The sequence below is a fragment of the Pelecanus crispus genome, chromosome 22, assembly GCF_030463565.1.
Source record: "Pelecanus crispus isolate bPelCri1 chromosome 22, bPelCri1.pri, whole genome shotgun sequence".
Lineage (NCBI taxonomy): Eukaryota > Metazoa > Chordata > Aves > Pelecaniformes > Pelecanidae > Pelecanus > Pelecanus crispus.
Genome location: NC_134664.1, coordinates 3107351 through 3175214, shown reverse-complemented (window position 1 = coordinate 3175214; position 67864 = coordinate 3107351). Strand labels below are relative to the sequence as shown.

General features: G+C 54.9%; 5 protein-coding genes and 1 long non-coding RNA gene across 13 annotated transcripts; all 6 read right to left on the bottom strand.

Annotated features, from left to right (window-relative positions):
- Positions 1 to 13919: 13919 nt before the first annotated feature.
- On the bottom strand, positions 13920 to 16082 carry LOC104038427 (translocon-associated protein subunit beta-like). The gene is given in 5 exon segments (XM_009492787.2): positions 13920 to 14318; positions 14628 to 14705; positions 14877 to 14985; positions 15287 to 15385; positions 15934 to 16082. Coding segments are annotated over 5 exon segments (834 nt in total).
- A 3954-nt stretch (positions 16083 to 20036) lies between these two features.
- On the bottom strand, positions 20037 to 24101 carry LOC104025589 (cathepsin S). 2 transcript variants are annotated; one of them, XM_075724554.1, is made up of 7 exons: positions 23903 to 24101; positions 23545 to 23667; positions 22862 to 23011; positions 22564 to 22788; positions 21293 to 21458; positions 20948 to 21050; positions 20037 to 20460 (listed from the first exon to the last, which is right to left on the bottom strand). In XM_075724554.1, the coding sequence occupies exons 1-7, from the start codon at positions 24026 to 24028 to the stop codon at positions 20361 to 20363; spliced, it is 993 nt and encodes a 330-aa protein (XP_075580669.1). In that variant the 5' UTR covers positions 24029 to 24101; the 3' UTR covers positions 20037 to 20360. The 2 variants fall into 2 exon arrangements, with proteins under 2 accessions (XP_075580669.1, XP_075580670.1); XM_075724555.1 differs by lacking the exon at positions 22862 to 23011.
- A 1644-nt stretch (positions 24102 to 25745) lies between these two features.
- LOC104037773 (cathepsin S-like) lies at positions 25746 to 29033 on the bottom strand. The gene is made up of 7 exons (XM_075724556.1): positions 28908 to 29033; positions 28550 to 28672; positions 28173 to 28322; positions 27872 to 28096; positions 27500 to 27665; positions 27184 to 27286; positions 25746 to 26089 (listed from the first exon to the last, which is right to left on the bottom strand). Exons 1-7 carry the CDS (start codon positions 29031 to 29033, stop codon positions 25990 to 25992), a joined length of 993 nt encoding a protein of 330 aa, XP_075580671.1. The 3' UTR covers positions 25746 to 25989.
- Positions 29034 to 30280: 1247 nt separating this feature from the next.
- Positions 30281 to 33477, bottom strand: CTSK (cathepsin K). The gene is made up of 8 exons (XM_075724225.1): positions 33144 to 33477; positions 32339 to 32465; positions 32061 to 32183; positions 31749 to 31904; positions 31448 to 31666; positions 31187 to 31352; positions 30975 to 31080; positions 30281 to 30891 (listed from the first exon to the last, which is right to left on the bottom strand). Exons 1-8 carry the CDS (start codon positions 33149 to 33151, stop codon positions 30792 to 30794), a joined length of 1005 nt encoding a protein of 334 aa, XP_075580340.1. The 5' UTR covers positions 33152 to 33477; the 3' UTR covers positions 30281 to 30791.
- Positions 33478 to 33738: 261 nt separating this feature from the next.
- Positions 33739 to 64387, bottom strand: ARNT (aryl hydrocarbon receptor nuclear translocator). 7 transcript variants are annotated; one of them, XM_075724496.1, is made up of 24 exons: positions 64351 to 64387; positions 55843 to 55954; positions 54477 to 54521; positions 53209 to 53253; positions 50460 to 50504; positions 47712 to 47925; positions 47346 to 47559; positions 47197 to 47262; positions 46986 to 47085; positions 46495 to 46560; positions 45921 to 46006; positions 45400 to 45476; positions 45092 to 45226; positions 44555 to 44629; positions 43606 to 43757; positions 41728 to 41838; positions 41447 to 41522; positions 40928 to 41051; positions 40224 to 40323; positions 39413 to 39563; positions 39033 to 39192; positions 38396 to 38547; positions 34903 to 37606; positions 33739 to 33965 (listed from the first exon to the last, which is right to left on the bottom strand). In XM_075724496.1, exons 1-23 carry the CDS (start codon positions 64373 to 64375, stop codon positions 37517 to 37519), a joined length of 2421 nt encoding a protein of 806 aa, XP_075580611.1. In that variant the 5' UTR covers positions 64376 to 64387; the 3' UTR covers positions 33739 to 33965; positions 34903 to 37516. The 7 variants fall into 7 exon arrangements, with proteins under 7 accessions (XP_075580611.1, XP_075580615.1, XP_075580613.1 ...); XM_075724500.1 differs by lacking the exon at positions 41728 to 41838; XM_075724498.1 differs by lacking the exon at positions 47197 to 47262.
- LOC142595706 (uncharacterized) lies at positions 59090 to 59904 on the bottom strand. Its single transcript, XR_012831801.1, has 2 exons — positions 59700 to 59904; positions 59090 to 59369 (listed from the first exon to the last, which is right to left on the bottom strand). It is a non-coding gene; the product is annotated as an uncharacterized LOC142595706 (long non-coding RNA).
- Positions 64388 to 67864: the final 3477 nt, after the last annotated feature.

The following is a 67864-nucleotide window of genomic DNA, read 5'->3' as shown; positions in this document are numbered from 1 at the left end:
CTTGTGCCTCAGTTTCCCCTTCCCACACGCACCCAGCGCCCTGCCCAGCCTCGGGTGGGTGACACCAGGGCTGGAATCCCAAAAAGAAGAAGAAAATCCCATAGGATTTCAATCCCCAATCGCCCAGCCACCACGGGACTCCCCAAAACTCCCCCAGAGCCCGGAATACCCCCAAAGCGCCGCGTCGGGGTGACGCACGATCCCGTCCCTGCATTGCGGACCCAACGGGACCTTTTTCCTCCATTTGGGGGTTTTTATCTCCCAAACGGAGCAAATTGCTGCCGGACCCTGCCCCCGGAGAGCTGCTCTGGGGACGCGGATGCTTCCCGCCAGCTTTTGGGAGAAAAAGCCGCTTTCCCATCCAGATCCCCAGCGACGGAAAGTCAGGCCGAAGGTGTTATTTCAGAAAAAAAATTTGGGGTTTTTTTTCCCCTTAAAACGCCGGCTTTGGAGGGGACCCCAGCACCTTGGAGCTGCGCTAACCTCAACCCGGTTGAACGTTAACTCGCTGGCTGGGAGAAGCCGGGATTTATCGGATTTATCCTGCTCGCTGCCAGAGATAACGCTCCCGAAGGTTGCCAGGAGAACCGAGGCACCAGGACGGCTCCAGGTCCCGGCAGAGCCCGGGGCTGCGGGCAAAGGGGAGGCTTTTTGGGGACCTCGTCCCCAAGTGTCACCCGGCGAGCCCCGGGGCAAAGCCCCCCGCCCCGCTGCGGGGTCAAGCGCGTGCAAACGGCTCCTTAAGCATCAACGTCCCTTTTCTCCGCGTTTCCGAGCCCGGCGGCACTTGACGCTCCGGCGGCACTTGACGCTCGCCAGGGGGACGGTGACGAAGCCGCGTGGGCAACCGGGAGAGACGCCGGTGGCTCTCGGCTTTCACGGGTGACCGCGAAAAGCCACCGACGCTGCCGGGAGGTGCCGCCGCTGTCTCCGAGCTGCCTCGATTTCCCTGCAGAAACCGTGGCCAGCGGCAAAGGAAACGGCGCGGCGGTGCCGAATCCGGCCCCGCAAAACCCGGCGGGAAATGGGTGGGATGCAGGCGCGCGGGGTGGGATGCAGGCGCGCGGGGTGGGATGCAGGGATGAGAAGTCAGGAGCTGGAGCGGAGCCCTCAGGAAAACGCATCCAGTGGCCCAAAACCGGGCGGCAGCTCCAGCCGGAGCCGTTTACTGCCGGCAGCCGCGGCCGTTAACCCAGCGCGGGCTCGGTTTAGGGCAGGGGCCCCGCTGCCAAGGCCGGGTTTTAATTAAACTGCGGTCCCGAAAGCAGAACCAAGTCGTCACGAGGCCGCCCCGAGCGTTTCGGGGGGTGTGTGTGGGGGGACAAGGTCACGCTCCTCCTTTCCCCCAGAGCCTAATTCCGAATTTCTCATTTCCTCCCCGGGTACAAACCCCTCCGGCCAGGGTTTGCTTCTGCTTCCCCCTCCCCAGCCGTAACCCTAAAACAGCCCCAAAAATGACAGAAGGAAACCCCGAACAGGCACCCGGCCACCCCGGGGCAGGATGCGGCCGGCGGCGAGGCTCCGGTGATGCCCGCGGCGGGGTCCGGTGCCTCTCCCCGCGTGGCAGGGCCGGATCCCGGCACTGGAAAGCCCCACGGTGCAAACATCACGTGGGAGCAGAGGGCCAAGAGGGAAGCGGCGGCGGCTGGGCCATAAAAAGTCAGGAAGGGAGGAGATGGGGGTGCTCCGGTTGCACCCCCACAGCCCCGGGGGGACGCGGCGTGGTCCCCCCCACCCCCAACCCCAAGGCCGGACTCACTCCGGCACCGGCCCCTCGCCAAAACTGCCGCCGGGCATCGCCGTGGGGATGCAGCCGCCCCACGGCGTCACAGACGCCGGATCCTGGAGGGGTCCCCCCTTGCCGTGCCCCGCAGCCCCCCAGCACCACGCAGGCCATCCCCGGCATGGCCGGGAGCCGACCTGGCGTCGGCGGGTGCTCGGGCGAGACCCGCAGCAGCAGCGACGCCCCGGGACCCCCGCGGGACCCCCGGGGCTGAGCCGTTCCCATGACTCACCCTGGGCGCAGGACGGCCGTACATGGCTGGGGGTCCTCGGGGACGCGACCGCGCCGAGTCCCCGAGGCGGCAGCGAGCTCGGCCCCGGCGGCTGGGATTATTATTTCTTCCTGAAATAGCATGGTCCCTCCCCTCCACGGCCTCCCCGCTCCCCACAGCCGCTTCCCGGCCAGCGCCCAGCGCTCCCAAACCTTGCTTGTCCCCCCCCGAAGGGGCTCTGGGTGCTCTCCACTGCCTGCGGACCCCTTGAGATCCCCTACGTTGGGGTCACCCCCACCAACGTCCCCCACAGAGCCCCTGCGCCTCCCTCCTCCGGTGCCCCAGGACCCCAGGGACCCATCCCCACCCCCGCCACAGTCTCTGCTGCGGACCCCCGCCGCAACCTTTGTGTGGGACCCCCGCCGCAACCTCTGCTGGGGACCCCCGCCGCAACCTCTGCTGGGGACCCCCCCCCCCGCAACCTCTGCTGGGGACCCCCGCCGCAACCTCTGCTTGGGACCCCCGCCGCAACCTCTGCTTGGGACCCCCCCCCCCGCTACGAGCACCCATCTGCAGAGCGTGACCCAAAATCTGCCGCATCCCCCCGCCGCGGGGCCGGTGGCGCAGCCGTGGGTCGCCCGGCACCGTCCCCGTGCCACCGGCACCGCGGGGGATCGCGTCGGGGGGGCTTTGCCGCGCACCCCCCCGGCAGCCGCGTGCGCCCCACTCCCCCCGCACCCCAATCCCCGCCGCGCCTGATGCAATCGCCACGTGCGCGGTTCGGCGTCCCGCCGCCTCGGCCGGCATCGACCCCCTTTTCCCCAATCCGTCTGCCCGTGGGGGGCCGAATCCGGACCCCCACCAGCGCTCCCAGCCTTTGAGGACCCTTCTCCCGCCCCGGAGATTTTACAGGATGAACTTTGCTAAACCGAGACTTGGCGAGAGCCTGGCCTGAGCAGCCCTCACCTCCTCCTGACCAAAAATAATAATAATAAAATAATAAATCCTGGATTTAAACCCATTTGCAGCCCCGGTTCAGCACGCGGCAGGGTGGGATGAGGACGGACCCGTCCCAACCGGGGGGTCCGGACGGTGCCGGGTGGGTTTTGGCCCGACGGCCGCGGCGCTGGCGGGGGGAGCGCGGCCCCCGTGATGATGTTAACAGCTGGCGGCTAATCCGGGGGCAGGGAGGAGGCAGGATGAGAGCAGGGGCCGGGGCGGGGAGGGGATTAATGGCTTGGTACGGTGGCAAATCCCAACCCCGGGGGGGGCTGCAGTGGGCTTCGCCCCCCAAAAGCGGGTGGCAGGGGGCGGATAGCAGCGCCGTGGGGACGTTAAAGCCGGCGGTGGCCCCTACGTCCCCCGAGACGCCGCGGGCATTGCCGTGCCTCAGTTTCCCCCGCAGCTCCCGGCCCCACGGGAGAGGGCAGCGCTGGCGGGGACGGACCCCCCGTGCCCCCTCGCCGCCCCGCAGCCACCCGGAGCCAACCCGAGCACCCCAGCACCCTACGAGCAGCCCCCGCTTCGCGCTGAGAAACGGGGAAACCGAGGCGCGGGGTGGCGGGGGGGTGGTCTCGGCAAGGCGCTGCCGCCCTCCGAGCTGGGAAAGAGCCGGAGGAAAATATCCCAAATGAAGGAATCGCTCCAGGAAACGGCTGGGATGGAGCGGAGGGGCCCGGGGGAGGGCGCGCGGGCGGTGAGCTCAGCGCACAAACAAGCACGCCCGCCACCAGGAAAAGCTTCATTTCCTCGGCCGCAGCGAGGGCCCAGCCCGGCGAGCTCCGGCGGGAACCATCCCGCATCCCACGGCGGGCCAGGGTCCCCCATACGCCCCCCACCCACCTCGCAGCTGGCTTTGCCACCCGCGCCCACCGCCGCGGCGGGCACGCCGTCGGCACGCGCCGGCCGCTGCTTCCGTCCCGCGGCGGCACCGCGACGGTGCCAACATGGGGACTGGGGACAGAGCGGGGCGACGGCGGCGGCAGCGCCGAAACCGTAGCGCCAGTGCGCGGGCAGGATGCCGAATCCGCTGGGCAAACGCCTCCTTCCCCGAGCGCCGTCGGAGTTTTTCTCCCCCCCTCTAGATCCCAAAATATGCAAGCCAGCGGCGGGCGGTGCCGGGCAGGAGAGGGGAAACTGAGGCACAGCTTCCCCGAAGGATAAAGCATCAAATCCAGATATTTCCTCCCCCCCCCGCCCCGATTCCAACCCCATCGCCGCGTTTCGGGGAGCGAATCCCCCCGCCAACCCCCTCCTTACCTTCCTCTTCCCCGTCATCCTCTTGATGAAGCTGAGGGTCCGGCCCAGGGGGGTCTCTTCCCAGCTCTGGCTCCCCGCCTCTCCCGCCAGCTGCCCGCAGCTCCCGGTGCCGAAGCTGCAGGAGATGGAGGATCCAGCCTGGACAATCCCCCTCTGTCCCTGGCCTCTGCGAGGCCGGGAAATAGGGAGGAGCGAGCCCAGCCGCCCCGGCCCCCCGGCTTCTCCGGGGTGGCTGCTCCGCTCCCAGCTGGGTCGAGCACAGAGCCCCTTCTGTTCGCCCTCAGCCCCGCGGCGTGCGGAGACCCCCCCCAAAAGGCTGGTGGCTACGTCCCCTCCTCGGCCACCCCCACCGTGCCCCCTCCTCGGCCACCCCCACCGTGCCCCCTCCTCAGCCACCCCCACTGTGTCCCCCTCCTCGGCCACCCCCACCGCATCCCCTCCTCGGCCACCCCCACCGCATCCCCTCCTCGGCCACCCCCACCGCGCCCCCTCCTCGGTCACCCCCACCGCGCCCCCTCCTCGGTCACCCCCACCGTGCCCCCTCCTCGGCCACCCCCACCGTGTCCCCCTCCTCGGTCACCCCCACCACGTCCCCTCCTCGGTCACCCCCACTGTGCCCCCCTCCTCAGTCACCCCCATCACGTCCCCTCCTCAGTCATCCCCATCACGTCCCCTCCTTGATCACCCCCACCGCGTCCCCTCCTCCGTCACCCCCATCACGTCCCCTCCTCCGTCACCCCCACTGCACCCCCTCCCCTGTCACCCCCATCACATCCCCTCCCCGGTCACCCCCACCGCGTCCCCTCCTCGGCCACCCCCACCGCGTCCCCTCCTCGGCCACCCCCACCACGTCCGCTCCTCGGCCACCCCCACCGCGTCCCCTCCCCAGTCACCCCCATCACGTCCCCTCCTCGGCCACCCCCACTGCACCCCCTTCCCTGGTCACCCCCACTGCGTCCCCTCCCCGGTCACCCCCACCGCGTCCCCTCCTCGGCCACCCCCACTGTGTCCCCTCCCCAGTCACCCCCACCGCGTCCCCTCCTCGGCCACCCCCACCGCGTCCCCTCCCCGGTCACCCCCACCGCGTCCCCCCTCCCCGGTCACCCCCATCACATCCCCTCCCCGGTCACCCCCACCATGTCCCCCCTCTCGGTCACCCCCACCGCGCCCCCTCCTCGGTCACCCCCACCACGTTCCCCTCCTCGGTCACCCCCACCGCACCCCCTCCTCTATAATTTGGGGAGTGGGGGGCGGTGGTGCCGGTTTGTACGGGTGCAGCCGCGAGGTTGTGGGGTGCTATGGGCATGGATCCCCCCCTTTTCCCGGGTGGTCCCGCTCAGGACTGGCGCTGGTCCCCTGGGGTCACCCGGGGTGGGGGACAACCCCTGCTCCCAACCCCTGGGGACACGGAGGCACCGTCCCTTTTGGCCAGGGGGTCGGGGGGCCAGCCTGGCCCCCTCTGTGTCCCCGTCCCTGTCCTCGCCTGTCCCCCGCGGGGCTCCCCGCCAGCCACGGGTGCGGAGATGCCCGGGAGCAGCCACCCTAATGAAGACGGGAATGGGCTGTGACAGGCACCGGGGACGGACGGGGCCCCACGCCGCCGGCACAATGCCCTGCCGGGACGGGGGGCCGGCATCCCGGGGACAGGGCATGGGGGGGACACCAGGTCCCCTCCAGCCTGCCTCGATCCCTGGGGATTTGCTCCCGCTGACCCCGATGCTGGGAGCGAAGCGTGTCGGGTCTCAGCCTCCCCGTCCCCTCTCTGCGGCCACGAGCAAAATAAAAAAAAGTTAAAAAAAAAAAAAATTCCCGATTTGGGCCAATATTTTCATCTCTAAATCTCCCCTCGGGGCTCTCTGCTCCCTCAGCTGCCTTGTTCGCACCCCGGCACGGGGGTACAACCGGGACCCCCAGCCCCATGGGGTCCCCCCCCAACTCACCCATTGACCAGGCTCTGCTGGGAGGCGAAGGGGGAAATTTCTGCAACGGCAAAAGAAAGAGGAATTAAAAGCGGGGCTGAAGCGCGGCGAGAGAAGCCGGCTCTTTTGGTTAGCAAAGCGTTTGCCACGGTGCGGGGCTGCCGCGGGTGGAGCGGGGATGAGAAATAATTAACTTCGGTGGCAGCGCCATCGATTTTGGGTCGTTATTAGCGGGGTTTGAGCAGGGACGGGGATGCAGCGCTGGGGGGGTGCGACATGGGGGCCATCACCGGCCCGGGGGGACGTGGGTGCCGCCACTCACCGTCGGCGTCGGGGAAGCTGTCGATGACGCCGAGCGACGCCGATTTGGAGAGGGTGCAGCCGCCGGCGCTCTGCCTGGCCCGGTACGCCGGCAGCCTCCGCGCATCCTCCTGCCAGCGGTGATGGCGTTGGCACCGGGGCCACAGGCTCCTGTCCCTGCCACCCTCTGCCTGCCCTTCGGCAGGGCCCGGCGGGTGGCACAGGGCAGCTCCGCTCCCCAGGACGGTGCACCCGGTGCCCGATGGTCCCCAGCCTCACAGCCCATCTATTTTCCCCTCCTCGCCGCCGATCCCCAAAACCGAAGCTGTTCCCAGAGGATAACGCAGCTTGGGCAGGAGCATCCTGGTGCCGGGATGACGGCAAAGCCACCCGGGACGATGGCAAAGCCACCCGGGGTGGGGCTTTCCTGGGGACCCATCGTGATCCCCTCTCCCGGGGTCCCCTACGCTCACCCAAGCTCAGCGCCCAAATCCATCCCCCGGCTGCGGGTGGGTGCTGGGCGACACGACACCCTGGGGTGGCAGGAAGAGGAGGAGGAGGAGGAGGAGGGAGCTCCTACCTGCGCCCGCTGCACATCGGCCTCGTCCTCCTCCTCCTCCTGCGAGAGCAGGGACTCCAGGTCGTCGTTGCTGTGGACGAGGGGGGCTCGCCGGGGGTCCCGCCGGTGCTGCCCCAGCCCGTCCAGCTGCTCCGCGCTGGAGTCGATGTCGTCGGGGCTCAGCCCTTTGAGGCTCACGCTGCGAGGGGGAGAGGGGGGGACCCCGGGCTGGGGGGAGCCACCAAAGCAGCCCCCCCCAGCCCCATGGGGTGAGCACCCAGCTTTCGGGGCATCCCCGTCGGGTCAGGGCAAGGGATGCTCGTCCCTGGGGGGCACCCCGGGGTGCTGCGTGGAGGACCCCGACCCCTGGATGTCGGGGGGCTCGGGAGCAGCGGTGCGAGGGCACAGGGGAGGGGCTGGGCGGCTGCAGGGCCGGGGACGCCGGGCAGGTCACCGCTACCTGAGCTGGTCGTAGCCGGGGACCCCACGCAGCTCCTTGCCCGGCTCCCAGCTGTGCCGGCGGAAGGGATCCCGGGAACGGATGGAGGTCCGGAGGGCACAGGATCGCCGCAACGGCACCCCCTGAAAGCGGTCTTCATCCTCATCTTCCTCCTCCCAGCCCGCCTCGGCGCCGGGTGCGGTGACAGGCTCCAGGGCCGACATGCAGCGACGTTTCTGAGCCGGGACCCCGCGGAGGGCACCTTCGCAGGGACCCAGGAAGATGTCGGGACCCTCCATGCCGCGCTCAGGCCCGGACGCTGCGGGAGGGAGGAGCGGAGGCGTCGGGGGTGGCCGAGCCCAGCCTTGGTGCAGGGCATGGAACGAGTTGGGGGGGTCTCGGCCGCGCTCCGCAGACCCCAGCTCCCCCAGATTTTTTTTACGGCCGCTCTCGGAGCTTTAAAGAGCCTCCAAAGCTTATGGTGGCCATAAAGAGGAGCTGCCCTTGCCGGCCTCGGCCCCCCGCCGCCGGCGCTGACCTTGCCGAGCCCCATGCGCTGCGTGGGGCCCCCCGACCCTTGCAGCGCCGGCGCCGCGACGGAGAGGGTTCCTGGCCCCCAGCCCTACGCAAACACGGCCCGGGGGGCTGCGGCTGGCAAGAACACACAGAAACACCCACTCGAGGCCGAGCGCGGCCCCGCACCTCGCTGCCGGTTACTCATTAAGTGCCCAGGAATTTGGCTGGGATGAGAGCGGCTCCTCGGCAGCTTGGCCGGGGGGGAAGCGGAGCAGCGACGGGGTCCCACCGCCACAGGGTGACCCCGCAAGGATGCAGCCCGGTCACCCGGATGCAAAACCCCCCAATTTCCACCTCCAAGGGGTGATACGTCCCCCCGGAGCAGCTGGTCCTCGGGAGAGGATGCTCAGGTTGCTTCGCAGTTGCTTGGGGACCTGGATTTCGTCTGCTTTAGCCCCTGCGTGTGCTGGTCCCGGCACGGCAGCAGGATGGGACCCGGCTGGGTTTAGCCTGGCCGTACTCCGCCATGAAAGGCCACAGCGGCCCGGGGAAGCCCCCGAGCACCCCGGCACCCTGAGACGCCTGGGCTTGCCCGCACCAAGCGGCTACAAACGCCCTTAAAGAAAGGCCACTGCGGGGTGCAGCTTTTAGCCCCCCAAACCCAGCTCCCCATCACGCCCACCCCATCTTGCAGCAGCGTCCGCGCAGCGCTGCCGGCCCCGTCCGCGCCACGTTACCCACCCCATTAAACACAAACTTCTCCTGCTGCCGTTAGCGAGACGGAGCCAGGGCTGCAGACCCCAGCGCAGCACCCCGATCCCCGCGATCCAGCCCACGGCTCCACTCCGTGCCGCCCGCACCTGCCCCTAATCCCCAAATCCCAACAGCAGCGGCCACGCCAGTGCCCGAGGTGGCCCCCAGGGCTGGCACATCCTTCCCTGGCGCTGCCCAGCCCCGACTCACCCCTCTGCGCCCGAGCCCCGCGGGCAGCTCTCCCCCCTCCGGCCCAGCCCCGTTTGGGACAGGGAGGGAAATGGGATGAGCTCAGCTGCTTTCCTGTTTTTACATTCCCTGCCCAGTCAGCTGATTAAAAAAACCCCACTTTCCTTCATGTCTGCCCATCATCTGCCCTTCGATCTGCCCAGGACCAGCCCAGAACAAGTGAGAGGCTTTGCCCCAGTACAGAAGAATAAATAAATGGCAAAGATAGCGTCCGTCGCTCGGCGGCACTTCCGCCACCGATAAGCCCGGCTCTCCCTGGAAGCGCACGAGGCGACCGGGTGATTTATGGGCTCCCAGACTGGTACAAGTGTCGGTGCCCAGAAAAGCAACTTGGATGCCCAGGAGCTTCCCGGTTTAGTGTCAGAAAAGAGCTGGGGATCTCGGGGCATAAACCCAACCTCCCGAGCTGGCAGGACCCGACCTCCCGAGCTGGCAGGACCCACGATCCTGGAGCAGCAAACCCCAAATCAAACCCCAACCCCGCGGGCAACCCTCCAGCCTCAGCAGCCCCTGCCATTGCTTGCCCCGCTCCCGTCCCCCGCGGCGCCCCTGGGGTGCACCCCTCCGCCCCAACACCTCAAACCACCCCCATTTACCGCCTGTCAGCACCGGGACACCGGCAGCAGCTTCCCGGCGGCACGGCTCTCCCGGCGGAGACCCGTTACCCGCTTGTGCCCGGGCGCATCGGCGAGCGACGGGCTCACTAACTCCCCGCAGCGCTAAAAGCCCGGCATCGAGCTGTCCCTAAGGGCCACGTTTGTATTCCAGCCCTGCCAAAATGTCGGTGAGCACCAGCTGGAGAGCAGCGAGGAGGCTGGGGATCGTGTTTCCCGCCGGCTGCGCTCGCCGATGGGCTTCGGCTCCTGGATGGAGAGCAGGGACCGCGGCGCAACGGCTCAGCCCAGCCAGGGGACAGGGATTTGGGGGAGATGCCCCCACCCAGCCCCTCTGCTCAGCGCTGAGAACGGCCAACGCTCATCACTGGAGTGCGTGGAGAGGGGTGGGGACCGCAGCGGGCTCCTCCAGCCCCACCGCCCGCTCCAGCCCGGCGCCAGGTCCTGGATTCGCGTCCCCAGACACCCCGGGTGCCGGGCGGGCAATGGGTGCCGCAGCGCACCCAGCCTGCGCTTCCAGGTGGCTCCGCCAGCACTTTGGACCCAGCCGGAGCAGCGAGTGCCAGGTCGGAGTCACGGCGCCCAGGGGAGGAAGCAAGAAGCGAGACCTTCCTCCTAAAAGCCATTCCAACCCGATGCCGTGGCGGGCTCCGTCCGTCCTCTGCCAAGGACCCAGCGGAGCAGGTGAAGCTGTCCCTGCACCAGGCACGTCGCTCCCGATTTCTTTCCAGGCGGAGCCAGATTCCCTGGCACCGACGAGGATTAACCGCTGGCTTTCAAGGCGACCGGAGGATGCTCGTGCCGGCCACCACCGCCAGACGGGGAAACTGAGGCCCAGAGGGATGAGCGGCCGGCTCAGGGGTGACGACGGTCCCACGGGAGCAGCCGCAGCAGAGCGCAAAGGGCAGGGAAGGTGCCGGCGAGCGGCTCGGTGGGCGAGATGGGTGCCGCAGCACCCGCGAGTGGGGCCGGTGGCTCCCAGGCTCCAGGGACGTACCTGTGGCTGGTGCGGCCGGGGGGCCCCGGGGAGCCCAGTCCCCGCAGCGATGCCCAGCGCTCTCCGCCCTCCCCTCTGTCCCTGCCTCTTTCACACACAACACAACCAGGAACTGCTTGGCAAATTGGATCCTTTTCCCCGTTAACCCTTTGCCCGGCATCGCTGCGGATCCTCCGCTCCCATCCCTGCCAGCGGATGGACGGATACGTACCCCCGTTCTCATGGAGCACCCCAAATTCAGCCTCGCTCCCCATTTCTCCCTCACCCACCAGCCGCAGCTCCGCGCTGGGCTCAGCGCAGCCCTCCTATTTCCCACTCTGTCTGTTTTTTGGGTCCAAGAACAGCCTTAGGGTCCCGCTCGGGGTCTGAACTCCCCCTTCCCAGCTCCCGGGAGTCCTTCCCGGGGCAGCCGGTGGGAGCTACAGAAGCTCCATCGCAGGTCGTTAGCAACAAGCAGGAGCCGGGCAAGCCCAAGGCACCACAGGGCAAGGAGCATTACTCCGTGCCTCAGTTTCCCCATCTCCCAAAGGTGGGGATTTCCGTCCCTGCCGGTAGCTTTGGCATGGCGCAGGTTGCACTTTTCCAACCCCGCATAACTTGCTGTCAGCTCGGGGCTGAGTTTTAAGCAGCCGACGCGGGCGCAGAGGGCTGGTCGGGGCGCGGAGCAGGGCACCCGCAAGCTGCGATAAGGGCAAGGCAAGCGGAGGTGACTCAGGCTCACAGCAGCGTCACGCTGCCCACGCAGCGACGTCTGCCGCGGCGCCGAACCCGTCCCGCTCCCCACTGCCGCGGCGCCGAACCCCGTCCACGCCAGCTCCGCATTAACCCAACGAGCAGGAGCCCGGCTGCGGCGAGTCGCCGGGCAATGCCGGAAAAGTTACGCACCTTGGACAAACCCAGCACGTCTGGATCCCGGAGGAATTTCATTTCCTTGGAAAAGCCACCGTGAAACGAAGCAGCCGCAGACGGAGCAAACCGCTGCCGCGCGAGAGGCACCTGCGAGCGATAAACACCCCGGCACGTTTAATCCCCATCTGCCAGAAGTGGCCTGGAGGTTTTGAAAAGCTCCCGCAGCCTTTGTTCGAGGTGTCCCGGCGCCGCTGTCACATGAAGCACCCGTTCAGCAGAAAAAAAAGCAAACCGAGGAAAAAAAAAAAAAAGGAAATAAATAAATGCCCTCTCTCCGCGCATGGGCCGGGCTGCGCCTCCGCAGGCACGTCCTCGGTCCCCCACCCCGGAGCCAGCTTGCCCCGTGGCACCGTCTCTCCGCTGGATATTCCTCAGGCTAAAGATTTAGCTCGTGAGGAACGTGTTTGTTTTAAATAAACGGGCGGCACCGGGGACCTTTGCGCAGCTTTCGGGCGAGCGGTGCCAGGAGGTGACGCCGACCTGCGGCACCCAGGTCCGGAGCTGGCACAGCTCGCTCGTGCCCTGCCCTGCCGGGAGAGAAACCGCAGCCGCCAGGCTGCAGAACAAGCTCCAAAGTTGTTTTTTTTTTTCCTGAAGCCATCAGGATTTTAATTGGACTGCTATCCCGGGCTCGGGATCAGGGAACAAGCCCTTCCCCAGCTCAAGCACTGGTTTTGGGGCTGCACGGGAGCTCAGCAGCCATTTTGGCTCCTGGTTTTTGAGCACCTCAGGCTCTCTGCAGGCAAGAAGGACCCGAGACACCAAAATGCAAAATGCTATAAATATTTCCAAGGGTTTTCTGGAACCGGCCCCTCTTCACCAGGGTGCCAGGGCACAGGAGGAGCAGGCACGGGCATCCTCAGGGCTCTCGTCCTGGCTAATGCCACGGGGCTGTTTCACAGCTCCAGCTCAGCTCTACCACAACGCACCAGTATCGGACACGTCCGCAACCCGCGTTTCTAGCACGCTTCGAGGCTCAAAGAAGAGCGCTACAATTAAAGATACACCACAGACAACTCCTTTTTACACCGGTCTCCCATCAAAACCTCCCCAGCCGGCCCTCAAAAGCCCAAACCAGAGTGCTGCCAGCAAAAGACGTTCGTTACCTTCACGCTTTTCTGTCGGCAGATCCCGAGGGCGCAGCCGGCGCGGCTGCCAAAACAGGCAGGAACCGTTTTGCAGCCGGAGCAGCCTTACTTCTCAGCCCGGCGAGGAAATCTCTGCTGCCGGGCACATCTGAGCGGACCGCGCCAGTCAGACCTGTTAGCACAAAGCCTCTGCACCCTTCAGAGAGTTCCTCGAGCATCAAACAGCGACCGTCTCCCTAATCCTGCCGGTTGCGACATTCGCCAGGCGAAACAAAGGGTGCAACCGGTGGCAGCGAAGGTTGGAGCGAGGGGGTGAGGAATCCCGGCTTGGAAACATTGTTCTGGTAACAAAGACGCAGTGTTCGCTCCGGCACGGCCCGAGATTTCTATCCACCAACACGAAATTCTCGGCTGCCACCGCCGTGCTGGTGAGCGGGGTCCAATGCGTGCCCAGACGGGGCTGTACCGTGCCACGGGAGCCCGGCTGGAGCCAGCGGCCACCACGGAGCCCTCGCTCAAATCTCGGGGCAGAAATCAACCACTTCTCACCACGCGTGGGTCCCCTGAGCCAAGTTATCGCTGCGCCGCTACCTCCCGCAGAGAAAAACCACAAATCCATGCCCGGCAGGCAGCCACAGCATGATTTATTTATGGCGGCGAAGAGACACCTTATACGAGTGCTTGGGGCCGTCAGGAAAGCCGGTGCGAGGTACCAGCCCCTCGGAAAACAGAGGAGTGAACCTGGCAAAGCGATTTCTGCTCCCCACGTGTTCCCTCTGCTCTCATTCTTCCACTTATTTTCCTGATGGAGTAACGTACTGATTTCTTTTCCTGACTGTATGCCCTTTAGCTACTTTTGGAAGCAGCCAGGTGCCTCCAGGACCTCCTGGTAAAAGAAAAGCAGACTTCTTTTCGTGGTGTTTATTCCAAAGCCTTCAGTTCCTCAACACACCTCAACAGAGCAACCACAAAAAAAAAAAAAAAAAAACCAAAAAACACTAAACAAACAACCCCAAACAATCAGAGACACAGCAATTAACTGCTCACTGAAATAAAATGGGGCTTCCCGTGCCCCACCGAGCAAAGAAGGAGCTCTAACGAGCCTCTGTCGAAAGGTTTGTTACCAGCACGAGGTAGAGCTCCTTCCCCCAGCTGTTTTGGCAAGGTGGGCAGCACCTGGAGGAGAGGGGCCCCCCCAGGATTTCCAAGGTTCGAGAAGACGGCAGCAGGCAGAGGTCCACTGGGCCGGACGGAGTCGGGGAGGCAGCGCAGACGCCAGAAACGCCGCAGAGCTGCACCCCCACAAATAAGCTCGGCTGGGCGTTAACGCGGTCGCGTGTGAGCTGCGCCGGTGCTTATCTGCGACAGAGCAAGTTGTTCTGATGCTCTGCACTGAGTATGCAGACGAGGGGGTCCGGCTGTGGGCTTTTCAGTGTTTTTCTTCTTTTTTTTAAGGGAGAAGGCAAGACACCGCCACCAGCGAGGTGACGGGCCGAAGCGTAGCCCAGGCAGTGCTGTCGTAGGCTGTTGCTGATCCAAACGCACCCGCAGGTCTGGGCGGGTTGATGTTTGCTCTCTCCCGAGCTCTGGGGTGCTGGTGGCATTTGGCTTTGCTCGCTTCTTTTTGCTCTCGGGGGTGTCGTATTTTCTCTTGCTCAAGTCCCACAGCAGCAGCATCTCGATGGAGGGCAGGGTCATCATGCCAAAAGCTGCCCGGTCCAGCTGGAAGGAGAAATTGTTAGAAAGAATTCAGAATGAATCACACACAGCTGAGTTATAACCCTCAGATCTTCTACCCGCAAAGCGTCCGGCCCAAATCACACAGCGCCAGCTCCTTCACAGAGGTAGCTGGGATGGAAACTGCTCTTTCTGTGATATTTTCTCCTGGATAACCAACACAGGTTAACTACAACCCACGTTTGGAGTTTTTCAGGCGACTGTAGCGCAAGCCCAATGCACCACAAACGGGCACCGTGCCGAGTTGCGCGATCGCTGCAGCATCATTTCAATTATTAATTGAAAGATACTCACAAAGCGAGGCGAGAACCTCCTGTCAAACTCGTGCTGAGCCAGGATTCATCCCCGCCCAGGAGCACTCACGAAACCAACCTAAAAAAGAGGAGGAGGAAGAGGGTATTTGCCACTTTTCCTTCCTGCAACAGAGCACGTAGAGTGTGAGAGCACAGGGGCACGCATCATCTCCTAACAAGCTTAAAGTCAGGCAGATCTGATGTCCCACAGGGGCTACAATTGCATGAACAGTCGAATCAAATCACTCACCATCGCCTGTCCGCCCTCCCGTGCCAGGTACGTGATGGCAGCAGAGGTGAAGTTGAAGTAACCGGCTTCAAGAGGCCGCGGAATCACAGTGTGGGGGACGTTACTCGCTCCGAGATCTGAAACTTACGGAAAATAGTTGCGTTTCAAAGGAAGGGAAGTAAGGAGATGGGTAAAGAGAATCAAACCAGGCGGCACAGTCAGCCCCGCCAAGAGATCCCGGTCCTCGGCAGTTACAGGCACCCAAACCCACCCGAGGCAGATCCAGCCGCCCCTCCTTCCCCACAGCACCCTGCCCAGGGGCCGGCAGGCTGCAATCGCAGTGCCGACAACGGAGGACAGCAGAGCTGCAGGAGGTTTAGGGGTAAGAACGAGCGCTGGGAGGAGAGAAATTTCAAAACACGAGAAGATACTGAGCAATCTGGAGCCATTTGACATTGAACATCCCGCAGACAACGCCAAAATCCTCCGAGGGTAAAGAATGATCCGACAGCTCCGTATTTAAGGCAGCAATAAAGTCAACACAGAAAAGGATAGGAGGAGAGTCTCAGATTTGGTGTTTTACTCACTGAGGGACTGAGCCAGAGAGGGACAGCAGTTCCGTACTGACAATTAACAGCTGGAAGAACTGACGTTTGAAACATAAAAAGGCACCGAGACAGGGAGGAAATTCAAGGTGTATTATGAGGAATCTGCAGAAAGAGGAAGGCAAAGCCGACAGAAGCTGAAAAAGTCAGGAAACTGGATGTCAGAAAAGCTCACAAAGCCAAGAAAGAGCATCTGTGTGCACAGGGAGGGGAACATCACAAGATGAAACATGAGGAACTGCACCATGCAGCTAGAGCAGCCCTGGGGCGAAAGCAGGAAATGGTGAAAGCAGGGACAAAGGAATGGGAAGGAAAAGGCAAATCGCAGGGTCGGACCTTCAAGCACCAGTGGTGAGCTCAGACTCAGGGGGAGCAAAGACAACAGCGCAGCACGGAGCCTGGGAACAGTCTCAAACCCTGCAGACAAACACACACGCGAAGATTTGCTCCTGGTGAGTACGAGACAAGGTTACCTGGAGCCAGCGGTGCAGATGATGTCCCACAGAGTCCAGTCCCCCACAGCGTATCCGTTTAATAGCGATTTGAAGGCCAGGAGCCTGGCCCCTTCCTCACAGTGGGCCACGTAGAACAGGGCAAACACAGCGAGAATCAGGAGCTTCATCTAGAAGCAAAAAGAAAATGGAGCAGCACTGATGATTTTACTGCAAAGAGAACGCAAATGGGACAACTACATGAGACAATTCAGGCCTTCACGTGCAGCAGGACACGAAGAGCCGCGTAAGTTGCAGCGATATCGATAAGGGATATCGCAGAGAGGGGAGAAACGGCCCTGGCACCACACAGGTCTGCAGCTGCCCCTCAGATACTCACGTTCGTGCCGGAAAGTGCACAGGTAATGGCACAGCCACGGCTTGGGTTGGCAGACATGGCAGAAGAGAAGATGGCGGCCTCCCTTGTCAAAGCCCCAACGGGTATCTCTCCGATCACCGAAGCGGCACGGTGAAGGACGGCAGCTTCCCACCACTGCCTGTGCCACCTCTGACAAAACAGAGCTGGTTCTTCTCCCCACCAAATTCCCCGTTCTTCTCTTCCCCGTTCTTCTTGGAAAGCGCTAGCTCTTATCCCAGCCAGGCAGGTACTACCAACTCTGCTGGTGGCTTTTTCTCTCCCCAGAACTCCCTCCTTCAGGCCATTGTTTCCCTGAGCCCAGCATCTCCGGAGCTGCCTCACAGAGAGGATGAGGAGACCCCGCTGTCATTATATACACGACTTCTGTGTCATTAGATAGGTGACTTATACACCCGGAGGTGGCAGAGCGCCCGCTCTCTGTGCCAGGGGACCCTTCCCTCCCCTCAGCGTTCCCCGGCCACATGCCAGCGTTTCCGCCCCAGGCCTCTCCTGCCCACCCACGCAGCCCGGAGGGCTCCCCACGAACCCCCCACCTTCACCCGCTGCTGCCTGCAGGAGACCCAGGGCCTGGACACCAGCGCTGCGCCCGGTGCGCCGGCACGCCAGCCCCCCAGGCTCCAGCAGTAGACACTGCCCGGTCCCCACGTTCCCACTAAGCCACCCCCCAGGGACCTCTCTGACCCCTGCAGACCCCCTCCACAAACCTCCTCTAATCCTGACCCCCCCCGGCCCCACACCCCTCACAGCCCTCCCCTGCCCCCCAGACCCCTGACAGCCCTCCCTTCACAGGCGCTGCCCTGCCCACACCCTTCTCTGCCCTCCAGACCACCCCCAGCCCTCCCCTGCCCCACACACCCCCCAGCTCTCCCCTCACAGGCCCTCCCCTGCCCCCCGGCTCTCCACTGACCCACAGGCCACCCACCTCTCCCCTCCACGGGCCCTCCCCTGCCCCACAGACTCTCCAGCTCTCCCCCTCCAGCTCTCCCCTGCCCCACAGACCCCCCCAGGTCTCCCCCTCCAGCTCTCCCCTGCCCCACAGACCCCCCCAGGTCTCCCCTCACAGGCCCTCCCCTGCCCCACAGCTCTCCCCTGCCCCACAGACTCTCCAGCTCTCCCCTGCCCCACAGACGCCCCCCCAGATCTCCCCTCACAGGCCCTTCCCTGCCCCACAGAACCCCCCTCCCCGCCCTATGGACCCCCACAACCCCCCTCACCTCCGTCGCCCGGCGACCACCGAGTGAAGGCAGCGCCACCGGAAGTCCCCGGTGACCGGAAGCGATCCCCGCAGCTGCCCCGCGCGAGGCACGCTGGGAAATGTAGTTCCCGGCGCCCGGCTGGGGCCTCCGCGCATGCGCAGAGCGCGGCACCGCCTTCCCGCCCTGGGCCTTCCCTGAGGGCCAGGAGGGCTTGGCCTGCAGGAGGCCCATCTGCAACCAGTTACATTAAAACAAACATACTGCTTTACCGTGGCCTGCGAGGGGCCCTGCTGCCCTCCGGAGAGCCGTGGCACCTTCGCCAGGCTTTGCTGTGGCCTTCTGAAGGGTTGGGTTTGGGGTGAGGGCTAGGGGGTTTTTTTGAGGGACAAAGGGCAGAGCCTGCAGTGTTTGTGGGGCTGTGAAGGGGCTGATGAGGAAGGGCGAGGGCTGCCAGAAGCTTGTAGTTTTGGCTGCTTTTGCGTGGGAGCCATGGATGGGGGGTCTGTGTCCTTCCTGGGCTCTCTCTTGGGGTGAAGGTTAGGTTTTGGAGAGAGAAAGCAAAGACCTCCAATGTTTGGGGGCTGAGAAAGGGCTGCCAAGGAAAGGTGACAGCTGCAAAAAGCTTTCAGTCGTACCCCTTTTGTGTGGGAGCCATAGCTGGGGGACCGTGTTGGTCCTAGGCTCTGTTTTGGGCTTGGGTTAAATGTTCTAGAGGGGCTGAAGGACCAAAACAGGGGTCCCAGAGAGAATAAAAGGCACAGAGTCCTCTGGGGCACAAGGAAAGCCAGAGAATGACTTGTGAGGGAACTCAAAGGGTCCTAAGGCCGGTACAAAAGAAAGCTTGGGGAGGAAAGGAGGAACTTGAGATGGGGTCTGGGCAGAGAACATCAGTTCTCATAGGGCGAGGGACTGAACAGAGGCGTCCTAATCAGCGCAGAGGACAAAAAGAGTGCTCTGGGATGCAAAGACAGCCCGAGGAGGGACCCACCCAGCACCATCAGTACCCACCCAAACCCCAGGACCTTTCTAGTGCCCCCAATACCTTCCCAGATCCCCACAACCCTAAAAAGTCCCTCAATACCCTCCCAGAGCCCCTAGTAAATCACAGAGCCACCCAGGACACTCCAACTTTCTCCAGCACCCTCAGCAGAGCCCTCCCAGGGCCCCTCAGTATCCTCCAAGACCCTCCCAGAGCCTCCCAGTACCCACCGGAGCCCCCAGGACCCTCCCAATATCCTCCATACACTCCCAGAGCCCTCCCATATCCTCCAAAGCCCCCAAGGACCCTCCAAGTGTCCTCTGTATGCCCTCAGAGCACCCCCAAGCCTCCAGAACACCCCAGAGCTCCCAAAGCCATCCCAGAACCTCCCAGTAACCCCACTGAGCACCCAAGCACACTCTAAAAACTCTTCAGGACCCCCAAGAGCCACTCAAGACCCTCCCAGTGCCACCTATACCCACCCAGAACCCACAAGAACTCTCCCGATGCCCCTGATACCCTCCCAGAGCCCCCCCAGTTTCTATGTTTGTGTTAAGTCAAAATATATTTTTTTTTCCTTTGTTGGATGAGGGTCTTGGCCCATCCGCTCTTTGCTGGTTGATGTTTTTGCTGAAGATACGACGGTATTTGATCCCCTTCCAAGGACAGAGCTGGAGCTGCACGTGCTCAGCGGTCTACAGAGACGTCCGTGCTTGGGAAGGAGACGTCTTCAGTCGATAGGGTTTTAAGAGTGAGCAATGCTTTGGGAAAAGGATTGAAAACCCCAACAATAACCCATCTGGAGAGCTCAAACACAACTGTAGAGGCCAATATGTGACAATGTTGGTAGGTGATGTGAGCATTCTCAAATGTCACCTTGCAGGTGGAGACGTGTTCAATTCCCCCATCTGCCCCAAGGTGGCAGTGGCACCTCAGGCGCCCGGCTAAATATAAAACTGATTCTCTATGTTTTTCACTGAAACAACCCACAAGTCGTTTTTTAAAGCCTATAGTAAATACATTTAAAGAAAAAGCGTTGCTGAGCTTGCAATCTCAACCAAAAGGTTTAAAATGAAAACCTTTTTCCTTCAGAATTGGTTTTACCATCTCTGTTGGAAGCAAGTGCTGTGTACGATGGTGGGTTGTGTTGCGTGGGTGCGATGGAGCTGAAGTGCCGGTGAGAGCATTTATATTTTGATATCATCATCGTGAGAACTTGCGTCAATCAACGTGAAACCACGGATATCAGCTACCTTCTCTCCCCCCACACTTCTGGCAGCGGTGCGATGGTCTGTATCCTCCATTCCCAAATCATAGACGTCGTTTGGAGAGAAACATCATTTGTGGGGAGGTTTCGTGAGAGGTCCTTAGATGGGGGACCACTGCCAGATGAGAAAGTACCAGCTGGAATTCCCTCTGCCACCCATTCCTGCCTCCAGAGACCAAATATAGGATTTTTGGACGGTGAAATTGATCTTTTATTTTTCAAAGAAATTCTGCAATTTCATCAACATCACATGGAGATAAAACCATATCTGCGTCATCGTAGCAGTACTCAGTGCTAAACTGGAGAGAGGAAAAAATAATCTCCGTTACAACTGTAGGTATTGCAATTTTAATCTGGGAAAAAAAACCCCTTTTTTCCCCAAAAAGAAGTCACTAGGTGCCTGTAAGTCATATTCCAAAATCCTCCCACGCAAAGGACTCCCTCCCAGCCTGGAAGACAGGCTGATCTAACAGAATGAATTTGCCCATAGAGCCAGAAAATGATTCTTGAAGTCAGTAGATCCATGCAAGCGCAGCATCAGTGGTTTCACTGAAGCCTCAGGTGTCCCCTCTGAAGCGCAGGGTCCGTCTATATGAGCGGGTAGGAGGCATAACTGGCGATCCCGCAATGGTTCGCGTGGTTTCTTGACATGCGGATATAGCCCTCGTCACCAAAGCGCACACCCCAACTTTTGGGACAGGAAACAAACAAACAGACATGAGAAATATTAAATTCCTTTTTCTGCAAGTGAAGCGGCGGCTTTATCAACATCACAGCATCGCAGTGTTTTCATTAACAGCTTCATGGGATTTCTAATCCTGTATTAAGTTACGACAACACTTACCAACATAAAGGGAACTTAAGGTGGGTGTAAGTGTATTTTAAATGCATTTAAAGTTCCTTCACACTGCTAGGATAACATAAAGGTGCTTTGACATGGCTAAGCATGAATCCTTAGTGAATAGTTTAAGGACTAATACCAACTTTCAACTCCATAACAACCCCCATTGCACAAGCACCCAACTGATCTCCCTCTCATCTGTATAAATATCAGTCGTTATAAAATTGTGAGGATGTCAGTTTGAGCAGTGGGAGGTTACCTAGGAGAAGCCTATCCCTATGGATAGTGAGCATATAGATAACAAGAGTTCAGCGAGATACAGTCACGCCTCTACCTGTTTTTCACAAGCCAGTAATCCTTATCGTTTAGGGTGCCGTAGCCGATCACGAGCACTCCGTGATTCACCTCCTGTTTGCACCGGGGGTCATCATACACACCTGGAAGAAAAGGAGTTTGGAAGCATGTCATCAGACCACAAGACCTCATCTTTTGAGTCGTCAGTGGGACTGAGTTCAACCTTCAGCATAGCCACCAACGTTGAAATCTTAGGTTTTGTCACATCGATGCTTTCATCCAGGAATTAAGCCCCAACTTGTCAAATTCCACCAAATTTCACAAGCTTTATGTGCAGAAAGACACAGAAGACCATGGAGAAGATCTCCGGGGTAAAAGGACATACCTGACCTGTACAAGAAGAAGGTGGGCTGGGTGGCGTCAATGGCAACAGAGACTGGTCCGATGTTGGCTACAGCATCTTTCAGGGCTGCTTCGTCGGCGTATGGGAGCTCAACGTATTTGGAGCAAGTGGCGGCTCGTGTGGAAGCATTGTATTGACATGTGCCATTCTGGTAGGAGCAGGAGGAGTTGAAAAGAGGAGCGTGAAGAATCCACCAGGAACATCTCAAGACTTTCAGGTACGTGTTTTCTATCAGCCCTCTTTTACCCTGTGCTACCCCGTTCTTCGCTTTTCTTTGACCACCATTTTTCTATACACCAGATTACAGAAAAGATGGCTGGAAGGACCTGAAGAGACCGTCTTGTCCATCTCGCTTCCCCACACCAAGAGCAGCCAAACCATTTCAACAGAATTATCTGCCTTTTTTCTAGAAACCTCTGATGACAACACTTCTACCACTTCCCTAGAGAAACTGTCCTTGCTTCCTCGCCCTTCCCATCTGAAGACTCATGTTTAACCTAAATTTCTTCTATTGTAAATTAAGCCCAGGGCTTCTCATTCTCCCTCTGGACACAGAGAACAGATACTTTCGTCTCTGTAGCTGCCCTATGTATGTTTGAAGATTTATATTCCACTTTTCTTTCCTGGACTAAGCTGCTGTTACTTTGACCTGTTTTTAAGACACCAGGTCATTTCAGGGCATCTCTTTGTCTCTGGCCATCTAGACTCTCAGCATTAGGATCTTTATTTTCCTATGGCTCTTTGCTTATGATCTTGCAGCAGTCATACAGCATCTGTTACAGGCAACTTTAAAAAAAAAAAGCAATTGTATGAACGTTGTTCACCAGAAACCTCTGCCCACTGAAATGGTAGAAATATCAATATCCCATTTTTCAACTACAGAAGGTGGAATAATACAGAGAGCTGAGAACAGGACCCAGGACTCCTGTCCCATTTTTCCCTTCTGTGTAGTATGTTGCCTAATCATTTTTGTAGGACAGAAATAAACATATAGGAATTCTGGCTCCCAGTCCAGTCATTCACCTATGAGGGAAAAAAAAAAAAAAAGTCTGAAGGTCCCTTCCCCAGGTCTGAAAGAATGAGCTGCAAAGGCTGAGAGATGACATGAGACTGGCAGAAACCAAGACAGAGGGAAATCAGTGGAAGAGGAGGAGAAAAGTGTCTACACAGGAGAGCAGAACAAATGGCCACGTTGCTTCCATGTTCATGTGTTTTCCTGCAGATTTCATGTGCTGTCTAGGTCTGATGCCTACCTGAGCTGTGTAGGGGTAGGAGTCATCTGAGTCAATCCCTTGGTTGTCAATGATGTACTGGAAAGCTCCGGTCATGAAACCTCCACTGCAGCCTTTGTTCCCGTACATCATGGAGCAGTCAACGAGGTTCTGGGCGCTCAGAGACACCAGCTTCCCCGTCTTCAGCTTCACCTGGGCTTCGAGGGCTCCCACAGCACTGAACGCCCAGCACGACCCACAGGAGCCCTGCAAAAGCCCCAGAGATGCTCAGACCGAGCATGGGACCAAGACACGAAGAGGCGCAGAGAGAGCTTTGCACCTGATTCTTCACATCCGTAACGCATCCTTTCTCCCTCCAGTCCACCGTGTCCGGGACTTTGCTGCCAGGCTGCGGTCGGTACGTGGAGGTCCGGTTTGGCCGAGGAACAACATTCAGCCCGGTTAACAAAGCCGCCACTTCCTTGCTGGTCTGTTGGGAAAAGAAAACACTGGCTCATGATCTCCTACACTGGGTGTGCTGGAGGTGGATTTCCCTTGAACAGTCTGAGGCAGGATTGTGGACTCCTTAGTTTTTTATTTTTTACACTTAATTTCTAGCCGTTCATTGGAAAGGGCAAGAATAAGAAAATACAAAGCTTAACTCCAGCACCAACAATCCCTAGAAGCTGGCATGTTTCATTAAACAACACTACAACCCTGGGACGTTGAAGAGGGATGATTTGCAAACATATATAATGACCAGGACCAGGTCTGCGCACCCCAAATGCTGCGTTAAAAGGGAGTTATTTCCTCACACCAGATTGCCTCATGCCAGTAGGTTGAGCACAGGAATGTCTGAGCAGTTTGTCCACGGCTGCTGGAGTCCACAAGAAGAGGATGGGCTGAGAAGGGTTGTTGGGAGTTTTTCCACCCCCGACCCACTTAACTTCCTTGTTAAATCAACCTCGCAGGTAATCAGGGACAAAGACAAGCCCCTTCTCAGCAGCACGGCTGGCCACCTACCATGTCTGCCAGGTGGTTCATGCCCAGCTCGTAGGAGTGCAGCCCCAGGGAGTGCTCCAGGTTATGCAGCGTCACAAGTCGCAGGTTCCTCTCCCATGTCACACGCCGGTCCCCTTCCTCTTTCTGAAATCAAGCGCAGCCTCATGATGCGTAGCAACAGCCCCCGTAGCCATTTCACTGTATTTTATCCCACAAAAGGTTGTTGGCAGCCCCTGCCAACCCCCCCCTGGGAACCAGCACTGCTTCGAAGCGCTGTCAGCTCTTCTCCCCACTGCGTGACGCAACGGACGGTCATGCTGGAGCAGCACCCACCACGTCAGCACCCCAAGCCACCTCCACCCCCCCAAGATGCCCCTACCTCGTGGCGGTACTCCTTGCCGTAGGTTTTCTTCCAGAGGTGCCAGTGCCAGTCCAGCGCAGGGTCGGGGTGCCCCAATGCCACCGCAAGCGTGGCCAGGAAGGTGGTGGAAGCCAGCAGCTTCATCCCGCTCAGCTGGGACTGGGGAGTCGGAGCGACACAGCACGCACGCTGGGAGCCAAGGGCTCAGAGCTGGAGCCGTGCTTGACCCCTTAGTGACAAATCCGGTTTGGTAAGGGAGGCAGAACGGTGATGACATCCCTGACCTGGACTCCCTGGCATGCCCTTCATGGGGTTTCTACACCGAGTGATGCCAACGGCTCCTGTCCTGCCTGCCCAGACAAGCACCCCGCAGCGGCACTGCCTGCCCTGCTCGCCTGCTGCGTACCCCCAGCCCCTGCGAGATGGGAAGAGAAATCCCATCCAGGACTCAGAAACGTCCCTTGGGGGGCGAAGTCTGCTGGACCCAACCCCTGCCCATGTGGACACGGACACGCAGGGACACATCCAGACACGCGCCTCGTCTCACGGTTCCACCCTGCCCGAGAAAACCTCCCCGAAGGAGGCTTACACATCGCCCAGTCAAGTGGCTGTTTTGACAAACCTGTGTTTTCCAGCACCTTAAAAAGAAAAAAAAATAAAAATAAAATCCTAGTTTCATCCAGCTGATGTCCACCAGCTCCTGAGGATGGGCTACTCTGTGCAATTCAACTACGCAGAGAGGGCTTTAGAGATAAGATGGAGTCAGAGTCAGCATAGAAACATTGTTCCTTCAGTTGTACTTCCTCAAAGCTCAGTCCTCCCAGAGGAGTGTTAAAACACAAAAGCACCCAATGTACCTGAAAAGGCTTCTTCCGGTGGTGGGTACCGATCTTCGGCTCCGCAGCAGCGCACGTGTATGGGACGGGGGGGTGCGGGGGACAAAACCAGTGCGTCCCCACCGCTGGGATGCCCAGGACCTCTGGCACCACGGCAGCTGCTACTCGTCAGACAAATCACGAGTCAGGAAATGAGGAAATACTCTGATTTCATTTTCACTTAGCTGGAAACCAGGCTTCCTGTGCCAGTCACAGGGTTATTTGAAGCAGGACCCTCAACAACCATGAGCAAATGATTGCAGCTGAGAGTTTCCTATTTCCAGCACCCCAAAAATTAACAGCAAAGCTCTCACAGTGGTTTATATGGCTTGTGGGGCCAGCAGGCAGGAGCAGGAGTCACACTTCTCTGATACAATTTTTGCATTTTTGTGATTTGGTGCTGAGCTAAGAGACAGGATGAGGTCAAGCATGGAGTCTTGCTACTGGTTTGAACTGGGTAGATCTGAGCTCCCATCTCACCTCAGCGGTGTACCAACCAGACAAAAGCTAGCTCTTAGAGGGAGGAAAAAAAATTAATTAAGAAAAAAAAAAAATCACATTTATTCACTTTTTGATGGGGTGGCACAGATGGGAAGATGTGGTTTAAATACAGTCACAGGATGGAGCTGAGCTGGCCGGCCTCAGTGATGCACGGACAGCAGGAGGCACATTTAACGCACATTATATTGCAGTCAGGCTGAAAACACAGTCAAGCAAAGCCTCCAGCTGCCTGAAAATCATGCTCCAGCCTCCGGTCAGGGCATCCTCCGGGTTCCCACGAAGGACAGCCAGGCAGGCGGGCACACTTCTCACCAATACAAAGAATCATGGGACCTAAAATGGCCGCAAGAAACCATCTTCTGTGGGAAGAGGAGGAAGCGAAACAGTGTCTCAAGAGCTTTGAAGATGCAGTGAGTCATTTTCTAAAAAGCTGCTGGAGATTGCAAGAGTTAGCAATGACAACAGAGAGCCCTCCACCTAAATAATTGAAATAATTCCCAACAGATTATCCCTTATTAGTGGATAAGTTCCTGGGGAGGGTGAACGCGATGGTCGTACTCGTTGAGATGCTCGAGCAAGCCAACTGCATGGCTCCTAATTTCTGCTGCTTCTCTGTAGAAATGCAACGGGATTCCTCAAGGAGGGGAGGTTGGAGCAGAGCCAGGCAGGCTCGAGATCAGCAGGGCGAGTGGTGGCACCTCAAGAGCTCGTCCTGAAGCCGGGAACCCTCTAGATCTGGGGGTAAGCACCGTAGCTGGCAATCCCGCAGTGATTTCCACGGTTCCTCGCCATCCGGATGTAGCCCTGGTCGCCAAAATGCACGCCCCAGCTTTTGGAAAAAGCAAAAATTAGACAACGGGAGGTAGCTGCCTTCTTCCGTACCACCCCTCACCCTTACTTTTTTCTCTCCCCGCACCTTGTGGGTTTTTGTTTTGTTTTCTTTTGTTTCAGCTCATGCTTCCTCCCCAGCAGCCACAGGAATAGCCAAATTCGCATCTTTTGGCGAAAAAGGCTGAACCTCCTGACCTCTTCCCTGCCAGATTTTGCTGCCACTAAATCTTTGGGTGGGGGCAGAAAAAAATCACTTATTTTCTGTGTGCAAGAGTGAGTCAAAACCACTAGGGAAATACCAGATAAAGGTGAATGAATTAGTTTTGTATATTAAAAATACTTTTTTTTTTTTTAAAAATCCTACCAAGGCCAGAGATGAGAGACAGAGGAGGAAACTGGTGGGTTTTTAGGCCAGCCCTGACATGAGGATAAAGGAGCTTTGTTGACAGAACTGCCCACAGTTGGGGGTTTTTTTGTTGTTGTTTTTAAAAAAAAGATAATGGTTTTCAGTTGCTGAATGTAGCTTTGCTGACATCGCAGGGTTTGGTTTTTTTCCACAGATGTGTCTGTCCGAGCAGGACTGTTTCATTTCAATGCTTTGTTTCTTCTTGTTCTACATTTTAAACAGTGATAAAAAATGTTCACAAATACATTGTAATGCAAGGGGCAGCCTGGCTGCAATGGTCCTTGAGGCTGTGCCTCCAAATTGGCTGAAGGAGGGGGTTTGCCAGCGTGTGCCCAAATCAAACCAGCTCGGTTTCTCTCTCCGAGAAGCACCAGCCCTTTGCGCTGACTCGGCATCCAGGAATGTTGGAAATCCTGGAGTTTCCCGCAGAGCAGAAATCCCATTTTTTGAGCCAGCACTGAGGAGTCAGGCAGGAGTGTTTTGGGTGACGTATGTCAATTCGGGTTTGCAGGGCTTAATCGAGGGCCCTTTACACCTCCTCTGCAATGGAGCTGAGCCCTAAACGTACCTAAGGAAAGCTGACGGGCATCGAAAAGCGCATCACCGGCACGTCTTTGAAACCTTCAGGGTGCCCCTCGGAGCGGAGGCTGAGAGGCAAAGCTGCTCAGTGACTGGGTTTGCTGTACCTGTTTTTCACAAGCCAGTAGTCCTCCCCACCTGAAGAGCCGTAGCCGACGACGAGCACAGCGTGATTCGCCACCTGCGAGCAGTTCGGGTCATAGTAGATACCTGGAAGGCATTTGGAAACAGCCTTTGGAAAACTTGCCCTAAGTCACTGCCCAAATGGGAATTAAATTCACTCTTTGGGAGGCGTCAGTAGTATTTGTCGCCAAGAATGAGGGCAACACAAGCTAAATGCAAATCAAAGCTGAAATAATTTAAGGAAGTTGAGTCATGGAAAGGAAAGCACATCCCTTTCTCGTGATCCCCTGGGAGACCCACCGGTTTTGTACAAGAAGAAGGTGGGCTGACTGGCATCAATGCTGACAGAGATGGGTCCCACGTTGGCGACAGCATCCTTCAGCACCGCTTCGTCGCCGTGCGGCAGCTTGATGTACCTGGAACACGTGGCTGCCCGCGCCGTCAGGTTGTAGCGGCACACACCGTCCTGGCAAGCGAAGGTAAGGGGGAAGATGCGTCAGATCCTGCAGATAGTCCTGCTCTGCGTTATGCGAGTCAGAACCGATGCTCGCGGCATTAAAGACAGACAACTCGATGGTTTTCTGAAGCAGATTTCCTCTGGAAGCAACAGGACTTTTAATTCTTCCATTTTAAGCTGAGCCAATCTAAGCGTTGCCCAGGTCTGATGCCTACCTGAGCCGTGTAGGGGTAGGACGCATCCGAGTCAATCCCATGGTTGTCGATGATGTACTGGAAAGCTTTGTTTTTCCATCCGCCGCCGCAGCCTTTGTTCCCATAGCTCCTGGTGCAGTCAACGAGGTTCTGGGCGCTCAGAGACACCAGCTTCCCCGTCTTCAGCTTCACCTGGGCTTCGAGGGCTCCCACAGCACTGAACGCCCAGCACGACCCACAGGAGCCCTGCAAAAGCCCCAGAGATGCTCAGATGCTGCCCCACGGGATCGAGACATGGGGAGGCACAAAGAGAGCTGCAAACCTGGTTCTTCACATCCGTAACGCATCCTTTCTCCCTCCAGTCCACCGTGTCCGGGACTTTGCTGCCCGGCTGCGGTCGGTACGTGGAGGTCCGGTTTGGCCGAGGATCAACGTTCAGCCCGGTTAACAAAGCCACCACTTCCTCGCTGGTCTGGTGGGAAGGAACACGGAGGCGTTCGTGACGTGCTGAGGTTTACTTCGCACGACAGGGGAGCGGATGCATCCACGCATCCCACCCCACCAAAAGGACCAGGTTTGTCCTTGCAGCCTCCGGGGACTGATGCGTGCGGTTGCGGCATCACCAACACGGCGCGTTTCATCCCCCACGACCAAACGCGTGACTCCATGCTTGAGCCTCGTGACGTGGCTGGCACCTACCATGTCTGCCAGGTGGTTCATGCCCAGCTCGTAGGAGTGCAGCCCCAGGGAGTGCTCCAGGTTATGCAGCGTCACAAGTCGCAGGTTCCTCTCCCATGTCACACGCCGGTCCCCTTCCTCTTTCTGAAATCAAGCGCAGCCTCATGATGCGTAGCAACAGCCCCCGTAGCCATTTCACTGTATTTTATCCCACAAAAGGTTGTTGGCAGCCCCTGCCAACCCCCCCCTGGGAACCAGCACTGCTTCGAAGCGCTGTCAGCTCTTCTCCCCACTGCGTGACGCAACGGACGGTCATGCCGGAGCAGCACCCACCATGTCAGCACCCCAAGCCACCTCCACCCCCCCAAGATGCCCCTACCTCGTGGCGGTACTCCTTGCTGTAGGTTTTCTTCCAGAGGTGCCAGTGCCAGTCCAGCGCAGGGTCGGGATGCCCCAATGCCACCGCAAGCGTGGCCAGGAAGGTGGTGGAAGCCAGCAGCTTCATCCCGCTCAGCTGGGACTGGGGAGGCAGTGCCAGACCTGAACCTGGGGGTTTTACTTCCCCACCAATTCCCACCCCCCACCCCCCTCCACCCCCTTCGTGCCTTTTCCCTTGGCACGGAGCTGTCTCCGGTCGCACGGCGATGCTCCGCGGCCCCAGCGCAACCATGACACAGGGCCAGGCCCTTCCCGCGCACACACCTGCAGTGCCACCCCCCGCCAAGAAAGTCTCCTCTAAGGAAGCTTCGCGCATCCCCAGATATTTCCTCTGCCAACTTTCTGCCTCCATCGCTGTGGCAGCTCTCAAGGAAAAGGAGCGGTCGAGGGTGAACGCACCAAGGAAGTAGAGGTGAACTCTGTCCCCCCAGGTGAGTGCCAAGGAACCATTTCTGTGTGTTCTCCAGCCAAAAAAAAAAAAATCACCCCAGGGAGGTGTCTCACCTGCCTGCCCAGCCGCAGTGCAGCTTTCCACGGAGCCCAGCTCGGCCTCCGGACGGGGGCGAGGGGCTGGGGCAGCACGGGGGTGCGAGGAGGTCTCTCCGCTCGCGACCGCCGGGAGCCAGTGAAGGAGGAAGTGCTCCGATATCACTTTCTTTTCACAGCAGTTCTGGTTTCAAACAACCCTGAGGGCGCACCCTGGCAGGCCTCGATAAATTAACCAACATCCCCCGTCCTCTCCATCACCCGGCCAGGCCCTTCGCCACTCCCGTCTTGGTGCACGGGTGTGAGCAGGAAAAAGAAACTTACGGTGCAAGTGGGAAAAAGAAATGCATTCTCAAGTGTCTACACTTTTTTTTGGCATGAATTTTTAAAGCGAGTATCACCATCCCTGGTTAGGGCTCGTCCTGAGCTTTACCACCATCATTTTTCCATTTGTTTCATTAAAAGGAGCACTTGGGTTTGGGTTTTTGGGGCGATACGGGGGGTTTTGGCTGCAAAACACCACCCAGCCCTGGCACAGACGTTTACCGCGAAGCCACGGCGCTGCAGCCTGCACCAGCCGTTTATTCATTGCTCTGCTTTCTTTCCCCTCCTTTTCCCTCCCCGCGCCACACTTCTTCAACCTCTTTCAGGGATCCTACACAAGCAGCCGGGATTTTGCAAAAAGACCCCAGCAGCATCTTCTCTCCCCGCTTCGCCCCGGAGTCAGCCGTGTTTTACCGTCGGCTCCTGCCCCCTTGGGAAAGGGAAGGACTTTTCCACCACCGCAGCCCCATCCCACCACGGGGTCAGGACAGCACAGAGCAAACCAGCCCGAGCGGTTATTCCCAACAGTGTTTATTTTAAAAATAAAGTCGTATCGTTCCCTGCAGCTCCCACTGGGATGCAGGGTGTGGGGGGGAGACAGATCCGTGCTCTCCGTGGGCGACACTCCACCTGCGGCGCTGCCCGCGCGTTCCCGGAGGCAGAGGCCGGCACGGGACCTGTTTGCACAAGCATCTCCGGATGGATCAGCCTCTCTGGAGCCAGCCAAGCCCGGCCCCGAGCGTCTGCGGCTGCGGGAAGGCAAAACTGGGCACACGGTGCCGGCACGGCAAAGGAGTCCCAGGAAAAGAGAGTTGGGGGGAGCTCATTGCACCGTTCATCTGCGGCTGGGGGGGTCTCGCCCCTTTCCCAGAGGAGATTTCTCATGGAGAGATGGAGATTCCCCTGCCGGAACGACATCAGCTTCGGAGATTGGGAGCGAAAAGGCCGAGTTGGAACACAGGGAAGCAGGGAGGGCGGCCGGACGCGGCATGGGAAGGGAGCGTGCTGGCAGCGCTCACATCTTGGGGAAGCTGGCGAGGTTGGCGATGCCGCAGGCGTTGTTCATGTTGCGCGCCAGGAGGACGTAGCCCTTGTTGCCCCACTCCTCGCCCCAGCTGCGGGGAGAAAAGGCAGAGCCTGAGCCGCCGGCAGAGCCACCGGCAAACCCTGAGCCGGTGCGAAGCAGCCCCCGCCGTACCTGTTCTTGATGATCCAGTGCTTGGTGCCCTTCTGCGTGCCGTAGCCCACCGCCAGCAAGGCGTGGTTGATGTTTTCGGCGTTGCAGCTCTCGTCATAGTACACGCCTAGGGGACAGACGGACGGTTACGCTCCAGATAAACCACCCGGCTGCGCCTCAGTTTCCCCGAGCTGCCAGCGGGCACCGGCGGGGGTTCCCCGCCAGCCCCTTACCCCGGCTGTAGAATTGGAAGGAGGGCAGGCTGGCATCGATGCCCACGGAGACGGGGCCAATCCTGGCCACCGCCCTCTTCAAAGCTTTCTCGTTCCCTTCGGGGATCTCCCGGTAGCCGCGGCACTTGGCCGCCTTCCCGGTGGGGTTGTACATGCAGCTCTCGTCCTGCGCGGGAACAGCAAAGGTCAAGGTGAGATGGGGATGGGAGGGCAGTCGGCGGGGAGCAGATAGAGACCTCACCCCCCCTCCCAACCCCAGACCTGGCCGATGTAGGGGTAGGCATCCTCCGAGTCGATGCCGCGGTTCTGCCGGACGTACTCGAAGGCGTTGGTCATGTAGCCGCCGCCGCAGCCGTCGTTGTTGGCCACGCAATCCACCAGATTTTGGGGGCTGAGGGAGAGCAGCTTCCCCGTCTTCCGCTTCAGCTGCCCCTCCAGCGCGCCCACCGAGCTGAAAGCCCAGCACGAGCCACACTGGCCCTAGAGGGACACGACGGGTGACACCGGGGTGACGCCGGGGGTGCCACCCCGCTCTGGGCACCCCCGGGAGTACCCTGCTTACCTGGTTCTTGACGGGCGTCACGTAGCCTTTCCTCCTCCAGTCCACGGCAGCCGGGGCTCTCTCGGTCCAGTCGGGGACGTAGAGCGTCTCGTTGCGACGTGGGCGGCCACGGGGCACCTTCAAGCCCGTCATCGTCCTCACCACCTCCTCGCTGGTCTGGGGAGAGAGCCCGGGGTAGATGGGTGCAGCCCCGGGGTTGATGGGTGCAGCCCCGGGGCTGGCGGGCAGAGCAGCACCCAAGGGTGCTCGGTCCCCTCTCAACCGCCCCATCGCTGTCCGCCCCATCGCTGTCCGCCCCCCCGCGACGCTCACCATGTCGCCCAGGTGGTTCATGGCCAGCTCGAAGGTGTGGACGCCCAGCGCGTGCTCCAGGTTGTGGGTGTTGATGTACTTGAGGTTCTTCTCCCAGATCAGCCTCCGCGTCACCTCGTCCGCCTGCATCGCGGGGCGAGACGGCGCTGGGGGTCCTGCCCATGGCCCCCCACCCCCTATGGGGACACCCCCCGGGGACACCAGCCCCACGGGGATGTCACCAGGGTGGTCCCCAGCTCCCCAAGGCGCCGGTCCCCTCCGGCGGGGCTCTGCCGTACCTCACCATTGTACTGCTTGCGGTAAGTTTTCTTCCATAGGTCCCACTGGGCGTCCAGCTCCCGCTCGGGGCGCGGCTGGGCCACCGCCGCGGGGACCAGCAGGGCCAGCAGCACGGGCCACCACGTCCTGGGGAACGGGGACGGAGCCTGGGAGGGCTGGACGGGGGGGACCAGGACCCCGTGCCCACCCAAGGGCTGGGCTATAGGGGCCAGCACCCCGCACCCATCCGATTTCCAGGCCATAGGGGACCCTGCGCCCACCCCATTGAGCCACGAGGGACTGGGACCCCACACCCACCCTGTTTTGGGGCCAGGGGGGACCGGGCCCCCCTACCCACCCTGTCTTAGGGCCGGGACCCCGCTGCAGGCAGCGTTGGCCAGGCGCAAGCATCACGAGTCGGGACAGCTGGTTCCCATTACTGCGCCGCCGGCGCCTTCCCATCAGCCCCAGGCCGTGGGGAAACCAAATTTTGGGGGGTGCGCAGAGCAGGATGGGGGGGGGACCCCGGCATCCTGCCCCCTCCCCTGCTTTACCCACTCGCCCCTGGCATCGACTGCCTCGCCAGACCCCCGGGGCAGAGCAGAAATGGGGACACCAGGCCAAGGCTGCAGCCCACAGCCGATGCTCCGTGCCTCAGTTTCCCTTTTTTGCGCCTCTAAGGGTTCCGACGCTGCCACACCAGACCCTATTTCCCTCCCCCTCTGCTCCCCTTTAGGGTCCAGTTCCCTGGGGGGGGGGGGGAACCCCTCACCCAATTCACGGGGTCTCTCGTCCACCCGCGGGACCCTCTCCCGTGCCGCTTACCCCAGCATCGTGCCGTCAGCGGGAGGACAAAGCAGCCTGGGACCGGGGGATACGGGTGCTGCGTCCGCAGCTCTTTTATGCCGCTGGATTGAGGAAGTTAAGAGGCAGCTGGAAAATTTTGGCAGTCGGCTCGGGTTTGTACAGGGTTGGAGGGAAGGAGGAGACAGGAGAAGGGGGGATGCAGCAGCAGCTCCCTCCCGGCTTCACGTGATGCTGCAGGGCAGAGCTGAGTCAGCCCCGGCTCAGGGGCCGCTGGCTCTGGATCCTGCCCCAGGGATGTCCTCCTGCCCCGGGGACGTCCTCCTGCCCCAGCATCCCGCTCCGGGGACAGCGCCTTGCCCTGCCCCATGGCAGAGGGGCTGCTTGTTCCTGGGACAATCGCCCCTGCCCCAGCACCCCAGGGAGGGCCGAGCACCCGCTGCTTCAGGAGAGGCTCTAACTCGGCAGGATTAGATCCTCCCCAGCAGCTCGGGGTCGTCGTGCAACAGCGGGAGCGGAGGACAGGACCTCAGCTCTGTCCCCAAATGTCCCCAACCCAGCACTCCTTCCCCTACCACCCGCTGTGCCCAGTTCTGGGGGGACCAGGCTTGGCCCTGACCCCGGGCAGCAACGGGGGAAGCGGGGCCAGACGGTGCTTTCTGCGGTGACTGGCGCCTCGTCACGCGGCTCCCGCCGGGACAAGTCAGAAAACCTTGTTCACTGCCCGGAAGGTCCCGGTGTGACCCGGTGGCATTAGTCCCCTGTGCCAGGCATGCCATGCTGGGGACCTCATCATCATCATCATCATCATCATCATCATCCAGCTGTGCGTAGGAGGAGGGACTGTCCCGGGGAACAAGGGGCAGAGTTAAGGAGATGGGAACCGCACCCAGGTACAGATGCGGGCTGGAGCCACCTCTACGCTACACCCGTGTCACCCATCAGCGCAGGGGGCCCCGGGGACAGGGACCCGCGCCCCACGTGTGAGCTCACCCTCCCCGGCTGCTGAGAACAGGGGGCAGCTGAGTCAGCCCGGGGCTCCACCACGGACTCATCGCCCCGAGCACGGGGCCCTGACTCGGCCGCGCATGACCGAGCGGCGCGGCCAGCAGCGCAGGGACCAAAGCACGGGGAGCCGGGTATTTTAGGGGGCCGCTCTCCTTGGGGAAGGGGCCAGAGGGGAGCTGAGGCTGAACTAGGAGCACTGGGCTGTATCCCCTGCTCCGGCTGCAGGGCTCGGGGAGAACACGACAATCCACAAACCCGGAGATCACAAGGGCCTGCTAACGCGCTCCAGACCGCGAATGCGAGTAATTTAAGAAGAAGAAGAAGGGAGGGAGCTCGGGGGAAAGGCAGCACGCAGGCGTCCATCCCATCTCTGCCGCCCCAGCATCGCTGCAAGGCCCAGGCCGGGGATTCAGGGCAACGCTGTTGTGACGGGGGGAGGCAGAAATGAGACAAGAGCTTTGAAAAAGGGAAAATACCTTGTTGTAAAAATCTTTGCTACATATAATCATCTGCAACAAGAGGGAGCCCTGGGCCCAAAACAAGCCCCCGCCTCGAGGAGAAGCTTTGGCTCCTGCCCGCCCCAAGCGATTGCATAAAATAACCCCCACTCACATTGAAAAAATAATACAATTATCAAAATGGGATGTGAAGGGAATAAGCCTCTGCCCTGCGGCTCCGTCCCACGCATCAGCCCCTCCGACAGCCCACGGGACGGGCCCGGGGACCCCGGGGCAGGGGGGTGGCAGATGCCGAGCCCCCGCCAGCCCCTCACCAGTCCTCATCCTCCGCCGCTGCCAGCACCAAAGCCAGACCGGCGTTTCCCAACCGGTTCGGCGTTTGCCGCCTACTCCACCCTGGTTTCTTTTCCCCAGCAGCTTGAACAGTCCGTGGCGGGACCTGAAACCAGCGGGTTACAGCAGCGTCACTGGCGACTGCGCAGGGACAGACGGGCTCTGGGCCTGGGGACACACAGACCTGGAAGTCGCTGCTTCTCCTCTCCACGCAGCCCCCAGGTCCCGGTGTGCTTCCAAGCACCGCGGGCAAGTCCAGCTCCCGCTGCTGCCCTGGCACAGAGCTCACCAGCGGGAGGACACCACTCCAGAAAGCACCAGAGCTGTAGTTTCACAAAGGGCGAGTTCCCCAGGGCTCAATTTCTGTAGAAACAGGAATTTTCCTCCTTTGGCAGTTGAGTGCTGCTCTGTCCTCCGTCCGGTAGGGTCAGCACGGCTCCGACACTGCAGGACGGTGCGGCTCAGCGCTGGTCCTTCACATGGCCCCTTCGCCCTGCGAGCCCGAGTACGGATACCTGGGATGGTTAACGCCTTGCTACTTTACAAAATAAAGCCTGAGAAAACTCCACAGCCTGGCAACGGGGATGGCACGGGATGCGGCGGGCTGCTGCGGACGAAGAGGGGCCCATCGTGGTTATCGCTGGTAGCGGCTTCCCTGGGTAATAAAAGGACGGGGGCGGATCACGGGACCTTTCCAAACTCCTTAATGGGAGGTTCCCATGTTTTTATAGATAAATTTGGGAAGTGGTGTTTGAAGTGAGAAAAAACACCTCCAAATCTGAATTTTCCAACAAAAGCAGGAGAGGAAAAAAAAAAAAAAATATTGAAAGCTTTCTGCTCCACTACCAAGAGGAACCTCCCTGGGTCTCCGCAAGCACTGAAACTTGCCAGTCAGCAACGCAGATGTTTCAAAGCCTTCCCCAGGTGGACGTTAGCTGCTCGGTACGTCTCCAAAATCTGCTCAGTACATCTCCAAAATCTGCTCGTTGCGGGGTCTCCCCCATCATCGCAGCACCGAGACCTGCGACTCCAACCACCGCATCCCTTCCTTGCCCCGCGCCAGCAGCGAGGATGTTTACGGCTCTTGAGCAGCCCCAGCAACACGCAGGGAGGAGGGACAAAAGCCCAGATTTCATCCAAAACAAAACCAGGCGTCCAGGAAAGCTTCGTATTCTTCCCCCATTGCAGTCGTGCCAAGTTTCCTTCCAAGCCAAACTCTGCAATGAACAAATTTTCCTGTTGAAACTGAAGCAAGGCTTGCCATCACGGGGGGAAATCGAGCTGTTCTGCCAGCACCTAACAGACCCTGAGAGCAAGATTTGCCAAAAGTTTTTTTTCCACTGAAGAAGCCAGAAGATTCAAAGTCAAGGTTTGAAATTTAAAAAAAAACAAAACACAACCAAAAAAACACCCCACCAAAACCATAATTCTGTTCCCTATCTGCCTTTGCTCTCCTCCATTTTGTGACTTGGCAACAGGGTCATCGTATGGCATGAATTTTTCTTTAAGGAGACGGTGAGTATAAAAGCAAACGCTGCCATTCAGAGCATGTAGTGAAATTGCAACTCCTCAGCGAGCCCCTGAACAAATCCAGGGCCTCTGTGCGGAGAACCAGACATCCAGCTCCAAAATGAAGGCAAGGAACTCAATCTACATGTGGTAAAATTGCATGGACAGTGCCGAGCAGGTTTTGTTTTCCCCCCCTGTAAGCTGACAAAAAGCCTGTTGAAACATTGGTTCATGGCAGCACAGAAACCACCAGCTGCAAAACTGATGCACTGAGAACAAAGCTACATAGATAATATTTTTTTATGGCTCGTAAATATTCTGTCATTCACACGAATGACTGGGCCCCGAGAGATTTTATAGGTCACACTGACTACAGAGGCCCGTATTCATTGCACAGTTCAGAGAAGAGAGGCGGCATCCAAACAAACACCGACGTGCCTGCCAACATGGGAATCTCTAAATAAAGCACCCCAGACTGGAGACGCGGTAACAACCCTCCAAAGATGGCCAAGCTTCCTCTGACGCGAAAGCTGGCTGATGACAAGGATTCTTACGCAAGCATCCTCCAGAATTGCGTTATACAGGGTTAACGCTTGGAAGTTTCTTCCAATATTTAAAAAGTTACAATACTTTGTGTTGTATAGAAAAAAAAAAAAAAAAAAGAGTCACGGTATAGAAGATTGAAATAAAAATAGTAAAAGCCACCTTACGAGCTTGGAGGGGCTGCCTGTAATCCAGACAGGAATCCCTCTGACCAACCCAGCGTGCAGAACGAAAACCGCGAGCGAGCGGCTCCGGGAACACGGGGCCTTCGGTCAATGAGCGCGGCCGCTCTCGCAGCGCTCGAGTCCTGAAGCCTCCGGGCGAACAGTCCCCCGCTGCCAGCACCGCGCGGAGGAGGAGCCCAAAACCGCATCCCCCTCCTCCCGCACGGCCATCCATCCTCCAGGCTGTCGGGCAGAGTTTCACCTCCAGAAGGCGGGAAGTGTTTAGAAAGTTCAGCAGTCTTTGAAAAAAAGACTTAGGTGTTTTCCTTTACACATGGATATTATATATAGCTATAATTTGCTTCCCCTAGGGCTTATTTTATTCTGAAAAAGAAGGGAATATATTCAACTCTGGGAACTCTTCGTTGTTGTAGTTGGGTCCTTGGTCTCCCAGCATTGTCAGCATGTCCTGCGAGGATACGAGGAGAGAGTTACGACCTGGACTAGAATACCACGCTGGTAATTTAGTCACGGAGGAGTTCGCCAGAGTAGGTACCGCACACCAAGATCGTCCCTTCCCTCCCAAGGGCACGCAGGGTTTACATCCAAGGCTGCAGGAGAGCAGTGAATTTAAGTCGTGAGCAGCGACGGCCCTGACTCCTTTGAAAGCAGGGGGCAGCAGCTCACAGGAAGAACAGGAACTCTCAAGAATTAAATTCACTTCACTGGACTGGGGGAGGTGTTTGGCTGGTTTGTTATTGGTTTTATTTAGAACTAGAGGAGTTAATTCAACTGTGAAGCTGGTAGAGTTTCACACTGATCCTGCAAGGGACCAAGACACAAAGCCAGTCAAGCTTTCCAACCTTAATGATTCTATTCTGGTTTTACTTTCATTCAAAAATAATCCAGCCACCAAGCCAGGGAACATGAAATTAATTATTACTCTCCCCTTAATTGGTTTAGTGGTGGACTTGGTAGCATTAGGCTAATGGTTGGACTGGATGCTCTTAAAGGTCTTTTCCAACCTCAACGATTCGATGATTCTATGATAAGCTGAGCCCTCTCGGCCCTCTCCTCTCCATTTTCAGCTCCATCAGGTTACTCACAACTCTGAGACCTCACCAGATATTATAAACTAGAGGGACAAGCTCTCGGCGCTTCAGCCAGCTGCCCCCACTCGGGAAGCAAAGACTGTTCGTTCCCCCAAGATCGGCCCGCACCGGTCCTCGCTCGGGAGGTTAAAAAAGCACCGTCTTACTGAGAAGACCTCAGGCTGGCTTGGCTGCGGCTGCTGCACGTGTTGCTCCCCGGACGCTGGGCCGTGGTGCTGTCCTTGCCACTGCGGCCACATCCCCACGCCTTCGGCTGCCCGTGTCTGGAACGGGGCGGGGGTCTGCGCTGCCTCCGTGGCTGTTCAACAGAGAGCGAGTCAGGGAACGATTCCCGGTGCAGGAATCCTTTATGATCCTTCAACGGGACCGGGAAGCACACAACTCATTTTGCGGTGCCTAGCTGTTAACGGGGGAGGATCTCCCCTCCAGGAAAAGCCACTACCCCGTCACATGGATTAAGGCATTTGTCAGTGCCCATCTATGGGGCAGAACAAGAACAAATACAGGGGAGTCCCAGGGGGGTTTGTTTCCTCCCGGTCAGCCTTAAAATGGTTCAAAATTCACCTGCTCTGGAGCCTTGCGGTGGGACGATAGTTAAAGGTGATAAAGGTCAGCCAAAGCAGGGATTTAGCTGCGCTCTCTAAGTTTGGGCATTCCCAACGTACACAAGAAAATGACGGAGAGCGTGTCACACCAAGGCTGTATCTGACTGATGCTCCCAGCTTTCCTCCAAGGGGATTTTGTGGCCACCCCAACCTCCCCAGCACCCCAAGCCATACTCACTGAAGCCTGTGCCACGACTGGCAAGGTTCGGGTAAGCAGCCCCCGTAGGAGAAGCCGTAGAGCCAGGGGCTGTCATGGGGCTGAAGGAGGATGGGGTGCCTTGGAAAGTCCCCATGCTGAAGGAAGGGGGCCGAGTCTTCACCGTCTGGGATGCCACTTGCTGGAAGAGAGCAAGAAACAGGAGAGGAAGAGGAGAGATGCGTTTATGCCGAACCTCAACTACGGTGAGAAGTTGCTGGACTGGCTCCAAAGGAGAAAGCACGCGGGCACACAGCATTGCTCCATCGCTCAGAGTTAGAGCGGGTTGATTTGTGACGGCGAGAAGGATCTGTAATGCAGCGGGGGCTCGGGGCCTGCACCGAGGGTTCAGGCTTTGCTACCTGGGGCGTGAACGCTGGCCGTGTCCCTGGAGCCCAGTTGGTTCCGCTGACCTGAGCTGGGTTGGAGTGACGTGAAATCTGCACTAAGATCCGGCCCGCTGACGAGGGTTGCTGCTGAATAATGTTCACAGGAGGTGCCATGCTGCTGCTCCTGGAAGACAGGAGAGGTGCTCTTAGGGCACTAGGTATCACATACAGGCTGAAGAGGCACAAACGCCATCCGTGCAAGGTACTGGTGGGGGGGGAATGAGCCCAGAAATATGGGATAACTTTGCTCAAGCGCCAGTGCCCATCACGCTGCCCTGCTGTAGGTGCAACTGGAGCTGTGGGTTTGTGGGTGAGGCTACTCTCACCCAGCTCAGTTCTTGGGCTTCAGTTGGAGCACATCCAAGAGGCACAGCTATCCCGCAGACAAGCTTCGGCAAGCAACAGAGCAGAGGGGCATCAGGGAACCAAGGCAGCAGCTGGGGAGGTGAAGATGAGGGCGAGGACTGGCACAGCAGAGGAGGGGCCGTGCTGACTCAGTGCGCAGCCTCAAAACTCCTGGCAGCTCTGAGCAGGAGCAGAGCAGCACCAGGCATGCAGGAGCCCTCCTCTCCCCCACTCCTCAAAGAAACCGATGCCTGGATGGGCTCCCCCGTATTTTCCACGCACACTATATAAGAACACATTTATGGACAATCACTGCCATGCAGGGAGAGGCTGAGAACACTCAGCTGTTGCAAAAGGATGCACAAAGAGAACAGGAACAACTGCCGAACAAGATAAAATTAACACGAGGCCATTCAAAGCACAGCACAGGAAGCCTCACCTGAAGTTCTCAGCAGGTCGCGACGGGGTGAAAGTGTTTCCCTGCGTAAAGAGGGGCTGGTTGGCAGGCACCGTGCTGGCAGGAATGGCTTTGTTCTGGTCTGTGGAGAGAGGATGATTCAGGTCAGGGCTGAGCAAGCCTCAGCAGCAGAAACAGGGACAGAGGACCAGTTGCAAGAGAAGTGCCTGTGTGAAAGAAGACTGTTTTGAGCCAAAGCATCAAACGTGACTGTTCCCTATCCAGACACGGGCTCCAGATGGTTTTGTAAAAGCCTGTTTAATTTGATTTCCTCTCCATTTTCTAATAAACTTGCATTAAGGTCCTCTGGGGTTAGAGCATCCACTACATTCCACGCTCTGACTAGGAACACCGAGAACTGCTCTCTAGGGACAAGCAGGAAGGATCAGACTAAGGCAGGCAGTAAGACCAGAGCAAGAGACCCCTGATCACCCGCTTCCTCCCCACGCCTCTCCAGCAAAACGTTGGCTGCAGGACAATTCACTGCTGCAACAGCACATCAGCGTAGACAGGAATTATCCACCCAGCGTCAAAATCAGCACTATTCGGCAAGACCCGGGCTGGCACAACACAGTCATGCTGAGCCTCTGCACCCAGAACTGCTCAGAGTGACTTAGGAAAGAGCAAAGAGCACTCAAGATTGAAGCTGAAAATAAAGATGCAGCGTGCCCCTGGCCATGCCCTACCTGTATTGATACTGCTGTAGATTTCGCTGAACCTTGGGTCCCGCTCCTGATTAAAAAGGCTCTCTGCCTTCTCCAAGGGCTTGCTGTGCTCTGGGCCGGCAGCAGTCACAGGCTGAACAGGAACCTGGGAGCAGGTGTAAGTGGGAGCTGTTAGTAGCTCAAGCACAAAGGAAGTCAGCAGCCTCGCAGCCAGCACGGAGAACAGCTGAGGGCTTTGCAGGAAGAGACCTCACACGCGAGAGGCCGGGCTGCTCTCTGGACCCCTGCGTATTTTATCGGGACGGCGTGGCCACTTAGGGCTGGCGGCATTGACACGGGCATAGTGGGGAGGATGCCACGGGGCAGATCAGAATCAAGCGAGCAGATCCAGCAAACCCCAAGGCAGAGCCACTTTCCTCTCCAAACTCTCGGCAGCCTCAAGTCAATCTTGTGCGGCCGCCTTTAAAGCTTCAGCAAGAGGTAATTTAAATAACACAGGACAACAAATGCAAGGAGTAACGGAAACCCCCGTTGATTTACCTGCGAGTGGTCGTAACCAGACAGGCTCTCTCTTCCTGGGACCACTTCCAGCTCTGTCTGTTGTGGCTGCTGCTGCCTAAAATAGAAAGTCTCTGTAACAGGAGAACACCAGCTGCTAAAAATGATTGCCAAGGGAACAGATACTCTGTGGTTACACCAATGATTCATTAGCCCAGAGGAGTTCATTGCTGCAGAGATGAAAGTTTGGGTAGGAAGGCTATTTGACAGGAGGGCAGAACCAGCAAGAGAGGCATGGAAAAAGGAGCTGAGCACCTCCTGACCTTGAGGGCAGCTGTGCTGTGCCCATCTCCAGGGGAAGGTTGACACTCTGCCCCAGCTGGGGCCTCTGCATTGAGTTTGACAGGGCAGGCCGAGACTCCTGGCTCGAGTTCCTTTAAAGCAAAGAAAAAAGAAAAAAAAAATTTAAAAAATACCAAACGAAAGCAAACAGTTGGCTACTGCGTGTAGGAGAGTGCGCCTGTCTCGGACAAGATTGGAAGCTTTGCTTCTGCAAAATGTGTTTGAGTGAAGGATCCTTCCACTCAGTTTCCGTGGTCCCTGAAAGGGGGGGCGTCATGTAATACAACGCTAACGGCTGCGAGCCAAAGGGCTCTGCCCCCTCCCACTCAGTCACCGAGCAGGGGAGCAATTAATAACCTACACCAGGAGCACGGCCAGAGCTGCATCATCCTTAAAGCACAAGCAAAGGTGGTAGGAGCCTAAAAAAACCCCCGAGGTTTTCCATTCGGCTCTACGTCAGACACTCCAGAGCTGGAGCCTGCACAGACCCACCAGCAGTTTTAGGTTTTAAGCCCAAGATATTGGTGGAGTTCATTATACTCTTCTGTTAACTGTCAGAAGTCAGTTAATGTTTAACTCCCACAAGAAAGGAATAAAAAGTCCAGCGTTTTCCCCGACAGTTCTTTTGCAAGCTGCTGCTTCAGTCGTACCTGATCTCGAAGATGAAACGATACAGATAACCTAGCAAAGATGCACATAGATAAAATGCACCTCAAACACGATCAGACACAGACTGCTGCTTATCTGGTCTGAATTTATGCCGTGCTTTTAGAAGGCGTAGTATGGATGTGAGAATGGATGCGTGTGGAATGAATGAGTTCAAAGAGATATCTCTAACGCTGGGAAGGAATTAAGGCCTGTATCAGATCTGCATCAGATTTCACACTGCACTCACACCACAGCTCTTTAAAGCCAGAGGGATTTGTCACTGCTCAACTCTTAATGCTTTCTCATCAGAAAGCATCAGCCTGCCAGCTGCAGGAAGGGAAGAAGCGCTACCTGCGCTCTAGGACCTTGCCTCATAGAAAAAAAAAAATTTTTTAAAAAGATTTCCTGGCTTTTCACCTGCCCTCAAGCAATGCAGCCTTCTAGCCTGGCTGGAGACTCCATTTGCTGCACCCACTAAGCCTGCAGTTATGAGCCACATGCAGGCACTTTTGGTTTTTTTTTTTCCTGTCTTTATTTCAGTTGCTGCTCTTCTGTAAGGGGCCTGGAGCTCGCTCATTGGAAGAGAGCACAGCTCTGGTCACTCCCAAAGGAGATGCACCAACCCACTAGAATAGTCAAGAGAGGAAAAAAAGAAGACAGCAGCAACGAAAGCAGTCTCCCCACTGGAGCTTGTTTCTGAATCCAAGGACAAAACACTACAGCGGTGGAGAAAAATAAGTGTTTACTTTCTACCATCAGCTGCAGAGAGTCCTGCTCACATGAAAAGCCGCTCTCCGGACCAGCTGCCCCCCTGGACTGTCACAAGAGTCCAAGAGCTACATTCAAAGGCAGACTTCACTAATATTAGCTCTGAATGCAAACACACAGACAGGAGACTTGCTCCAGTAACCAGAGTTAAAAAAGGCACTGCTGGAGCTGATCATTGGCAGCTTGCTAAGCCATACAACTTAGACAGCCAAAGGAATTAAGTTTCTTGCACTTTCTAGTCCTCTAGCGCCTGCCACGGCCCAGGAAAAGAGCGCTCACGGGACTTAGCAATTTCTCCAGGGTCTACGCAAATTGATGGGAAGCTTGGTGAGGGGGAGAGGCCAAAGCTCCCCCAGTTCTGTGCTGCTGGTTATTCTGGGACAAGATCCCATCAGGTTCGTGTGCTATCACTGGTGGTTGGCAAGTCATTTCCATGTACATACTTGACGTTGGTGTTGGTACAGATGATGTACTCAATTTCATCCGAGTAGGGGTTCTGGAAGGTAAAGGAGCTGGTTCTCATCCAGAGCCATTCCCGGTTTTTGGATCGGAATCGGAACATGACTGACAGAACCTGGCCTTTTAACTTCACCACCTAAAAAAACGTAATGCCATCAGTAGTACCTGATAAAAGAAGGTGTTGAAGAGCAACTTGCCTCTGAGCACAAGCCACCCCCCACTAAAGCCTTGTGATGGCCCTTTGCCTCAAAGCCTGCAAGACTGTATCTTGGTTCTCCCCAACTAAATGGCACCGCTACTACACCCTTACGCTGTTTTGATTCTTGAATGACATGGGAGGGGAATCTAATATCCCCTTTTTGGCTTTCACTTTTCTTATCTCTTTGCACTGGTGAGATGTATGAAAAAGCCTCCAGTAAATGAAGCACATGCTCTTGCTTCCGATTCCAACTATTTGGACAAATGGATATGAGCAGCTACTTTTTGGAGTCATGAAAGCACAGGGGCAGTCTTACCTGCCCTGCCACAAGTCCAACGCCCTCAGAAATAAGAGTAACGACAACAGGGCAAGCAAACCACATCCATTTCGAGTTCTGCAGCACTGGGCTGGGCCCTAGAGATGAACCAGTGTTTCAGCCACAGAAGCATGGCATTCAAGTAGGCACTTTGTAGCCACGTCTCTGGCCCTAAAAGCAGACTGGACTAGCAGCCAGAGGATGAATTCAAGAGTTAGACATCAGATGCTTCTGCTTGGTTTTGCGCATTCACAGTTACGTGACTAGATCTGTAACTGTTTGCCATTGGGCAAAGGAGAAATATCTACGGTTTATTTTTCTCTCGGTTTTCCAATTTATTTCGTTGCTTTGCAAGCACCGAGACAGATTCCAATCTGAATACCTCACTGCATGCAAAGTGGTAGCTCAAGTGCTTTACCTGCTGAAAGCTGTCCCGCAAAAGCTGTTGGTCTTCTGGGTGGCAGAAATCCACAATGTCTTTCCCCAGAAGTTCCTAATTTTAAAGGAATTGAGAGAGATATCAAGCCAGTTCATCTGGCAGGCAGACTCCCTCTTTCAGGTCTGCCCCATTAATTCCACTTTGGACAGGTAGTTACTGCTCCCCCCCACCAAATCACTGTTACACAAATGAAGTACGGGAACTGGCATGCTGTATTTTAAAGAGAAGCACAACAGTGGTTGACTAACGTTTGATCTCGACCTCAAATGGAGGCAAAACCAATCTCAATCGACATTAGACGTAATCCAGAGCCATCCATCCTTCCCATGATCAAAGTACTTAGAAAAGCACATGAAAAAGCAACTAGTGGAGAAGAAACACATGCCTAGTTTAGGCCCCAGGTATTGTTTTAGCAGATCCATTAGACAAGCAGAGCCATGATGTACAAGAAAGGGAGGAGGGAAAAGTAAATTTGACCAGCAGTTCCTTCTTAGAAAGCTCCTACCATTTTCTCACCTGTGGCTGGTAGCCAACCGTAGCCACACAGCGGTGATCTATGAAGGTGAAAATGCCTTCGGTGTTGTGCCGGGAGATGAACTCTGTCGGCTGACAAACATTGTTCATGTCTGTGCAGTTGGGTGAGCTAGTGACCTGCAAGGTAAGACAGGTACAGCGTCATTGAATCTTGCGAGAGCTGCTTTCTCCTGACCAGCCAGCCCTGCGGTTGGATTTGTGGCAATCAGGGAACATCTTCAGACAGAACAGTTTAACTCTGCGGACTTTTAGGACAAGGCAACGTTGAACTATCAGAAAATGCTACCCACCTGGAGCCTGCCAATAGCCACGAGGCAAAACTTGCTGCCCTGGCCAGCATCCGGGTCATCATCAGGCAGTGAAACACCTGCGAGGAGAGCGCCAAAAAATTCCAGCAAGGTTAATACAGGAAAAATTGCTAATTTCAGAGGAAAAAGACATGCAGTTCTGACTTCAATGCATCTCTCCACCCTGTTCTGTAATTCAATATCCTTTCCCATGAAGGAATTTGGTAAATTAAGTTGCCTCCTCCTCTCTTTTTTTCCAGAATGGTTAAATATCTCTAATTTTCAGCACAAGCTAGTTTATCAGCCAGTGCAATATCATTTTCATCCTCTACAGTATCTCCACTGTTCAGAGACAAAGATCTCTGATCCAGCAGCTACAAAAATTAGTTCAACCCTAAAGAAAGAAAAAGTGGCAAGATGCATTTGGAAAGCGTTTGCCGGCACACTCAGTTCATAGAATGGACAACTTCAGACCATATGCTCTTAAAAACAGCCACAACTGAACACATCGGCTACGTCATTACCTGCGGGAGGCCAGGCTTTTATGTAACCCGTGCAGTGCACCACAACGTAGTGAGGTTCACCGTCTTTTGCTGCGCCTAAGCCATTCCTGGGGAGACAGAAACAGCCCGATTGTGCTATATGTTGAACTGGGGTAAGGTCAGGCAAGGTTTCTACTTGTATTTTAAAAAAGCTTCCACAGAACATCTTCAGGGTAAAAAAAAAAAAAAAAAGAACAAAGATTTAACATAAATGCAAGAGGTCCAAGAACACAATAGGTCGGAATCTACCTCAATTTCAAATTAAAAAGGGACAATCTACACCAGAGCCCAACAGCAACAGTGTGAAGAACACGTGGTTTTAAATTGACTTCGAATCCAATCTTGGTAATAAAGAAAAAGATTAAGCTTCCCCAGGATTATCTTCCTCACCACAGTGGTACTTTGGTTCCTCTACCAGCAGATCTATCTGAACTCCTCAATGAGCTGTACTAGCCTACGCACGCTCACCACAGTGTCCCCACCACTCTGACAGAGCTGGAGCTCCTTTTGCTCCTAGCAACGCAGCATGCCTGCCCATAACTTTTGTATTATTTACCTGCAGCGATTCCTCATAAAGCTGAGACGATTCACAGAGACTGGATCCACCGAGCTGTTGCCACACCTGTACCAGAATTAGAAATGCGAGGGGAAAGGCTTTTATCTTTCTTGGTCAACATCAAAACAATTTGACAATCTCGATTAAGAGGAAGCACTCTATAAATGGGGATGAACCTTTGAATCTCCTCCATACAAGTGAAAAGCCCTCATTTTACAGATGTCACAAAGGGAGGCGACACACAGGGTCAAACCAAATTGTTACTTGAAACTGGAACTTCTACAACAGTCTTGAGAGCTATCTTAGCATAGGGCAAAGAAAAATCTCAAGAACTCAACTGTTAGCTTTGTGTGGACAGCTCAGCCATGTTATAGCATGTCTATGTCAGAATGACCAAAAAAAAAAAAAGCCGAAATAAAAGCATGGTGGGGTCAGGGAGCAAGTTCAGCTTCAGGCTCAAATGAGATTTCCCCAAGGAATCTCTTCATTACCTCATTCGGCAGATGAAAGATCTTCGTGAACCCATACACATCCTCATGGACTGCTGGCCTTCCTTCTTGACAGTCCCCGTCTTTAAATCTAGGATGCGACCTAAAGAAAGAAGAAAAAACAAGATGCTGCTGCAATGTGAGTCCTTTCACCAACACAGGCACCAGGTAACATATTAGGAAACTAGCAAGACACAAGTGTCACCAGTGGTACCTTTAGATGCATTCTCAGGGGGGGCTGCAGGATCCTTGTTAGAAAGGCACCAGGGTTTGGTTCCTTCTACAAAGGGAAGGTTTTAATCCAAGTCCTCTGCAGGCTTTCGCGCTGCCCGCCCCCGCCAATCCCTTCCCAGGCTGCTTTACCTGTCAGCGCATTCTCCGATGTGGAGAGCTGCTCCCTCAGCTTGCCCACGTCGTCCGGGTGCACCTGGTCGTACAGGGTGCTGCCAAACCATTCGGACTGGGGCTGGTTCAGGACGGGAGTCACAGAATCGGAGACATAGACCACCCTCCCGGTCTCACAGGACACTATGAACAGAAAACCGTCGGCTGCCTCTAGGATGAGGTGTTTGAGTTCCTGCATTCACAGACAGACAGACATACTCTTAACTCCAGAGCCAGGCAGGTGACGCCCTCTAAACCCACCCTGGGTGCCCACCTCCCCCCACCCACAATTTAATTCCCCCCTCCGACTGCAGTATTTCCCACAAAGCAGCGTCAAGCCAAGACCTGGTCAGTGAGAAAGGAGGGTTTGTAGGTGCCGTCAGTGGAGGTATTGCCTGTGCCACGCAGGGACTTCATGTGAGAGACAGCCATGCGCAAGATGGTGAGCTTGTCCGGTTTGCGGGCCAGGGCACTGCAGGTGGGCACCATATCTGACAGCTCTGTGATGTAGGCAGTCATCTTGTTCCTTCGCCTACGTTCAATCTCGCTGTGATTTTCCCTGCAAAAGGCCAGGGAGGAGAGGAGGAAAAGACGAAGTTACCAATGGGCCAGAAGCCTCAGCCATTTCCCCATGTCAACGCTTCCACAAGGCCAGAGTGCAAAACACAGAGATGCATCAGGGTCATCAGGAGTTAGAAGGACTACAAGCGCCTCACATGCTGGGCGTGCACAAAGGAACGCAGGAACAAGTGCGAGGAGGAGAGTCTACAGTTGGACCTTCTTTGCTGCGGACAAGAGCCTTGCTTGAAATCACATCGGTTCCCTGGTATCTGGTGAAGGCAACGAGCTAGGCTAAGCTATTTTAGCAGAGAAAGAAGCTACCCCGGCACTTCCACAACACTGCAGCAAGCTGAAGGATTTCTGCCTTTCCTACGGCCTCTGCCCTCAAAGCGGGGTTCACCTCACTCTACTGAGGAAATTTGCTTTTAAACAGCACTGGTGCAGACAGACTAAGCCAACTCATCCCACCCACTGTTTGTCCAAGGATGAATCAAATCCCCCACCACCATCACCTTTCAGACACCCACGCGTCTCCAATGACCGTAACAAGGAGGCCAGGGCTGCAGCTAAGACTTGGGCACCTAAATGGCAACAGATGAGTCTCACCTTGCAGTGCTTTTATGAAGATATTTCTCAGTTACATTGAGAGCCTTTTCCAATATCATGGCAGGAGGGAAAGCTTTAGAGGAGATATACACCTGATTTCTGTACAGATCGAGGCCAGCGTGGGCAGACCATCTACCAGGCACACAGCTGGGTGGCGCGCACAGACCTCGGCAGAGGCACCACGACAAACGCTGCCCACTTACAGTCCTCAAAGAGGTTCTTCACACGCCTTTTGCAAGTCTGCTCACAGGGCACAGTCCCCATCAACCCCCAGAGATCAGAACATAACCTGTTTAGACTTCGTTCTTTTTATCCGGCATGTGTAGTTTAACTAGTTTTACTAAGGTGGGGTTTTTCAAAACAGAACTTAAAAGCCAGGTTTCCTATACAGAAGGATGGATCAGATGCAAGGAAGCACATGGCGGGAAATGAAAAGAGATGAAAGTGTGGGAAGGAACATAGACAGGCAAGTGAATTGAAGAGGATAAACACAAAACCCAGAGCATTTATCACTACCAGGTATGTGCAATCATTCAGTGGCCTTGCTCCTTGCTGCAAGAGACTGATATTCAGGAAGAGAAGCGCTTCAATTACCACACTCACCTTGAATTCAGTTTCTCCCAACTCACATGCTCAAGCGTGCAAATGAAGCTACCTTCACTACAAAAGCTGCTGGGAAACCACCAGACATTTGACTTGCCCCACTGCCAAATATTCTTTACTACAGGCTCTTGCATGACAGCAACAACTGACTACTGGGGACAGAAAAGGGTCACTGCTTCACTGGAGGAGAAATCCCTGAAAAGCACTGCTGTTTGCTGCATTCACAGGCCCCACCTCTAGCATTTCCTTATCTCTTCAAATATTTAAGCTATGCAATACTGCAGTCAGGAAAGGCTGTGTTTGGCGGGGGGTGTGTGTGTGTGTGTGTATTTTTTGTTTCAAAACCAGCCAGCAAGCAATAAACTGAGCAGAACTGTGGCATTCTCAGCCCCCATGACAGTCTCTTTAGTCCTGTGCATTGCTTAAGAATGAGTCTAGGGTGGAACAGTCCGAAGAAGTTACAGCGTAAGTTTGCAAGACGGCAAGCCCAAAACAAGCCATTCTTCATGAATTACCAACCCTCAGCTCTGCAGCAGTAACGAGCTGTGGGTGGCAACAGAAACCTCGATGGTGATTTAAGCAGTTTTTCTTTTGCAGCTGAAAATAGGGAAGGGCACATTTAGAGCTGATGTTTGTCTGCTGGAGAAACGCAGTCCTGACAACACACCATCTCAGCCAGCTGCAGCTGTGCACACGCATTCTCAGGGTATGTTTCTGTATTAACGGCACAGCATTCAAAAACGACTGCTTCAGTCGTTTCAGCCACAGTCCCTCATCAATTACAAATAGGAACACGGGGGGGAAAAAATAATCTTGTTTTCAGTATGCTTAAATCACTGTAATGCATAGGACACCATCTTTCCTAGAAGGCTTTAAGGGGTAGAAAAAAACTGAACTAATACACTTTTAAATTAAAGTCTGTTTTGATAGTACAACAGCATTCCTGCGACAAAACCTTACCAAGGTGAGAACAGGCCATTTGGCACCTTGATCTAGCACGAGAGAAACTGTATTTAGCACAGGTTAGCAAAGCTACAGTACTCAGTGAAAGCAATGGCCCAACCACGCTCTACCCTGCGATCTTTGGCAAACAAATCCTTTTCTGTATTCCCCAAAGACATTCTCACACGGGGACTAAATGCCTTTCCCCTCCTAATACCAATTACACAGCGATTTCCAGAAGTGTGTTCAGTTTCAAGTCCTCTATTGCAGCAGATGAGGGAAGGAGGAAGGGGGGGGAATAAAAAGAGAAGGGACGCCTAAAGAAACATTAAGGAAAGGAAATACTCTGCTTGTCCATGCTTGAAATCTCCATTCTCCTACCTGGCAAGTCTCTCCTTATCCGCTGAACTCTGTTCATCATCAGACCTAAAAATAAAATCAGCGAGCTAAGCTAAAATGGAAAAAGTTTAAAGAAATGAAAAATGGGAAGATGTACTAGGAAACCCAGCCTATAGACACGTCTGTTTTGCAGAAGAGCAATTCCATAAAACAAAGCAGTCATTAGTTTGCAACACACATTAAACGGGTGCCTGCTGTCTACATTGTTTTGAAGTTTTAAGGCGCTTACCAAGACTGCAAAATAGGCAAGGGGTAGCTCTGTTTTACATATAACTGAGGTGCAGATTATTCTGCGCAAGATTAGGAGGTTAATGGCAAAACTGAGAATTAGGGTCCCAGTCAGATTAAACTACTCTTTCTTTAAAGAAAAAAAAAGTCAATAGCCTCTTTGATAGTATTAACAAATCAGAAAAGCAGATTAAAAAAAACTCCAAATCCACAAACAGCGTAAGATTCACAGCTAACAACACACATTTTTGTAAGGCTGCTACATAAACACCATTCAGGACAGCACGGTCGAGATGGCTACACGACAAACAGCACACAGAGATGTTAGGCGCATCGTCTACAAAAAGGCACATGGACATCCCCACCAACCTGCATGCACGTTCAGTTCTCAGGGAAGAGCAATCTGCAAACCTTGTTTTACGGAGGCTGATGGTAAGTTTTCCTCCTTGAGGTTTGGCTGCCTTGGAAAACAAATAATCCCCCAAAAGCTACCACCAGGAAAGGAGAGGGTACCACATGTGCCCAGTAAGGCAGGCATGCGATCTCCCAAAGGCTGAGCAGCTAAAACACACACTGTGGATTCACAGAGTACAGGAGGTGTTTTTAGCAGTAGTCAGCTGTGGTACCCTTCCGCTTCAAACAGGTTTGAGTACAGTACTTCAAAAAAAAGTAGTCATGTTCACTTCCACGCTCTGTTTTGCCTCACGTCATCTGATGAGGGGAGAGCGTACTGGAAAATGACGGCTGCCAGAGCTGCGAGGAACATGATACGAGCAGTCCCGGAAAACAGATCCGAGCGCTGTGGGCAGGCCAAGGGGCACAGATGCAGAGGGGAGCTGCGCCACGCTTCTCTCACAGCTGCCTTCGGGCTGTCAGCACGCTAACACCACCGAGGACTTTGTCACTGCTCTTCACCTCCTGCCACTGTCAACTTGTTGCCTGAGCTAGTAATCGCAAGCAATAACCTCGACATTCAAGCGCATAGGTACTGCGGATGCCCCACCGGAGACAGAGGCTCAGGGCCTTAGCAATTTGGAAGGGACATTCAGTTGGTTTGTTTCTTTCTTTATTCCTTCCTCACCTACCACGTGTATTCACCAGGGTGATCAAAGGCCACACCACAGCAGGGGTGACAGGGAGCCAAGATCCTACTCCAGCTATGGCACCGCACCGTTAGGTAGCAGAATTTTTAACTTTAAGGGCCGTGAAGCTGTTCAGCACAACAATGATTACCAAAAAAGCACATGCTGTAGGCATTTTGCATTATCTTAGCACTTAAATGTGTTATCAGGGTCTGTTATACCTTTAAGTTCCCAGAGTTTATGACTTGCACTAGGGAACAAAGTTACTCGACATGGGCTGGCAAACACGTTTCTAATTTGCTGGACTTCAGATCAAGTCAAACCACTTAAAAAGCTGGAGAACCCCAGCGTCGAAGGCCCTGCTAGCCCTTTGGCACATAACAGCATGACGGTGACCTGAAATTCTGGCTTCGCAATTTTTTTTTTTGCCTCTCTGCGTGGAGACTCTGACACGGGTTTATAGCTCTGGCTGAAACGTTACAGAAGAGACATTTTGCAAAGCCTTTATTTCCAGACCACCTGGTTTCAGCGCACGATCTCAGTGAAATCACAGGGAAAGGCCCCTGCACCCAACATCATTCCTGGCTCACCCTGCGATGTGATCTGCCCTGCTCCTTGACACAACATGCTGGGCACTCCTTTCCCCAACGTGCTCAATCACTTAACTCCAATCTCAGGAATTTCTGAAGTCAGACCCCTCCTTAAGGCAAGCCACCAAGCACAGTGTCTTGGCCACTAATCCGTATTTCCTCGCTTTTCTTCTTAGCAAGACACAGCATGATGTGCTTTCGCACTGAGGGGACACCCTGGAATTTACAGCACTCAGAATATATGCAAAAGAACCTCGCTTTGGCAAAAACATTACACATCGCCACAAAATAAACCCGTGAAATATTTAAATTGAGTTCCACAGGCTTCAGAAAGCTGTAAAAATACCATGAGGTCAGTCCCAGTACTAGGTGGTACAGAGCTACTCTCAGACACCAAGTAGACAATCAGAGCCAAAATATCGCTTATAGTGTTACTGTAGACTCTGATCTCTAGGAAATCCCCCATTTATAGAGAAAGCTTCTGCCTAACTCCCCACAAAAGACACAAACCACAACATTTGCCAGGAAACCCTGTTCAAGTAAACCTTGAACTAAGCATGAAACTTGTATCTCTGCAAGTTTCTTGAGCAGGAGAAAAGAATGAGAATCCAAGGCAACAGACAAAAGAAGTGTTGAAAAAGAGAAACAATTTCATCACACTCATAATGAACCGGTCCAAAAACCATCACGGAAAGTGTCCGGATCCTTTGGTACACCTTTCTTCAAAGAGAGAAATCTAACTGCTAGTTAGAAGGGTGCTGCAGGATCTCTCTTACGTTAAGGTGGTTTGGCACCAAAAGCTTCAAAAACTGCATCGCAGCAGGTTCTTACCTGGCAAATCTCTCTTTATCATTTGGCATCGGGTCATCGTCACATCTAGGAGAAGGAAGAGAAGAAGAATTCTTATGGTGTTTACACTTATTTCTTTCCCAAAGACACCAAGAGAACAAGGTTTCATGAATGACACAAAAAAGGCCTGGTGTTAAAAAGGCAAACTCCGCTGTGCGCAGGCAATCCAGAACCATACTCTTCATTCATCTAGTTAAAAGACTACAGTTCAATTATTTGTATCACCTTGATATGTTTTCCACATCACATTCATATCAAGGACAGTGGGATAACACTCAGTAAGTTAAGCACAATCGCACACAAAGAAATAGGTTAAATTGCATTTTGAAGATACAGTCGGCCCAAATCAAGACCCTCATCCAAAGGATCTCAGGAGGTAAATCCTACGTTCATCAGGACCATTATCATCTCAAAGCCATTCCACAGTCATCTTTAAAAGACTCTAACATATGGACTTCCGGCATCATTAGAGTTGCCCAATCCTAAACCATGTAGCGAGACTACGAGTAAATGACAGGAGATCTTCCAACTCTTCTGCGTCCCATATGGCTCATGAGAGGAGATACTTGCAGCCTCGCCAACTCCTTGGAGTAAGGATGTCTCTGTAATTGAAGCATCCTCACAACAGATGAGAATTAACCACATGTCTGAGGCACTAACAAAAGCTCGGCATCTCACTGTTGTGCCGATAAGCTATTTGGCAGAAGATTTTTCTCTACAATCAACGGGGGTTTGGCCAGCAGCAGTGCTCCTATAGCGCTGCGCTGGAACAACCAGCGGATTGCTGGAAGCATTTGGGGAAACTACTTAATCTTTTGAGATGCTGGTATCGAACGCAGCAACATCACCACGGCATTCTGCAACACCGCTTCAACCGAGGGCTTGTGAGGCTCACTTCTTCAGCTGCCCTCATCTCGCTACGGAGCTGGCCCAGGGAGACGCGAGATGGAGACCGCATCCAAAGTGGTTAACGGGATCCCCTCCCAGTCAACCCCTTCTCCGGACTCACAGACCCCATGTGCACAGCAGCTTTGGTTTGGCATCAGCTGCAAAGATGGAGGAATACTGCTGACTAGGAGAAAGGGAAGAGTTTAAGGAAGTGGAGCACTGTCTCCTTCAGACTCCCGCCCCCTTCCCTCTGCACTGCTGGAGAGGAAAAACCACGCGAGCAGCAAGCTCCTGCTCTGGGGGAAATGCAGACACATCTAGACCACACAACAGAAACTTCTGGGTGCGATGTCCTCCCTCACCTGAGGAATTTACTGTTCCCTTCTCCATCATCATCAAAATCAAGCCTGAAAAACAGAAGCAAGAATATAATTATTAACCAAGCGGTTTCTCCTTTACCAGTTGCTTTTCTGTCTGTCCCTACAGAGATGGAGATGATTCTCAAAAGGAAGATTTAAGTAATCTCAGGGGCTAACGTAAAACAACCCACAAACTTTAGAAGGGGCCTTCCTTTACACGTCTATCAGAAAGAGAGCAAGGAACAGTTCAAAAGAGAGCAAGCCCACTCGGAGCACCCACTGCATCACCACCTCCTGTTCCAAATGGCTCTGGACCTCCCAGCAGCGATCTGAAGCCCAAGAGGCTGCCACAATTGCTCCTCACTGCTCAAGGAACCGACCCACAGCCTACAAACGGAGCACTCCCAACTCAAAAGCTTGGAGGTTGCATTTAAAAAAAAAAAAAAAGAGGAGGGCAAAATACTTCAAGAGTTAAAGTTCAGTCTGGCGACCTGCGTGGTTAGTGTCCTTAGTTCAACAGCAGACAACATCACTGTGTTTGCTGTAACAGGGTCAAAAAAAAAAAAAAAGAAAAAAAAAGCATTTCTAACAAGTGTATGTGGGAGGACAGAAGAAAGGCTTTTCATTGTACTTCCTTTCAGGATGGAAAACTGGCGTGTAGACGCAGCAAAGCAGCGTGCGTGTTTGTAAATGAAGTGCGAGGAACAAGTAGCAGACAGCGTGGGAGGAGCTGCACGGGAGCGGGAGCACCAGCAAATGGAGGTGAAGGAAAGTGTTTGAGTGACTGAGGGAGGGCAGGGAGAGATTTTTAATTAGCTTGAAAATTAAGAGGAAATTTTTTGTGCCAGGAATTTAAGAGCAGCCACTCTATATCCTTTTAATTTGCAAAGGCATTTTTAGCAAACAAAAAGCCTACCACAAGCACACTGTGGCTTCCCCGCCACCTCTCCCAGAGAGAGGACAGTTGCAAAGGTTTGAGTAAGGCCCCAACATTCCCAGTCTCTGCTCCTCTACCTCTCTCGCAGCAACTGGCTTGTCTCACTGCTTCAGTGACTCCCGTTTCACTCAGTCCTTTGGTGAGCAACCCTCTTCTCCTGTGAGGTGCAACTCAACTTTTGAATCCCCTTTTTTTATATGTAATACAGAACCTGGCTGTTAAAACGGGTATTGTTGGCATAGAGCATCCCACTACAAAGTAAAAGGACTGGATACAGCACAGCTGAAGGAACCAGGCAACTCTGCTTAGAAGTAGACAAGTTTCCTCATCGCAAGGCTGACCACTCTTTCAAGAGAACGCTTCCTCAGAAATACGCTTCACACATATCCCCCCAAGAAGTAAAAGCCACGCGCACACAGAGCGCCCACTCACCCAGGACGCCTCTTGTTGGCTCTCTGAGCAATGGCTCCTCCAGCTTGTGCACCCGGACCAGGGTTCCCGGAGCTGACGGCTGCACCCAGCGAGGAAACATCTGATGCCATTTCTAAACAGAAGAGTGGAAAAAAAGAAAATAAACCAGTATTATGTCAAAGCCCCCTCTAGTTCAGAGGGTGGAGTGTTCTCCACATATAGCCCCCATTAAAGGCGATTGCATTTCAGCATCTGATGTGGATAGATTTTGTGCAATGTGCATTTCTAGTCCTTTCATCTCCTGCCTCTCCAGAGCCTGTGCTAAGGGTCCATTTCAAGCTTTGAGCACATGCTGTTTTCATAAGCTCAAAAGCTTAGATCGCTAAACTAAAAGATGTGGTCTCCTTTTTAGACAGAGGAGGAGCCTGATGTGATCGTGGGTTGGGGCTGAACCGATTCTCATATGCTAGCTGCATGAGTATGCAGAAGGGGAGGAGAAGAGCTGCGAGTTTGCCTAATAACGTCAACCCCACCTCTTGAAGAGGGTTTATTTCCCAATCTACCAGACAAAGAATTAACCAAGACACCTTGAAAACCGTGATCTTTCAGACAGTCATTCCTACTCTTCGGCATACCAACCTGCGGGCACCACAGGCCCGATTACCGGTCTCTGCCCATGGTCCTCTGCAACTGGCCATACACCCAGAGCAAAAGAACATCACACAGAGCAAAAATAACATCAGTTCTTCCCTGAAATGACACTGCCTCCACGAAGCACAACGGCAGTCTTGCTTGGAGCTAAACCCCTTGTGTTTGACACGTAGAAAAGTTGCATAAACCTAATGAAGTGCGAGGAACAAGTAGCAGACAGCATGGGAGGAGCTGCAGGGGAGTGGGAGCACCAGCAAATGGAGTGAAGGAAAGAGTTTGAGAAGTAGGAAACCTAACCAATGCTTTCTAAGAGATGAAACGGGCAGGTAACGCGCTCAAGAAGCGTGGAACTGGCGAGCCTTCAGAGATCACGTCACCCGATATTACAGTACTGCTTCTACAAGAGGTGCCGCGTAGGTGCAACATTTGAGAAAATAAGAAGGTACTTGGAGACGTGAAAATAAGCCCCTTTTGGTACAGGAAAGAAAGAAACGTCTCAGTGGAGAACTTGAATACGCTGCCCTCACAAGTCGGACGGCAGGCCCAAGCCTGTTACGCATTATGGGTTTTTTCCACAATGAAAGCAAAGAGTCTCGGCTCTCTACACAACCACACACGCTCAAACCGCTTCCCCGGCTGCGTGGGCAGGCTGGGCTCCAAACCCCTGCCCACATCCCGGCAGCGTGGATGCCCCCTTCTCCTCCCCACACGTTTCACCAGCAGCTCCCAGCTCTTACCAACGCAAGCAGGGATTTCTCGTTCCTTGCAAGCGGAGAGACTACGTTTGAAAGCAGCGTTTGATGGCAGACACCGAGCCTTACTTCTTTGATCCTCAAGTAGGGCTTTTTCCTAATCCCAGTTGTTTAGGAGTACACATAACAGGCTCTGCAGTTGTTCGAATCTTGCTCGGCATGGCTTAAACTGAAACCATGTCGTAACATTTGTCACGAGAGCTGCGTTCAACGTCCTTCTACGTTAACGTAGTCTGATCTGCACCAGAACCAGAGTTTTTAAACAAGTTATAAGGCATTTTTTTCATCTTTCTGAAATAAGTCAGCTCTGTACTCATTTTAATCGTTGTGGTTTTTTTAAGTTTGCTGCTAACCAGTTGCTAGACTGCAACCAAAACAGTCGCTCCAGCCAGAGAATCTCCACCGCAATCTTTGCAAACTGAGTTGCGCAGAGTGCCTTGAAGGTAGAAAAACCGCTTCTGCTTTATCAAAGCGGAGGGGACCCAAAAAAAAAAAAAACCCAAACCCCAAAAAACAACCAACCCAACACACACACAAAAAAAGCCTATTGCTGGGGCTCCCAAACCACAGCAAAGTGGTATACTGACACTGAGAGCTGCTTATGCGTGAAATGCTGCCAGAATTGGTGGGACAAAGCAAAGAATTGAAGTCAGGTTTAACAAAAATGGCAACAAATCGGGGCTTAAGCTGTGAGGCCGTCAAATCTTAGCTTAGCCACGACCACGAGGATATTGCTTCACAAGTAAAGGAGAGCTGTACTACAGCAAGCTTCTGTGCGACAGTGCCCGTTTGTACTTCTCACCTCGTCAAGCATAAGACAGCCTCTTGGATTCCCAACATCAGGAAAGGAAAGGAAAAAAAAACCCTAATTTTCAACATTGTAGATACATCTGGGTTTAACAAGTACTTTTACAGTTCCTGAAGTCAGCTTTCAATCCAAGAGCGGTTTAATCTAAGCAGTACTCCCAGACTTGGACGGTCGTTCGCTTGCAGCTAAAAGCGGAGCTGTGCAACGGCCCGACCACCGCTACGGTGCGGCCGGAGCACAGCAGCTGCCTCGCAGTAACAGCTCCAGCTCTCCGCAAACATGCTCCAAAATTTTTGGTGTTTTTTCCAAAAGGAAAAAAAAAAAAAATTCTTTTACCACAGTATTATTGCTAGCCTATATTACTGCTTGATTTGTTTTCTTCCAAGCAGCTGGCATTGCTGAAGAAGTTTCTTCCTTGCCAGTCCACAGGATTTCCCAGGGGTGACTAAAATATGGAATAAGCATCCAGCTCAATGCTTGGCAGTTGAAGGGGCCAACAACAACAGTCCCAAACAACAGCATGAGCGAGCACACCCAATTTCAACATTAACTACAGCAACAAAACACGAGGACTTCTCTGAAGTTTAAAAAAAAAAAAAAATTGAGAACAAAGAATCAGGTATGGAAACAGATTTTTTTTTTTTAAAAGACAGATTATTTGAGGTTAGTGGTTTTCAGCATGTGAATATGTAAGGTCTCTGCCGGGAAACGGGTCCCTATGTGATAAAGTCAAGTCAGCTGATGTGATGCACTTAAAATAAATGGAGGCTGGCCTTCCTCACACTCCAGCCTCCACGCTGGGACCGCGGACCTTTCCCATCTCCCCCCCCCGCGCGATTTTGGATCCCTTGGACGCCTCTGTGCCCCTCCCCTTATTTCTAAGGGAAGTCCCAAGGTGCAGAAAGAGTTGATAGCAAAGGTCTTTGTTTCACAGAACATGTCCCTGAGTGCAAGTAAACCAGGTCAGAAGGTTTATTCCTTTTCCCAAGGAGGCTGTGGCTTTTCAACACACATATTTAAGCACCACGGTCTGAACAGAAATAAAGTTTCTGGAGCGTGGCAGATAATCATTTTATTAAGGAGAGAGGAATTTCCGCTTTCGGGCAGGGGAAGGAAGCGACACTGTGCTGTTCCTCTGCAAATCAACTTTTAAATAGGGTCGAGGGGGAAGGAGGGCGTCTTTGTTTGTTTTTAAAGGCCTCATCTGAGCTTTTGCTATTTTTAAGGAGCCTTCTGCGTGGACCAGCATCTCAGAGCAGCGTCGCAGGATGAAACCACTTCACCTCGCGCTTCAGCTTCCCACACGGAAACATTTGCTTGTCATAGTACAACGTGCCCTTTCACAAGCGGAGAAAAACAAAGAAAAACCTGAGATTGGGTAAGGTAAATCGGTAGCATTTTGTTCTGTGTACTGAGGGAGAGCATCAAAATGCTTACATACTCATGACCCGTTGGCCCCTCTACCACATCCTCACCCCCAAAAAATAGGAGAGCATGGGGCAGGGGGATGGGGTGGGAAGAGGTTTAGCTTTTTCACCTTTCAGAATTACTAGGACACTCACACCACTGCAAAGCATCCTTTCAAACCCCCCATTTTTCCCCAGTCCTAAACATGGGCCGTATAGCTATATTATACGGAGGTCAGTGGGGAATTGATGGAACCCAACCTATGGATGCAAGCTCTGAAAGCTTCGCCCACGACAGCCGGGTGGTGGTGAGGGTGGCTCCAGCCCACACGTACTCAGTAAATTCACCGGCCCAGATGCCCATCCTAAGAAAAGCAGTCCCTTCACAGAAATCCCTCCACAGCTCCACTCGAAAGCCACCGGCCCCAAGCGTAAAAGGCAAGACGTCAGTAGCTTTTTAGCAAGTCCTGTTGTGACAGGGCAAGGCGTGATGGATTTAAACTAAAGAACAGATTTAGACTGGATATGAGGAAGAAATTTTTTACAGTGAGGGTGGTGAAGCACTGGCACAGGTTGCCCAGAGAGGCGGTGGAGGCCCCTTCCCTGGAAACATCCCAGGCCAGGTTGGACGGGGCTCTGAGCACCCTGCTCTGGTTAAAGCTGTCCCTGTCGCTGCAGGGGTTGGGCTGGGTGGGCTCCAAAGGTCCCTTCCCAAAGCATTCCATGATTCGATGATAGTCAGAGGCAACCTGATCCAAAAACCCAGCTAATGGAGTCAACCGATTCTAAGAAAGCCTGATACATTATGATCTATGAAACAGCAGTTTCACAACCTCAAACCAGGAAAGCTTGTGGTCAGTTGTTCAAAGCAGTGACCAGCAGTTCCCAGATATCAAGATGCTTAGCTCTGACTCAACGTACTGATAGCCAAAACAGCGAGAACAACATTTTCAACTACTCCAAAATAACAAAAGAGACAATGAACATATTCCTTTGAAACACTCTGTGTTAAGAGCAACAGGACACACATTAGCTTTCATTTGGAAAATGGTTTCTTCAAAAATCAGATGTGCCACCAAAAATCGCAGCCGATCTTTCTCAGAGGGCAGGGTGGGTTTCATAGAGCCACTGCTGCAACAAGCAATATCCTTGTTCAGTCCCTGTTCCAGCCCTTTCCACAATCAATCCCTGCTTGCCTTTAACATGTGTTAAATCTAATTAAGGCCAGAAGAGATAAGCAGAGGCAGCACGGAGAAATTACGGATCCTCATTTGTAACCGAATCTAAATCTGCAAGCACAACCACAATTCAGCCAACGGTTCGACCCAGAATAGAATAGGCTGGAATATCGCTACGGGAATGTCATCTCGAGAGCCAGACTCCCAGCCCAGCTCTCCTGGGAAGGGCTCTGTTGCAACTGCTGGCATCTCAACAGTGAAAAAGCTTCAGAAATAAAGTCACAGAAAACATTCAGAACTGTGATTTACGAGATGGGCCTGCCGTAGCCCTTAAATGCATTTTTATTGTACCACTTAGCCTACTACAGCCAGGCACTGTACAAAGCACAGCAAAAAATGGTGGTTCCTGCTGCAGGGAGTTTTAGCACACGGTTGTTCACCAGGCTCAGTATCAGCCAACACATTTCAGCATAGATTTAGTTTAAACTTAACCATTAGCGAGCTCCCCCAAAAGCCAAGGAAGTTTAGAGCAGGTTTGCGAGCAGATAACAACCGCTAAGATAAACCAGGGTACTACTTCAACGAATACTTGCGTTTCACTCACGACTGTAAGGCTTCGGGCCGAACAGCGCACATGGCTGCGTATTTACAAAGTGTCTCAATTTCTGTGCCTCAGGTACGTTAAAGAAATTTATTTTTTAAGTAGGTGAGGGTTTGTTTTTTTTTTTAGGTTGTTTGAACTTCCCATGCAATGCCAGCTCAGCACTTTCATCCCCATGGGAACCTTCTCCAAGAAGCGTTACAGAAATTAACTGAAAAACCATAGAAAAGAACGCATCTTCCATTTTCAAGTGTTTGAAGTCCCGCATTCATAAAAGTAAATGTTTGAAGCGAAGCTGATCAATCATATTCATCCAGCCAGTACTAAAAGTGTCCTAATAATCCAAGTTAATATTAAAACCTGTAAAGTAATGCAAGTAAGGCAAGTCACTTTTCTTTTTTAATCCCCCCTCGTATGTCCTCCCGGTTAGGTGAGGCTATTTGCTTTTCGCTCCTAAGCAGATTTTAACAACATAAAACTCGCCTAAATCGACACAATCGAAAGCTTTCCATCTAGCACTCGTCGCTATTTAAGTCTTTTTCAGTTAAATAGGACCAGTAAACTGTGCAGTGGCTCGATTCACCCTCGGAAAGATGAGGGAGCAGTAAGGTTTTGCAGATTTATTTTTGAATAAGTTTATCTGAAAAGGGAGAAGTGCTTTATCCACCTCTCCCACAGGTTTCTGAGGCGACCTGCTTTGCCCATGTAGCATACCAAGGAAGGACAGAAGGCCCAAGATGGTACGACACTGAACGCAAGCTGCGGTTTGAACGCTTAAAATAAGTTCCGACTTATTTTTGTGGCCAGTTTTCCCTGCTTAAGTTGTGAGGACATTCAGCATGTTTGGGGGCATTATCCAGTATTCACTGGAGCCCTGCAGTCTGTTTTCAACATCTAGAAAAAGAGGACCCAGCTTCTAAAGAACAATTTTCACAAGTAATTTATTTTACTAATAATCTCTGTGTATATAATGCCTATGCAGACTGTAAGTATTTCTCCCCCCTCAGTTTAAAAGGGCCAAGCTAATACCGGTCAGTCAGTCTGCCTGTAGCTATAAACATTAAACACAGATGTTGAAAGTTCTCTTTTCCTTGCGAATCTGTTTCAAACTTTCCTATTATGCAAAATATCATGCAACTCCAAAGACTACACTTACATAAACACTTTGCAATACACTAACAGTTTAAAGCCACGAGTATCTTCCTTTCTCATTCACTGGATTCTTACAGAGCTGGCTCATAACATACATTTTCCGTTCTTACCCCAAGAACGGCTTTTTTTTTTTTTTTTTTTTTTGCTTTACATTTAGCTACGCATCCTTTGTCCGCCAAACTACAAAACCCTGATCTAGCACTATGCTGGCAGGAGAAGTAGTGAACTTCCTGATCAAGCCCACACCACCAGCAACACACATGACTAAGATTTTACTACTTGGAATAATCTCACTGTTTCAGGGGATACTGCTGTGAGCCAAAAGCGTATTTTGCTGCAGGACGGGATCACAACTTTGACGGTTTCCATTTCTGATATATTTTTGCTAAGCTGAATCAGGAATTCTTGGTTTTTTCTAACATGCCATCTCTGATTGCTGAAGAATTTCAGATCATTATGTGAAACCACAACCACGTATTTCCAGATGCCAGTTCTGCACCCTTGCCTCAGAATCACCACAGACAAATGACCCAACATGTTTTCTCAATATTTAAAGCCACAAAAGCTTCCTATATCGTTAGAATGAAAAAAAAAAAAAATCCTTTAGAAGTTACATTGAACAGTCCTCGATAAACCTGAACATGTCACACAACCCAAGACCTTGCCAGCCTCAAGCCACAAGCAAGAATAGTCAGAAACCACAAGCCAAAAAAAACCCCAAAACCCAAAAAAACACAGAAGCTCAAATTCTGATCTCAGTCACCACGTCGTAAATCCATTACAAGTTCACAGACGCTGGCTTATTCCAGGTACATACCAATTTCAGAGCAATTTAGCCAGAAATCTGACAAAGCCCAAAAGATTCGATTTTATTCAGCGAGCATCAGATATTGCCAGCTTCCAGCTTCTCCAAACAGGGAGTCACTCCTTGGTTATCAACGGAAGGGAGCAAAAGCTGAAAGAGTATTCTGCTTTCTGCTGACAGGCACTCACACCCTTGGTTATGCACCAGCTATTCAGCTCAGTTTAAAAAAGAGGTGGAGAGTTGTAAAAATCCTTTGCAAAACAGCACATCAGGTTTTGTCTGTTGCTAACGAAGAAAACCTCAATGAAACACACAGCCAAAAAATGAAAAAAAAAAAAAAGGGTCTAAAACCAACATAAACCATTAAGGACAATAAACGCAAGCGTGCCCCACTAGTGCTCGTGGCCTCGCGGGAGGATGATGATGGAAACCAGACCCCAGCACCAGGTAGAGCAGAGCGGGCATGTGTGGGGCGCAGGCGTCAAAACTCAGGGAGCAGAGACAAGCACCGACGTCTTCCTCCCCGCCGCACCAAGCTCACGCACGGTCTCCCTCTCCAGCTTTACCTTCTTTCCAAAACAGCCTGCCGCTCAACGAGCTGCCTCCTTTAAAAGTTTCTGCCATCGGACAACACGCTGGTTCTCCGAACCCTCCCGGAGCACCCCAAGCCGGGTCCCTCAGCACCCCTTCCCCACGCCGGCTCCCTCATTGCTCCTCAGGGGTGTCCCCCCCCCCATCCCACCCTCCCACTACCCACAGGCTCCTCCTGACCCCCCAACCTCCAGATAACACCCCTGGGCTCCCCCAAAGCTGCTCCCCCGACCGAGCCCCCAGCCCCGCTAACCCCGCTCCGGGAAAGCCTCCAGCCCCGGCTGACACCTTCGACCCACCCCGGCCCGGGCCTCCTCCACCAGCCCTTCGGCCCAGCCCCTGCTAACGGCGCCACCAGCCCAACCGCCCCGACCCAGCCCCCCTCCCCCGAGCGCTGCCCCTCCTCAACGGCGCCTCAGCAGCCCCCTGCCCGGCCCAGAGCCCCCTCAGCGCCACCGGGACGCCCCAGCCCGACCCCCCAGGCCCGACCCGCCGGCGCCCCCTCAGCCTCCCCACCACCGCCGCAGAGCCAGGCGGCCCCCCCGCCCCCTCGGCGGCCCGCCCGGCCCCGACGCCCCGGCTCACCCGGGTTGGCGGCGGTGGCTGCCATGGCCGCCGCGGGTTAGCAGCCGCCCCCCCCCCCCGCCTCCCTCCGCGCCGCCGCTGCCAAGATGGCGGCACAGGAAAACCCGCTGCGCTGCCGCGCAGCCTAACCTGCCCGCCGGGATGGGCGGGGCGCGGAGCGGGCGCCGCGCCCCGATTGGTCCAGCCGGGGGGCGGAGGGGCGGGGCGAGAGCGCCCGACGGCACGGCCAGCAGGGTAAGGTGAGCGCCGCCGTGCCCCGCCCCTACCGCGGGAGGGGGCGTGGCTGGCGAGGAGGCGTGGCTCGGGGAGGGGGCGTGGCTATGGCGGGGTGGGTGGGGAGGGACGCGCGTGTGGGGCCAGTTAAAGGTCGGGCTGGGTCACGTGATGGGGTTTGGTGGTTGGGGTTTGTGTTTTGGTTTTTTTTGTCGGAGGGCAGGAAACCTGCTGGGACTGGGATTGGGAGCGGGATTAGGGTTGGAACTGGGATTGGAGTTAGGGTTGGGATCGGGATTGGGATTAGCATTGGAACGGGGATTGGGCCTGGAGTTAGGATTGAGACTGGGATTAGGGTTGGAACTGGGATTGGGCCTGGAGTTAGGATTGGGACTGGGATTGGAGTTAGGATTAGGGTTGGAACTGGGATTAGGACTGGAGTTAGGGATGGAACTGGGATTGCAATGAGGCTTGGGATCAGGATTGGGATTAGCATTGGAACTGGGATTGGGCCTGGAGTTAGGATTGGGACTGGGATTGGAGTTAGGATTAGGGTTGGAACTGGGATTGGGACTGGGATTAGGGTTGGAACTGGGATTGCAATGAGGCTTGGGACCAGGATTGGGATTAGCATTGGAACTGGGATTGGGCCGGGAGTTAGGATTGAGACTGGGATTAGGGTTGGAACTGGGACTGGGATTGGGACTGAGATTAGGGTTGGAACTGGGATGGGAGTTGGGACTGGAGTTAGGATTAGGGTTGGAACTGGGATTGGGACTGGGATTAGAGTTAGGATTAGGGTTGGAACATGGACTGGGACTGGAGTTAGGATTAGGGTTGGAACTGGGATTGGGATTGGGACTGGATTAGAGTTAGGATTAGGGTTGGAACATGGATTGGGACTGGAGTTAGGATTGGGATTAGAGTTGGAACATGGATTGGGACTGGAGTTAGCATTGGGACTGGGAGTAGGGTTCGAGTTAGGGTTGGAACTGGGATTAGGGTTGGGACAGGGATTGGGGCTGGAATTGGGACTGGAAGAGGGCTTTGGGTGAGGATTAGGACTGGGGGGGCACCAGGAAAGCATCAATTAGGGCTGACTGCGGGTCACAGGTCTCGCCCCCGGCCACCCCATGATCACAGCAGGGGCCCCGGGCTCCTGCCAGGCACCCCGGGACAGCATCCCCCTTATCCCCCCTTCCGCTCCCCCTGGACACCGGCAGGACCCCAAAACTCAGCCTTTGCCAAAAACAAAAAAAAAATCACCGGAAAAACCACACCGCGCCAGCCTGGGGGCTCTCGCAGGGGTGGTAAAGCTTTGCCGTAAAATAATCCTCTTTCTCAAGGTGATCCTTTTTCGTCTCGAGAGGGGGGAAAAAAAAAAAAATAAAGAAACCCAAGGGAGCAGGGGGATTTCTGTGGTGTTTAAACTGTTTCAGGGCTCGTCGCGAGGCTGTTTCACAAGAGCCAAATGGGCGGCTCAGTTCAAAGCCCAAAGCTTTGAACTTTGGTTTCAAAGAGTTTTCCGGGCGGTTTGGTCTGAAATGAGCCAAGGACCAGCTCTAAATTATCTCACAGGCTGGAGAGGACCTGGCCCCCGCTGCATTTTGGGGATAAATCCTCCTCGACGCTCCCCAATTCACCCTGGGCCCGTGCCGGGCCCTGCAAGCCCCACGAAGGGACCCCGGAGCCTTTGCCCGCCGGGCGAAGTGGGTGCTGGAAATAGCGGGTGAGAATTTAATCTGCCGGATTGTTTCTCTCCGTTACTGGGAGCGTCTGAAAGGCGACGCTCCCGCATTCCTACAGTATTCATGAAGCCCCGGTGACACCACAGCTGGGGACGACGCCGGAGCCGGGGACAGCGGGGCAGGGAGAGGGGTACAGCGTCTGTCTGTCCGTCCGTCTGTCCACAGGGAGGTAAGGAGCTGCCTCCGGCGGCGCACGTGGGCCGGGGCTGAGAGCTGGGGGCTTCCCTGCAATCTCTGGGCGCTGCAGGACTTGGTCCTGTTGATTTATTTGCCATCCTTGGCATAGTTAGAGCTGCCGTCACCTGCTCCTGGGTAAAGCTAACGTATAGCTTTATCAACACATTAAAAAAATAAAAATATATATATATGAGAGAGGCATACGCCTATATACACACAGCTCGGTCCACGTGGCTCTCCTGGCGCCACTCAACAAGCCTCCACCTCTCCTCCAACCTTGTACAAATCTAATTATCCGTCCGCTGCCACAAATGCCTCTCTCTTCAGCAAGGAGAAAAACCCTCCTTTACCACCCCTTGTTTACTTACCGGCAGTTTTTCCTCCTGTCCTGCTTCTAACCCCAGCCAGCGGCCCTTTTGCTGGGGGTCAGCCAAGCCCCGGTGCGCTTGTTAACACCTAACACAGCAGGGAGTGTGGGGTCCTGTGGAAAAAAAAAAAAAATCAAACCAAGGGGGATATTTTAACCTGCTTTTTCCTGGGAAATGAGAGGGCTGGGCAGGGAAGGGAAGCTGGAAGGGGTGGCAGGGTGAAATAATGAAGATCCCTGTGGTGAGGGTGCCTGGGACAAGGACGGGAAGACACTGGGTGTCCCCCCCAAGCCGCAACCGGTAGCAACAAGGATCAGAGATGTCTCAAGGCCATGATTTCCCCATTTTGGCTGCTTTGGGCATCCTGCCAGTACTTCCCCTGAAGTGCGACCTGCCCAGCCCCTGTGAATCCCACCCATCACTGTCCCGCAGGGATGCCACCGGCAGCCGGGCGCTGGGGGCCAGGCACCTGAGGGCCGGCCGCATGGAGAACGCCACGGCACCGCTGGCAGTCGACGTGGACAAGGGCTTCGCCGTGGCCTTCGTGCTGCTCATGTGCCTCTTCCTCCTGGCCATGATGGCGCGGTGCGCCAAGCTCGTCGTGGATCCCTACAGCGCCGTCCCTACCTCCACCTGGGAAGAGGAGCAGATCAGCTGAGCCGGGGCGGGCTGGCCCCAGGGACCCCCAAGGACCACAGTCCCCCAGCACCCCCCACAGCCCTCCCTCACTGCAGGGTGCTCCGGAGCACCCTGGGCCCCCCCAGCAACCCCCAGGACCCTCCAGCACCGTGGAGGTCCCAGGACCCTCAGAGCCACCCAGCACCCCCAGAGCTCCCTATCACCCCCCAGTATCCCCAGCACCCTCAGAGCTCCCCAGGGTCCCCCCAGAGCTCCTCATTGTCCCCCAGCACCCCTAGAGCTCCCTATCACCCCCCAGGACCCTCAGAGCTGCCCAGGGCTCCCCAAGGACCCTCAGAGCTCCCCAGGGTCCACCCAGGACCATCAGAG

Coding starts and splice junctions, on each gene's coding strand:
- LOC104025589 (XM_075724554.1), bottom strand. CDS start 24,028: ATGAAGCTGCTGGCTTCCACCACCTTCCTGGCCACGCTTGCGGTGGCA. Junction 23,668..23,902: donor GCAAGGAGTACCGCCACGAG/GTAGGGGCATCT, acceptor GCTTGATTTCAG/AAAGAGGAAGGGGACCGGCG. Junction 21,459..22,563: donor CCTACCCCTACACAGCTCAG/GTAGGCATCAGA, acceptor TGCTCCTACCAG/AATGGCACATGTCAATACAA.
- LOC104037773 (XM_075724556.1), bottom strand. CDS start 29,033: ATGAAGCTGCTGGCTTCCACCACCTTCCTGGCCACGCTTGCGGTGGCA. Junction 28,673..28,907: donor GCAAGGAGTACCGCCACGAG/GTAGGGGCATCT, acceptor GCTTGATTTCAG/AAAGAGGAAGGGGACCGGCG. Junction 28,097..28,172: donor TTACGGATGTGAAGAACCAG/GTTTGCAGCTCT, acceptor GGGCTTTTGCAG/GGCTCCTGTGGGTCGTGCTG.
- CTSK (XM_075724225.1), bottom strand. Junction 32,184..32,338: donor GCAAGCAGTACAATGGTGAG/GTACGGCAGAGC, acceptor CCCGCGATGCAG/GCGGACGAGGTGACGCGGAG. Junction 31,353..31,447: donor CCTACCCCTACATCGGCCAG/GTCTGGGGTTGG, acceptor GTTCCCGCGCAG/GACGAGAGCTGCATGTACAA.
- ARNT (XM_075724496.1), bottom strand. CDS start 64,375: ATGGCAGCCACCGCCGCCAACCCGG. Junction 47,263..47,345: donor ATCGGAGAATGCGCTGACAG/GTAAAGCAGCCT, acceptor TTCCCTTTGTAG/AAGGAACCAAACCCTGGTGC. Junction 45,477..45,920: donor AAAAGCCTGGCCTCCCGCAG/GTAATGACGTAG, acceptor CTCTCCTCGCAG/GTGTTTCACTGCCTGATGAT.